This window comes from Lactuca serriola, chromosome 2 (assembly GCF_051521515.1).
Source record: "Lactuca serriola cultivar US96UC23 chromosome 2, Lser_US96UC23_V15, whole genome shotgun sequence".
NCBI lineage: Eukaryota > Viridiplantae > Streptophyta > Magnoliopsida > Asterales > Asteraceae > Lactuca > Lactuca serriola.
The window spans coordinates 42,966,301-43,038,389 of NC_136409.1; the positions used below are offsets into that span (position 1 = coordinate 42,966,301).

General features: G+C 38.5%; 3 protein-coding genes across 3 annotated transcripts; all 3 read left to right on the forward strand.

The window, feature by feature from the left end:
* The first annotated feature begins 1,978 nt into the window (after positions 1-1,978).
* On the forward strand, positions 1,979-6,113 carry LOC145086200 (ubiquitin thioesterase otubain-like protein). The gene is made up of 10 exons (XM_079023947.1): positions 1,979-2,170; positions 3,003-3,216; positions 3,583-3,648; positions 3,731-3,814; positions 4,123-4,245; positions 4,482-4,534; positions 4,635-4,684; positions 5,232-5,332; positions 5,409-5,707; positions 5,940-6,113. Exons 2-9 carry the CDS (start codon positions 3,049-3,051, stop codon positions 5,688-5,690), a joined length of 927 nt encoding a protein of 308 aa, XP_078880073.1. The 5' UTR covers positions 1,979-2,170; positions 3,003-3,048; the 3' UTR covers positions 5,691-5,707; positions 5,940-6,113.
* Positions 6,114-42,049: 35,936 nt separating this feature from the next.
* LOC145086201 (tRNA dimethylallyltransferase) lies at positions 42,050-43,697 on the forward strand. The gene is made up of 7 exons (XM_079023948.1): positions 42,050-42,216; positions 42,308-42,428; positions 42,536-42,579; positions 42,648-42,758; positions 42,885-42,977; positions 43,169-43,275; positions 43,369-43,697. Exons 1-7 carry the CDS (start codon positions 42,137-42,139, stop codon positions 43,500-43,502), a joined length of 690 nt encoding a protein of 229 aa, XP_078880074.1. The 5' UTR covers positions 42,050-42,136; the 3' UTR covers positions 43,503-43,697.
* Positions 43,698-44,948: 1,251 nt separating this feature from the next.
* LOC145086202 (putative pentatricopeptide repeat-containing protein At3g15130) lies at positions 44,949-47,062 on the forward strand. Its single transcript, XM_079023949.1, has one exon. It carries the CDS (start codon positions 45,024-45,026, stop codon positions 46,875-46,877), a length of 1,854 nt encoding a protein of 617 aa, XP_078880075.1. The 5' UTR covers positions 44,949-45,023; the 3' UTR covers positions 46,878-47,062.
* The last annotated feature ends 25,027 nt before the right edge of the window (positions 47,063-72,089 follow it).

The window sequence follows — 72,089 nt, forward strand, 5'->3', positions numbered from 1 at the left end:
GCCAGATCTATGAGTTAGAGGAACGGATCTGACCTTAGGAGGTCATTTGAGCTCGAGCATGGCAGGAACTCGTCGAGTACCAAGAGCAGACTCGACGAGTAGGGTTAGGGTTTCCCCATAGTTCGCTCAGTGAGTACTTGCCGAGTTGGGGGAATGACTCGGCGAGTCAGAGGGAATTAGAGGACTGGAGTTCAAGGCAGAACTCACCGAGTTCATATTGGGACTCGACGAGTTGAGTCGGGGTGGCCCCGCGATTCATGCCACGTGTAACCCGTTGAGCATGGGGAAAGACTCGACGTGTCATGCGAGTCCAGAGGGTTAGTGGACACGCGTAGACTCGCCGAGTCACCCAAGTGTACTCGGCGAGTCGGGTCAAAGTTTGACCGTTGACTTTGCTGACTTTGAAGGTTTGGTCAACAATGGGGTCTTTGTGTCTAGAGAGGGGTAAAATGGTCTTCTACCTTTCTGAGGATGCCAAGAGAGGGTTGAGTCTAGTCTCGAGAGTTATATTTATAAGAGTATTTACTTTATGTGATTAGGCAGAGGCTAGACCATATTTCTACCGAGTCAGAGATTTACCGAGACATCCGAGGTGAGTCTTCTCACTATACTTTACCTAGAGTGGTAACAAAGTTATGTGTTAGTGTACTGCTGAGTTATGTGCCAGTGTATCTGTATGCTATTTATGTGTTATTGTGATATGTGATATGCATGATTCAGAGTTTCAAGAGATAGGACCAGTGGGTCCATAGAGTTAGGGCTAGAGAGCCCATAGAGAGTTGGGACTGGAGGGTCCCACTGAGACACACTGACCAGAGGGTCAATAGAGCTATAGCCTGGAGTGGCTAATATGTGTTAGAGTGGTATCTTGGGGAACTCACTAAGCTTTTATGCTTATAGTGTTACATGTTATGTGTTTCAGGTACCAGTGATGATCGTGGGAAGGCGCCGGCATGATTCATACACACACATGGAATTTTATGTAATTCGATCTTGGGAAATGTTTTGTGGAACAGAGATATGATACAATGCGATTTTATTAATAAATGTGAATGAAAAATGTGTTTTGAAATGTGAAAAATTGTTTTAATTTTTACGGTGTTACACATATTTAGTGTATACCCTTATAAGTTTATGCTCATTCACATATTAAGCAAGAGTACAAATATCATCATCGCTTCCTTGGGCACGTAGTCCAAAATGCATGTCTCCACTGGCTAGACGAAAATGATAGTAAATTACCGGAGGAACTGAGTATCTTAACCCTTTCATCATGACATCTATATCATGAATATAAACTCTTCTATATCCACCATATCAACATAGTCATAATTCAATCAATGTGATTGATATCTAGAAACTTTGTGAACTCACAATTCTATCTTCAAAACAAGAACAAAAAATAAGTTTCATAGGTGATGATTTCACATAAAAAGTGCAACTTAGTGAGCTAAAATCTAAATACGTACCATATGCCACCCTTGTGTTGAATGATTTGTTTGACAACCTTACGTTCCATATTAGTATATACATTCACTAAGAAACTCACCTAATCGAAGCTCACAACCTATAAATCATATTAGGGTTCTCGACCCTCACTCAATGAAGAAAGAAAGTAAATCGACTTATTGAAAATTAGGGACTATAAATGTGAATGAGACGCGGTAATATTCGTATGGCGTAAAGAGAATACATAGTCTAGTTTATTAATTAAATAAAAGGAAATGACCAAAATATCCTAACTTTGACAAGTCAAACTTATGTTAACGGGGAGAACAAAAAAGGTTAAGACATTAGAGTTTGGACCAAACTTGCAATAAAATAAAAAATTTAAACCTCTGGTCCAAACTTTTTAAACCAAAATAACACTTTTCAACAAACCAAGGGTTATTTTTACAATTTTGTCAATAATATGCAAAAAGATAAATTTATTTTTTATTATAGTGTAATATGTCTTTCCAAACAGTGTAACAAACACGCTTTCTGTTCAACGTGTTTAGAAAGCCGCCCTAACGTCCGTTCATCCATTCATCTTCTTCGCTCAACTGCTCAACTCACAGCTTTCCCCTTTGCACCATCATCTACGCTAACTCACACCTTCATCTTCCCTCGATCTTCTTGCCTTCTCTCGTTCTCTCTCGTTACTAATCTACAGCTAATCACATTCCAGGTTTGTTCTTCCTTAAATCCAACTGAAATTAGGGTTTCTACTTCGTATTTGATTGTTCTATGTGCAATTGTGGAGACTTCAGTTTTTAATCGAAGTTACGGAAGCTCGGAATTTTAATTGAATCATCTCAATGCATCAGTAATGACAGCGAGAAATTGTCCTCTACGTATGCAATTTACGCTTTGCTTCGTTCGTTTACCAGTTCTGTTTACTTCTTTCAAAACTTAAGAAGAAAATGTAGATGTTCCTAGTATTTTGGGTTCAATTATTCGATGATGCATTGTAACAAGATGAAATGTGGAATCAATTGCTTAGGAATGTGATGCCAATCTAATATTTACTGTTTTTGCGACTCAAAATTCTCCTGAAACTGTAGAGATTCATATGATTAGATGAAGTAACAGTTCTCAAACAATTTAAGAACACATTCGACAAGAACAAGAGTGAAGTCAATCGCTAATGGTGGTTTATGCCGTTTGGCTGTGATATATTCATATTTTCGTCTTCTTTTAGTTGCTTCTTTGGGATGCATCACTCATAGAGGCTTCATGTTTCAGTGTTCTACTTGTCTTCTTGTTCAATAATCAGGATGACTTCTTTGAAAGTAGTATGCTTAGTTTTGTCTTGTGTGTTATCTTCTAAGTTGATTACAACTTGATTTGAAAGATGAACCAAATAGTGGTCAAATGTAATTGATTTACCATGTTCCCAAGTCGTCTACCTCTTGCATATATGTTTAACTGCCTTCTTAGCTAAATATAATCATCCTTCTTGATTCACATAAGGGCAGAATTAACCTAATCATCTTCTTACCTATTCTAAATCTCAACAGGCTCTTTGGGAAAGTGAGATCTCATCTAATTCTTCACCTGAAATAGATGGAGAACCAGGATGAAATCCCAGTGGAACCAGAAACGGAATCCTCAACATTCATCTCTGCTTATGAAGCTGATGATTGGTCCAATTACAAGGACAGTGATGTTATGCTACAACAATCTGCAATATTTGAAGAGGATGCAGCCAAGTCTCCGTTTGTTGGTGATAAGGTAATAGGAAATAAACGCTTCAAAGATTGAGTTTAAGAAATAGCAACATACTTTCATTGCATTTCTTTTGATTGTACTTTGGAAAATCTATCCATTTATAGCAATGTCATTCAAATTCAAAGCAAGTTTCACCACTATAATTGGGTATATTCAAAGCAATGTCATTCAAATGGAAGTGCAATGCTTTATAAAAGGATAGATCTTTTAAAAGAAGTAAAGTAATAAAAAGAAGTGAAAGTAGGATACTATAGTACACAATTATATGAAAGTATGTTGCTATCTATTATATTTAGTCTTTTTTTTTTTTAAGAAATGAAAGTAGGATGCTAATGCTATAGTGAAATACTTCATTTGATGTCAATGTAGGAACCTCTCTCTTCATTGGAAGCTGAGTATAAGTCTGGAAGCCCCATTTTACTGGAGAAAATTAAGGTTTTCTTTTTATTTTTTTACTTTAGCTTTTTTGCATTCCATGTTGACCTTTTCTTTTTTGAATTATTTATATTCAACTTAGGTGCTGAGTGAACAATATGCTGCCATCAGAAGAACACGTGGAGATGGGAACTGTTTCTTTCGGAGCTTTATGTTCTCTTACCTTGTATGTTGCATTCATTCATTTATTTATTTATTTTATTTGTTTTTGTGTGTGTGTGTGTTACAGCATCCTACTTTCATTTATTTCTATTAAAGCATTGTATTATAAAAAATCTTTCCAATTGTAATCCATATTAGATGCCATTGCTATAAATGGGAAGATTTTTTTAAAGTAAGAAATGGAAGTATGATGCTATAATAAGTTAATAACCATATCAATGAAAGTATTTTCAAAACCCTTTTTTGAATATTTTGGTGGGATATTTATAGCTGATTTTTGAACATTTGTTCTTTTTCTTTTTTACATTAAAGGAACATATACTTGAATCACAAGACATAGCTGAGGTTGAGCGCATTAAAACAAATGTAGAAAAATGCAAAAAGACTCTTCAGGGCTTAGGCTATGCTGATTTTACATTTGAAGATTTTTTCGCAGTAAGTGGTTCTTTCATATTAATTCCTTCTTCTCTGATGATTAATAAATAAATATATTTAATAAAAAGACAATGATCTTTGTCTAGACCATTATACCCTTGAATTGTATTCACAAGATTTTACATTATTTTGTTGCTATTGATAAGAATTATAGATATTAGACTAATAACTAAAACATATTTGATCTTTGTTTTTTTGTATTCAATTTTGTAATATTTTATATTTGTGTCGAGCAGTTGTTCATTGAGCAGCTTGAAAGTGTTGTTACAGGGAATGAAGCTCCTATAAGGTTCAGATCCTAAATTGTTTACAGATTTTAATTTTGATTAAAAAAGTAAACCAAAATGCCTATTTGAAATCATGAATTTTTATAAATCTTTTGTTTTCAGTCATGATGAGCTCATAGTTAGAAGTCGCGATCAGTCTGTATCCGATTATGGTAAGTAGAGTAATTTTCATTTTTCGTCCCTGAGTATAGCTGTTTTTTGCAATTTTGGTCCCCAAAAAGTTCTCTTATAATTTTCTTCCTTATTTGAGGTTCTAGTAACTTTTTTGGTTCTTGTTACAAGTAAAGTGACTATTTTTGCAATTTTGGTCCTAAAAAATGCAGTCATCAACATTACAAAAACCTCAAATAAGGATCAAAATTGAAAAAATTTGCTATTCTTGGGGACTAAAAATGCAACTTACTCAAAAAAGTATAGCAATTCTATTTTTACTTTGTGCTTTTGTCACACAAGCTTTCTAGAGCCATATTCAACTTTGAGGACGACGAGGGCATTTTCGTCTTTTTGCACAGACGAGATCGAGTCTACGTCCCATGTTTTTGAGTAGGACAAAAGAAATTGCATTTTTTTTTGTCTCATTCACATCAATCCCAGTCCCAATCCAATATACACTAAACACAGTACAACCTGTTTTGTGACCTGTGTCTGTCTTGTTCTGTACTGTCCTGTCATGTCCTGACAAAAGCTGCTGTTGTCCAGTTGTGATGTTTTTCAGGTTTGTGACCTCCGGCGAAATAAGGAAACGCTCGGAATTTTTCGAACCATTCATATTCGGTTTAGCAAACTTAACCGTTGAGCAGGTTTGTGATTTGAAAAAAAAAAAAATAAAAAAAGAAAATAAAAAAAATCTAATAACCATTTTTAAATGTTGTATAGTTTTGCAAGACATCAGTGGAACCAATGGGTGAAGAAAGCGACCACGTCCACATTACAGCATTGTCTGACGCGTTGGGGGTACCGATTCGTGTTGTGTATCTTGATCGTAGCTCTTGTGACACCGGGGGCATAAGCGTAAATCACCATGATTTTGTTCCAGCCTCTGATGACAATGACACATCATCAAGTGCTGCAGGGGGCTCTGACCCAAACCCAAACCCAATCCCATTCATTGTCTTGTTGTACCGACCGGGTCATTATGACATACTGTACAGAAAGTGAAACTCTCGTGTATTCTGGTAAACTCCTCCCTCTTCTTGGTATAGTTGTACTGTGTTTGGATTGCATTGGACTCTGACATACCTAAAAAAAACAGTGTGCCATTTTTGTCCTATTCTAAAAGGTGCGTTAGAGACTCTAAAGAGATAAAAAGTTGCAACTTTTTATCACAGCGAAATAGGTGAGATGAAATTGGTGTTAAGGAAGGTGGTTTTAGGGTGGAGTTTGGAACTAATAATGAAGTTATTGTAGGTAATAATAATAGGGCGTGGATGAAGAGCTGAAGGGGAGTTGGGAGTTAGGGTTTGAAAACGTTTGTTTTTACATTTTGTAAGTGAATACAAGGTGTTAACGTTTTCTTGATGAGATAAACGAACGTGTTGGCATTTGGTCTTATATTCATATTAACCCAGGCTTTTACTTTCACTTTCATTTTCACTTTCACCTTCACCTACATCGTAACAAGTAATTATTTTTCTATTGTTCATTAGACTATAGACGGAGTGGGTGTGCCAAACCCACTCGCCAAGGGGGCTCTTCAAGCCGAAGGTGCTGGTGGAGGGACCCCTTTGACTAGCTTTGACCAAGACTTGACCACCTTGACTAGCTTTGACCAATATTTTATACATTTAAACTCATTTTTTTTAAAAATAAAACTAGCATTTTATAAAAAAAATTCAAAATTTCTTCCGAATATGTTTGTTCATATCGTTCTATCATCTAGAAAGGTCATTAGGGCTGTAAACGAACCGAACGAACACGAACATGGCTTGTTTATATTCGTTCGTTTAAGTTAGCCGAACAAATGAATGAACACGAACGGATAAACGAACAAGTTTTCTTGTTCATATTCTTTCGTTTAACAAATTGTATTGTTCATGTTCGTTCGTTTATGTTTATGAACAAATGAACATAAATGAACATGTTCCAAACCCAAACCCAAACTAGTTTCCAAATCCAACTCGAACACGATCCCACATTTAACCTTTTGAGACGGTTCCTGAAACTCAAATTGTTTCACAACCAAATTTCCAAGCTGAACCATGACACTTGTATGACAAAGATACCGATTCTTCCGACGAGGGGCCCATGTCACAAGCTGAACCGACGAGGGGCCCATGTCACAAGATAAATAAACATAATTTAAACATATGTAAACATAAATGAACATATGATATAGGTAATGTAATTAAATACAATTAAACATATATGAACATAAAAGGAATTTATATGGACGAACATAAACAAAAGTAAACAAGCAACATAAATGAACGTTCACGAACACAATTGAACGAATGAGACTATTGTTTATGTTCGTTCGTTTAACTAAACGAACGGAAATTTGTGTTCATATTCGTTAATTTATTAAATAAACGAATATAAACGAACTTTCCACCGAACGGTTCACGAACAGTTCGTTGATCGTTCAGTTCGTTTACAGCCCTATTTATGTTTCCAACATCGTAACGTTTTCCAAACCCAAACCCAAACTAGTTTCCAAATTTGATTGTTTCACAATCAAATTTTCAAACCGAACCATGACACTTGTATGACAAAGATACTGATTCTTCCGACGAGGGGCTCATGTCACAAGCTGAACCGACGAGAAGTCCATGCTTAGAAGAAGCAAATCGTCCGAAACAACCCATAGTCAATCTTCTGATGGCATGTAAATATATATTGTAATAGATTCCTCTCCAAGAGAGAGAGGGAGGGAGGGAAGGAGAAGACTCCAATACATATAACAACTTATATGACCGTGTTGCATCGATGTGAGATATACTAACACTCCCCTTAGAGTCGGAGGCTTGATGAGGATAGACATGGATGTGCTGAGCCATGGGGTGTGGGAGATCAGCTCTGATACCATGTAAATATATATGGAGCTAAAGATTTCTCTCCAAAAGAACCCTTGTGGAGAAAATGTGGACTCTAACATATATAGTCATTTATAAGACCGTCTCGTACTGATATGAGATACACTAACATAACCATGTTGGGTTTGACCTCAACACCGCCGACCATATGAAGTGTCATCTCGTCCTATGAGAATAGATAACGCAAAAAAGAAGCTCAAAAGTGTTGTTTGTTCATCTAGTAACATTGAGGTCATGAAGGAGTTTTAAGATTGGAACACTAAAATCGACAAAATCTTGGAGGTAGATGAAATCAAACAAAAAATAGGAGCACTAAAACTCTTTGATGAAAGACGAATCGAATTTGTCCGAGGAGACTCGGATTGCAAAGGTAAAGACGGATCTACCCAAAAATTTTAATATGACGAAGTAGTTTATTAAGTCATATTTTAAAGTTTAGTATTAAATCATATTTTTATGTTTGAAGTCATTTATTAAGTTATATTTTAAGTCATTTGTTAAATTGTGTTTTTAGTTAATATAGTTGTTAAAAAGATAAGCAGAATTAATAATTATATATAAAAAGTGATATGTCATGATAATCACACCACCATTCACTAATATCATGTTTAGGTGACATGTAAAAAAAGGTATGTTGCAACATGTTATGCACACCACTATTCTCTATAATCTTAAATAATATATATTTTTCTTATTTGCCAACCAGGTCGACAACTTTTTATTTTATTTTTGTATTGAATAGTTATTATCCTTACAACTTTTATAATATTGAAGACATACAAGAAACTGTTTTTATATGATGCATGTATATAATTATTTTTATATTAAATATTAGACACATTTTACTTGTAATTTTTATGTTAAGTAACATAAACACTAGCACTTGATGATCGGATTTCAAAACTTTGGTTACTAAAAATCATATAATAAAATAATTATTTCTTCAGAATCCATTATAAATAAATCATCCATATTAATAAACGGATTTTGCGCAATACCTTTGCCTAACAAAATTATTTTATAATAGGGTGTCACTATGCAAATTTTTTTCTTAATAGTTTTGTATAACAAAATTCAGTGGGAGGTCTAGAATAAAAAACTACGTGATTCTCTAACAGATTTCAATCAGACCGGTTCAAAAGAAAATCCGTTTCAATCGGGTCGGTACCACAAAAAAAAAAGGTGAATTGATGTACTTATTGGATCCGTCGGGACTGACGGGGCTCGAACCCGCAACGTCCCCCTTGACAGGGCGGTGCTGTTGCCTATTGAATTACAATCCCAGGGAAATAAGAAGAGATCTAACAGAAGCAACATTTATAAAAGTTGGTGGTGAAAGAACCGAACCAAATCAGTATTTCATTATTTTTTTTACTAAAACCAGCTTATATGGATAGTAAGTTGGAAGCATGAAAAAGGAAACAACTATTTATAATGGAAAGTTGCTTCACAACTTTCTTCAGGGAGTCGATGAGTGATTCTTTGAGTCGATGAGTGATTCTTTGACACCAAAAAAAATATAATATTCTTTCGATTGTCTACGGTTTATATCACTCTTTTTCATCAGTTTAGTTTTTTTGTCAAACATATTAATGTAGGTCTTTCAAAATATTTAAAAAGTATGTCCTAAATATTTTTTAAATATAACTTATTGTAACATTTTAAAATTTGGATAGGTCAAAGTGACCTAGCTTAACATTAGCTAGCCTCGCCCGTATAAGAGATTGATATAATATTGATGCATTTTTAAAATAAGATTTTTTTTTATATAAAATAAAACAATTTGCAGTATAAAACATAATTAAGACTTCTCGGAATAATATACAATTTTAAAAATTAATGATTAAAATGAAATTTTCAAAAAAAATTTCATTTCACATCTTCACCAAGCATTGGCAGAGGTTCCGGGATAACCCAAAACATAAATACGTAATTACCTTGTTTTTTCTTTTTATCGTTTGTATTTTCTTTTTAAAAAACAACAACAAATGCCAGCCACTCAGCTACCTTGAAAACAACAACAAATGCCAGCCACTCAGCTACCTTGAATCCTTTTGCAGGAGTTTCTTAATTAAAGAAATTTAAAATGTAAAAACAAAAAACCTTTTTAATTTGTTTTTCATGACCATTATATAAAATGTCTTATATATGATTGCTTAAAAAATTATCTTAAGCACCAAATCATTGAAAAAACTCAAAGCAAGAGATGCTAATTAACCTAGCTAAGGGAATGTATGGCAGAATCTTAATTTTTAAGAGATTTGATTTTTTATGAGGGTTTGAATTTTGAAGATCTGAATTTTATCATGTTTTTTGGTTGAAATCTTTCAATTGTTGTGTTGAAAAATAAAAATGATCATTTTACAATAGGAGGAGCTGTACGATCATGCCTTGGTCTTGCCTCGATCCCCTGATGTACCTGTAACAATAAACTAAAACTGTAAGCCCGAAAGCTTAGTGAGTTACCCCCAAAATACCGATACACATACAATCCACATAGCAATATCAACATTAACATATCATATCAATCAAAACAGAACAGCATGCAATGGGTCCACAACTCTTCAAGCTGGACTACCCTCTGGGCCCTCAGTACGAGTCTGGAATGCCTACCGGTCCCTCAGCTCGTATCTGGAATGTCATCGAGCCCTCAGTACGATTCTGGAATGCCTACTGGGCCCTCAGCTCGTATCTGGAATGCCATTGAGCCCTCAGTACGAGTCTGGAATGCCTACCGGGCCCTCAGCTGGTATTTGGAATGCTCCCAAGTCCTAAGTATGAGTCTGGAATGCCTACCGGGCCCTCAACACATATCTGGAATACTCTAGGGTTTGTTGGCTACCGCACGAAGCAGTACAACCTCAACCCATCCCACATAACATGTCGACATGTATCATGACTAATGCACGTACATATAATCATACAATATCACAGGAAGTCCTACAGATCTACCCGAATAGCATATCAGCTAGCATTCATCAATAACTCAACTCAACATAACAATAACTACTAGGATGTCAAATCCAATGGGCCGGCCTTGGTGCCTTAGACCCCTTAGCATAGTGAGGATAACTCACCTCGTAGATGTCAGCTCGGTAAATAACTCACAGCTCTCCGATCACTTGTCAAAGACTCCACCACCTATTACCATAATACGAACATGCTCATAAGTCTTCATCCTCACAGAGTACTTCATAACCCAACTAGTTAACCATGTTCAAAGTCAAAGTCCTTAGTCAAGGTCAACAGTCCATGTCGACCTTAACTCGTCGAGTACCCTCGGCTACTCGCCGAGTTCCTTGAAATCCTTACCCACTCGCCGAGTCACCGGGGTGACTCGTCGAGTTCCCACGATTCTCGATTGAGGTCCTATGGCCACCCATCGAGTTTTCTTCTAGTAACACATCGATACACACGCATTCCTAACTTGGGGAAAACTCATCTGACTCGCCGATTTGTTCATGCAACTCGTCGAGTCTATGGCAATCTTCATCGGACTCGCCGAGTTGTTTATCCAACTCGTCGAGCCCACGGCTATCTTCATATGTGATAGCTTCATTTTATTTACTTCTTTTTATAGTTTATTTTAGTACATTTCATTCGCATTTTAGTTAACTTCCATGCATATTTTCCCTTTTGTTATTTTTATGACCATTTCGGGGTACTTTCTAGTTTCTTGAGCATTATTGCAGATTTTCTTGGAAACTAGCGGGGCGGCACTCTTGGGAGGCGATTGGGCTTGAAAGGAATTGGGGATTTCGTGCTTGATGGCTATGAAGGTGACTCATGGGGTAGACTTGTCAATTACTTGAAGGCTTGGAAGAATTGAGCTTTAAATTTGAAAGACGCGAGATAATTCTTGAGTGTGTAAGATCAATATTTGGGAGTTTGCGGAAGTTTAGAGTGATGTGGATAGACAAATTGGGCTTTAATTGAAGATATATTGAAGAAAAATGGGCTAGGAGTTGATTGGATTCGAACTGGGCCAATGGATTAGCTGTGGGGGCCCAAAACTTGAAGAAGCCCAAAATTACCCGTCAGAGCCCGCGGTCCGCGTAAGATTCCCCGCGGCCCGCGTGGGTTCCTGACTAGGGCAATTTCGGGATTTTGCTAAGAGCTCTATTTTGGGAAGTTTGGTGTGCCTCTTTAGCCTAATCTTGAAGGTCCGATTTGGAGACTTTCTCTCTGGAGTTTGGAGCACTTTTGGAGGCCAAGAACACTTGAAGAATATCTTCTTTTCATCTCTTGAATCTTGTCAAATGTTTGGTACAATCTTATCTAACTTTGTTCATTTGAGTTTAGCCATGCTTGGCTAAACAAATCTTGGTTGACTTTTTGTTGAATCTTTTGAACTTTTGTTGGATGTTGAAGAATCCATGAACTTGTTCTTAAATCTTTATGGAATTGTTTTGTGTTTTATCATATTATCACTACTAGTATGTTTTTATTCATGAGTTTAAATATGTTTGTGGTGATTAGTTGGCTAATTTCTTGATTAAGTAAATGATCCTCAAATTAGCAAGCAACAAATGATTTTTGTGTTGTTTTTGCTTCACACAATCATAAAAACATTTCCTCCAACATGGTGGTGAAAGCATTTGACCCCTCTTGGATTTGGTGACTTTTTGGTTCTTAATGCTAGTTGACTTTCACTAATTACATGCTATTTGGAATTAGTGACTTTGACTAAGGAAATTGTTATGAGCTTCTCTAGCCATTTCAACAATTAAGAAAAGTCTAGGTAATCTCAAGCTCCTTGGATTGCTATAGCCAAATTAAGGATTTAAATCAAAGTATTGCACCATTGGATTCTAATGATATGTTCATCAAAAGTCAAAGTGAGGAAACTTTAAGTCAACCATCTCTCCTTTATTGATTTTACATTAAACTCTTATTTTTGTTGCATTTGTCTATTTAAATCATAGTTAATTCTAGTTTGTTTCAAGTATTTCAAAACATCAAAACCCCCCATTTTATTTTTATTGTCATTTTACAAGTATTTTTACAAAGAGATTTTTCATAGAGTTATAAATTGAACCAATCTCCGTGGATTCGATCCCTTTACCACTATACACTATTTTAGTGTGTAATATTTAGGGTTATTATTTGTGTTGGCCTCGACAACCACCAATATGACTCGCCGAGTTCCTTTAGTCCTTAAGCCATACAGATCCATTTTAAGCCATGCAATGGCTCCAAATTATAGATCCAAGCTCCCAGGGCATGCCTTTCACGTAAAGTTGCAAACTTTACGTGCATGCATGGCTAAAAAGGTTCTTAATGCCAAAACTAAGCTCTTAATGGGTTTCATGCACAAGGGGGGTCTCATTCACGACAAAGACAAGAACTTTATGAATCTAGAACTCGGGAAAGGTCCAGATCTGAAGTTACAATTTCAGATCTAGCTCATGTCTTGCAATATCACCTTACTCAAACCATAAAACCCTAGATTTCCACCATATGAGATCTAGAAGGACAAGAGATAAAGATGTCGACTTGATACCTTCAATGGGTGCTAACTGAGGCAGATTTTGGATTTCCCACTCCTTCCTTGCTCCTATCCCTTTGTTCTCCCAGTTCTTCCTCCCACAAGCCCCCTTCCAAGCTTACAATACATGGTTAGGGTTTTTCTATGAGTTCTTACTGACTGCAAGGAGGCCAAATGAGGCTTATGCTTCCTTAAATAGAGGGCAGAATCCGGGACTTAGGGTTTCTTCTGCCAGCTCCTACTCGTCGAGTCCCTCTATGGAATCGGCGAGCAGATCACTAATTTTGCGGTCCCGCGTCGACGCTACTTGACAAGTAGGGCATCCTTTACTCGTTGAGTAGGGCTTAAAACTAAATAAATTCTTAATAATTTAATACCTGGGAATCGGGGCATTACACACAATGCCGACCCATTATGTTTATGTTTATGTTTACGTATAGAAGGAAGACCCAGGGGGTTAGCCCTAGGCTATTATTGTTACACGTTCCGGGTTACGATCTGATGTCGGGCAAGGCCCGAGGAATGTTAGGATGCTAGAGGTCTTTGAGATTCTTGCATGTGTCAGTACGATAGGTTCTAGACCAAGAGTCTGATGTCGGGGTAAGCCCGAAGTATGATAGATAATAGTATGTCTCCGGACCAGGGGTCCGATGCCGAGGTAATCCCGAGGAAGATTCTTATGATGTATGTTAGATTATACTTGTTGTCTACGTGATACTTGTATGTGCCTGGTAGGGAGGTGAGTATGGGCGAGGTCCCGTATCTCATCACTAGCTGAGTATGGATGGGGTTCCATATCTCGACGTTAGCAGAGTGGGGGCGAGGCCCGTGATAGGAAGGATGTGAGTGTGGGCCGGGGCCCGTATCTCACTACTAGTAGGAGCATGGATGAGGTTCCACTACTTCAGTAGCAGATCAAGGGCGAGGCCCAAGTTAGGCGATGCCTTAGATCAGGGTACAGTTAGAGTATGCTGGGGTGAGCTCGATGTCGGGGTTTAGCTCGATGCAGTTTATATGTTCCCAAACTTCGGTCCGATGTCGGGGCGGTCCTAAAAAGTAGTTAAGTATGCGTGATGTCTTTGTGATTCATGCATGTTATATGATATGTGTCAAGTGTTCCGGGCTTCGGTCCGATACCGGGGCAAGCCCGATGTATGTTAGATAGTATACTATGTATTATGTGTTATGGGGCAAGCCCGATGTAGATTATGTGATTATGTTATGTGTTATGATATATGTTATGCTGTGCATGTGCTAGGGTGAGCCCGATGCCGGGGTGAGCCCGATTCCCGATGCGGTCGGATGCCGGGGTGAGCCCGATGCCGGGTAAGCCGATGCCAGGATTCGTCCCGATGCAGTTGGGAGTAGTCCCAGAGTTATGTTATTTGTTATATGTGCTTTGTATGGTATGTAGTAGGTCGGGGAACTCACTAAGCTTCGTGTTTACGGTTGTCGGTTTTGGTTTCAGGTACTTCCGGTAGCGGAGGGAAGAGCTCGGGATGATCGCATGACACCCACCAAAGAGTTTAGCCTGGGATGTTTACTCAGATAAAATCAACAAGTCTTTTGAAAAGATACTATGAATTGTTATATAACCCTTTTAGTACGATTGAAATGATTTAACATTTATGATTTACTAATGTTTTAAAAAGAAATTTTTGGTCATGATTTTGTAACATCCAGGTTCCCAGGTATTCTGTTTTAATCATTTATTTTGAGTTAAAGAGAGGGACTCGACGAGTTGACGCCTAGACTCGTCGAGTAGGATCGCGATTTGCTGACTGGATTAATGAATGGACTCGACGAGTCGGCAAGGCTCGCCGAGTCCGTGCTGGTGGCAGAAACCCTAAACCTTTGGGCCTGTGCCTTATTTAAGGGTCTTTATAGCCCTCATTTGTGGCTACCAGTCCATAGAGAGAAACCCTAGAGAGCTTGAGCAAGTTGTGTGTGAGAGAAAGCTATTTTGATCCATTGTTGGTGTTGTTTTGCAATAAGAAGGTGTTTCCAGCAAGAGAAAGTCAAGGCGGTTGCTATTCTATTGTTTTCAAGCTTGGATCTCCATTGTTGAGGTAGTAATTCGACCCTTTCTTCTATTTAGCTTAAGATCCTTGAATCTAGGGGTTTCTATACCCTTTTATTGGCTTGAATTGATGAGTATGTTGTCCCTTTGAGTGTTATACTCTAGATCTGGACCTTTAGAGGTCTAGAGAGCCTTATCTTTCCTGCTTTATGTTGTTCCATGGAAGAAATGAACTTAGGTTGCCATTTTAGAAATGAATTCATCAAAAGGAGCTCAATGTGTGTTGCATGAACGTAAAGGTCGGACCTTTACGTGATTATTGGGTATGGGAAGGTCAGATCTATAGGATAGAGAAGCAGATCTGACCTCAGAAGGTCATTTGAGTGTTGCCATGGAAGCAACTCGCCGAGTTCATAAGAGGATTCGACGATTCGAGTCGAGGTTTCCCTGCGATTCGTGACAGAAGTAACCCGTCGAGTGGAGGATGACTCGACGTGCCAAGTAAGGATTAGAAGGACTTAGAGGACCCGCGTGGACTCGCCGATTCGCCCATGTGCACTCGACGAGTCTGGTCAAAGTTTGACCGTTGACTAGAGTTGACTTTTAGGGTCTAGTCAATGTTTGGACTTGTGAGCCATTGGAGGGGTAAAATGGTCTTTTACCCATCTGAGAGAACTTAGAGAGGGAATAGCCTAGCCTTTGAGAGTCGTATTGATTAGAATAAATATTTTATGTGATTAGGCGGAGGCTAGATCAGTATTTCTGAGTTCGAGATTTACCGAGTTACCCGAGGTGTTGTTGTTTTGATCCATTGTTGGTGTTGTTTTGCAATAAGAAGGTGTTTCCAGCAAGAGAAAGTCAAGGCGGTTGCTATTCTATTGTTTTCAAGCTTGGATCTCCATTGTTGAGGTAGTAATTCGACCCCTTCTTCTATTTAGCTTAAGATCCTTGAATCTAGGGGTTTCTATACCCTTTTATTGGCTTGAATTGATGAGTATGTTGTCCCTTTGAGTGTTATACTCTAGATCTAGACCTTTAGAGGTCCAGAGAGCCTTATCCTTCCTGCTTTATGTTGTTCCATGGAAAAAATGAACTTAAGTTGCCATTTTAGAAATGAATTCATCAAAAAGGGCTCAATGTGTGTTGCATGAACGTAAAGGTCGGACCTTTACGTGATTATTGGGTATGGGAAGGTCAGATCTATAGGATAGAGAAGCAGATCTGACCTCAGAAGGTCATTTGAGTGTTGCCATGGAAGCAACTCGCCGAGTTCGTAAGAGGACTCGACGAGTCGAGTCGAGGTTGCCCTGCGATTAGTGACAGAAGTAACCCGTCGAGTGGAGGATGACTCGATGTGCCAAGTGAGGCTTAGAAGGACTCAGAGGACCCGCGTGGAATCACCGAGTCGCCCATGTGCACTCGATCAGTCTGTTCAAAGTTTGACCGTTGACTAGAGTTGACTTTTGTCGACTTTTAAGGTCTAGTCAATGTTTGGACTTGTGAGCCATTGGAGGGGTAAAATGGTCTTTTACCCATCTGAGAGAACTTAGAGAGGGAATAGCCTAGCCTTTGAGAGTCGTATTGATTAGAATAATTATTTTATGTGATTAGGCGGAGGCTAGATCAGTATTTCTGAGTTCGAGATTTACCGAGTTACCCGAGGTGAGTCTTCTCACTATACTTTACCTAGAGTGGTAATTAGAGTTATGTGACAGAGTATCTTGTATGATATTTATGTGATTATGATGCACTGCATTATTTCTATGTGATTTATGCTGTGTGTGTTCCAGAGTGTACAGAGTTAGGACCGGAAGGTCCACAGAGTTAGGACCAGAGGGTCCACAGAGTTATAGCCTCGAGTGGCTAATATGTGTTGTATATGGTATTTTGGGGAACTCACTAAGAATTTATGCTTACAGTGTTGTGTGTTGTGTGTTATGTGTTTCAGGTACTAACGAGGACGGTGGGAAGGTGCCGACATGATCCGTACACACTAGGAGCATTTATGCATTTGAGATCTTGGGCTTTGTTTTACTTTGACATCATGTGGTACAATGGATTTATGTGATATTTTATGAATGGAAGTATGTTTTTAAAAAGAAAAATTGTTTTGAAAATTTACGTTGTTACAAGTTGGTATCAGAGCCTTGGTTTGAGGGATTCGGATGTACCTTCGGGTGTATCTAAACTCAAACTAAGGATTTGAGGAAGTTTTTCATAAAAGAAACAATTTTTATAAAAGTAAAAGAATTTGAGAAAAGTGGAAAGAAGCAGTGTGTACGATCAGTCAGCGCCCGAACGGTGATTTCCCAAAATACCCTTACATTAGGTGTTATATGATATTATATGATATGTTATGAATGCTAGTGTGGGCTAGGTATTCATATTAGGACTAGAGTGGCCTGATTTGTGATGCCTTAGCCTAGGAGATTACTGCTGCTCTGAGATGCCTTAGAGTGAATAGGTAGCAGCGAGGAGCGTATGAGAGTTCTGCTGGAGAGTAGCCTATACGTAGTGAGATTAGAGTACGTGTGATCTGGGATCCTAGGAGGAGGACTTGGAGTGAATACTAATGCGGTGTGGACGGTAGTATAAGGGACCGTAGTACTGTAAACAACGGATCAGTGCGTAGTCCAAGTAAGAATCCTTAGGGTACTGAGGAGCAAGTAGGGTTGAGTTATCGAGTGCGAGTATGCTCGAGCGAGTCTTTGATATTTTTATGTTGCATTTCAGAGACATCATGGTTGGGACACGCCACAGACTAGAGACCAGCGGCATGAGTGACGAGGAGCTTCGTCAGATGATCCACGATGAGGTGGCTGCGGCTATCCGCGCAGAGATTCTGGAAATGTTTGGGTCTATCAAGACCACTTTGATTGAGACATTTGACGAGAGATATGCAGCAGTTACTGAGGCTGCAGCCACTGCAGCTACCGCAGTTGTTACTGCTGCTAGACCTCAAGGTGGAGATTCGTTGTTGTTCCGAGAGTTCAGCAACACCAAGCTACCGGAGTTTGATGGGACGCAGGATCCGATTGCTGCGATGAGATGGATTTCTAACATCGAGGGATGCTTCTACACGTGTTCATGTTTGGAGCATCTGAGAGTTTGGTTCGCGCTCAACCAGCTTCGCCTGGGGGCGAAGGACTGGTGGAAGTTTGTGACGGCGCATTTCACTTCTACAGAGCTTGTTGCGGTGATCTGGGAGAGGTTCACCGCTATGTTTCATGATGAGTACATTCTTCCAGTGGAAAGGGAACGGTTGGCCCAAGAATTCCTAACCCTCAAGCAGGGTACTGAATCTGTTACTGTGATCACCAAGATGTTTCACGAGAGGGTGATGTTCTGCCCTGAGCATGTGTCTTCCGAGCAGGCACGCATGAGTCGATATCTGAGCATTTTGAGGAGAGACATCCGCGAATTTGTGGCAAACTCGTCGTACCAGACATTTGCCGATCTTCAGAAAAATGCTCGGAAGAAGGAGATTGAGCTTGAGACTCAGGCTAGGGAGGAGGCGGAGTCTCAGGGGAGGGATCCGCGACCGGCTCAGTCCCAGCCGCCATCCAGGCGGGCGAAGCCCGCCGATTCGAGATAAGGGAACCAGAAGGGCCTCACTTGTGGGAAGTACGGCAAGAGTCATGAGGGGATCTGTCGAGCAGGGTCTTGCTACAAGTGTGGCAAGGAGGGGCACATGGCCAAGGATTTCCCCAAGGGATTTGTAGTTTGTTTTCACTGCAACCAGACTGGACACCGGAAGGCCGAGTGTCCACAGCTGCGGGGGTCGGCACAGGGATCACCGCAGGGATCTACCCCTGTTGCCGTATGAGCTACTGAGGGTTGGCCAGTGAAAGCCAAGGCACCGAAGGCACGAGGGAGAGCCTTCCAGTTGATCGTAGAGGAGGTCCGTGCAGCACCCGATGTCGTGGCTGGTATGTATTCTTTCATTTATTTATATTGAGTTGAGATATTGTGCTTATATATTGATATACGTAGGTACTTTTCTTGTGAGTTCTATACCTGGTTTGGTGTTATTTGACTCGGGTGCGAGTCGATCTTTTATGTCGTTAGCCTTTAGCCAACACATCAGTATCCATCGAGAGGCGATGAGTCGACCTCTACGAGTTTTCATAGCTGACGAGCGAGCGGTGTATGCCACTGATGTGATTCGAGGATGTGTACTCGAGATCTTAGGTGTTGAGTTCCTGATTGATCTGGTTCCTATTGCGATGGGGGATGTCTGTGTCATTGTGGGCATGGACTGGTTGAGCATATTTGGAGCGGTTATCGACTGCGAGCGACAGCTGGTGACCATACGAGACCCTAGTGGAGGAGTACTTACGGTGTACGACGAGGGTACCCGTTGTGGGTCAGCGTTCTGTTCGGCTTCTAGGGCGAGGCAGAGTCTACAGCAGGGCTGTAGTGGGTTTGTGGCCTATGTGATGGACACACGAGTGGCCGCGGAGAGGCCAAGTTCGGTTGATGATGTACCGATAGTGCGAGAGTTCCCGAACATTTTCCCTGAGGAGTTGTCGGGTGTGCCTCCTAAGAGGCAGGTGGAGTTTCGCATCGATTTAGTTCTGGGAGCGGCGCCTATTGGCAAGGCACCCTATCATCTTGCGTCGCCAGAGATGCAAGAGTTATCCTCGTAGCTTCAGGAGCTGCTGGGGAAGTGGTTTATTCGACCGAGTAGCTCTCCGTGGGGAACGCCGATCCTTCTTGTCAAGAAAAAGGATGGTTCACACCGGATGTGCATTGATTACTGGGAGTTGAACAAGTTGACGATCAAGAACCGTTACCCCTTACCGAGGATCGATGATATGTTCGATCAGTTGTAGGGAGCGTCTTGGTTCTCCAAGATCGACTTGAGGTCTGAATATTATCATATGAAAGTGCGCGATGAGGATATCCAGAAGACAACATTTATGACTCGTTATGGGCATTACGAATTCGTGGTGATGCCTTTTGGGCTCATCAATGCACCGACAACATTCATGGATCTCATGAACCGTGTGTGCAGGCCGATGTTGGATCGATCAGTGATCGTGTTCATCGACGATATATTGGTGTACTCGAGATCCAGAGAGCATCACGAGGAGAATTTGAGAGAGATTCTTGGAGTTTTTAGATCGGAGAGGCTTTACGCCAAAGTGTGATTTCTGGTTATGAGAGGTCCAGTTCTTGGGGCATCTCGTTAATCAGAATGGGATATTGGTCGATCCGGCCAAGATTGAGGCGGTGATGAGATGGGAGGTGCTGAGATCCCCCAACGAGATTAGGAGTTTTCTGGGGTTGGCCGGCTATTATCGGAGATTTATTAGGGATTTCTCCAAGATTTCCGTTCCTCTCACCAGGTTGACCCGGAAGGGCGTGGCTTTTAGTTGGGGTCCTGAGCAACATGCCTCATTTGAGACAGTCTGCCAGAGATTATGAGAAGCCCCGGTGTTAGCCCTTCCGAAGGGAATGCAGGATTTTATGGTGTATTGTGACGCATCGATATTTGAGACACTAAGATGTTTTTGGACCTGAAGAGAGACTATTGGTGGCCCTGTATGAAGAGGGATGTTGCGTGGTTTGTTCAGAGGTGCTTGACCTGTCGCAGGGTTAAGGCCGAGCACCAGCGTCCGCATGGAAAGTTGCAACCACTTGAGGTTCCCCAGTGGAAGTGGGAATAGATTTCTATGGATTTTATCACCAAAGTGTCGAGGACCGCGAGGGGTGTCGATGCAATTTGGGTGATCGTTGACTGGCTGACGAAGAGTGCTCAATTCCTTGCTATCAGTGAGAGCTCTTCCGCAGAGAGGCTAGAAAAGTTGTATGTGAGAGAGGTTGTATGGTGGCATGGAGTACCGATATCGATTGTGTTAGATCGAGATGTGCGCTTCACTTCCAGGTTTTGAAAGAAGTTCCATGAAGAGTTGGGTACTAGGTTGCATTTCAGTACCGCCTACCACCCACAGAAGGACGGACAGAGTGAGCGGACGATTCAGACACTCGAGGACATGCTTCGAGCATGTGTGTTGGACTTCGGAGGAAGTAGGGAGACGTATATGTCGTTGGCTGAGTTTTCCTATAACAACAGCCACCATTCGATTATTGACATGCCTCCCTTTGAGTTGTTGTATGGGAGGAGGTGTCGGACTCCCATCTGCTGGGGAGAGGTAGGGATGCGAGTGATGGGTAGCACTGAGATAGTGCTTCAGACGACAGAGCAGATACAACAGGTCAGACAGAGATTGTTGTCATCTCAGAGTCGCCAGAAGAGTTATGCGGATAGGCGACGATCCGAGCTCGGTTCCAGGTGGGAGACTTCATTCTCCTGATGGTATCTCCTTGGAAAGGAGTGATCTGATTTAGGAAGAGGGGAAAGCTAGAGCCCCGGTACATTGGTCCGTTCCGGGTGACCGCGGGGGTGGGCAGAGTAGCGTATCGTTTGGAGCTACCTGCGGAGATGAGCCAAATACATGATACCTTCCACGTGTCTAGGTTGAGGAAGTGTATAGCTGACGAGTCGGCGGTGGTGCCACTGGAGGATATTCAGGTGGATGCGAGCCTGAATTATGTTGAGAGACCGATCACGATCCAGGATCGAAAGGTCAAGGTTCTGAGGAACAAGGAGGTGCCCCTGGTTCAGGTCCATTGGCAACATCGGAAAGGGTCCGAGCTGACTTGGGAGCCAGAGTTGGAGATGCGAGAGCAGCATCCAGAATTATTTGCAGAGCGAGACTTCGAGGACGAAGTCTGATTATCGTGGGGGAGAACTGTAACATCCGGATTCCCAGGTATTCTATTTTAATCATTTATTTTGAGTTAAAGAGAGGGACTCGACGAGTTGATGCCTAGAATCGTCGAGTAGGATCGTGATTCACTGACTGGATTAATGAATGGACTCGACGAGTCCGTGCTGGCGGCAGAAACCCTAAATATTTTGGTCTGTGCCCTATTTAAGGGTCCTTATAGCCCTCATTTGCGGCTACCAGTCCAGAGAGAGAAACCCTAGAGAGCTTCAGCGAGTTGTGTGTGAGAGAAAGCTATTTTGATCCATTGTTGGTGTTGTTTTGCAAGAAGAAGGTGGTTCCAACAAGAGAAGGTCAAAGGGGTTGCTATTTTGTTGTTTTCAAGCTTGGATCTCCATTGTTGAGGTAGTAATTCGAGCCCTTCTTCTGTTTTGCTTGAATTGATGAGTATGTTGTACCTTTGAGTGTTATACTCTAGATCTGGACCTTTAGAGGTCCAGAGAGCCTTATCATTCATGATTTATGTTGTTCCATGGAAGAAATGAACTTATGTTGCCATTTTAGAAGTGAATTCATCAAAAGGAGCCCTATGTGTGTTGCATGAACGTAAAGGTCGGACCTTTACATGATTATTGGGTATGGGAAGGTCAGATCTATAGGATAGAGAAGCAGATCTGACCTCAGAAGGTCATTTGAGTGTTGCGATGGAAGCAACTCGCCGAGTTCATAAGAGGACTCAACGAGTCGAGTCGGGGTTGCCCTGCGATTCATGACAGAAGTAACCTGTCGAGTGGAGGATGACTTGACGTGCCAAGTGAGTCTTAGAAGGACTCAGAGGACCCTCATGGACTCGCCGAGTCACCCATATGCACTCGACGAGTCTGGTCAAAGTTTGACCGTTGACTAGAGTTGACTTTTGTTGACTTTTAGGGTCTAGTCAATGTTTGGACTTTTGAGCCATTGGAAGGGTAAAATGATCTTTTACCCTTTTGAGAGAACTTAGAGAGGGAATAACCTAGCCTTTGAGAGTCGTATCAATTAGAATAATTATTTTATGTGATTAGGCGGAGGCTAGATCAGTATTTCTGAGTTCGAGATTTACCGAGTTACCCGAGGTGAGTCTTCTCACTATACTTTACCTAGAGTGGTAATTAGAGTTATGTGACAGAGTATCTTGTATGATATTTATATGATTATGATGCACTGCATTATTTCTATGTGATTTATGCTGTGTGTGTTCCAGAGTGTACAGAGTTAGGACCGGAAGGTCCACAGAGTTAGGACCAGAGGGTCCACAGAGTTAGGACCAGAGGTTCCATAGAGTTATAGCCTCGAGTGGCTAATATGTTTTGTATATGGTATTTTGGGGAACTCACTTAGCATTTATGCTTACAGTGTTGTGTGTTATGTGTTTCAGTACTTGTGAGGACGGTGGGAAGGCGCCAACATGATCCGTACACATTGGGAGCATTTATGTATTTTAGATCTTGGGATTTGTTTTACTTTGACATCATGTGATACAATGGATTTATGTGATATTTTATGAATGGAAGTATGTTTTTAAAAAGAAAAATTGTTTTGAAAGTTTACGTTGTTACAGATTTTTGGGATGTTACATAAATCCAGTTGTTGTGCGACCTTGCCCACTCGGGAGATAACCCTAAAAGGGCCGATGAAACGGGGGCCTAGCTTTCCCCGCTTCCGAAACCGGATGACACCTTTCCATGGTGACACCTTCAGAAGCACTAAATCCCCCACCTGGAACTTGAGGTCCGATCGTCTCCGGCCATCATAACTCTTTTGTCGGATCTGGGTTGTCTGCAATCTGTGTCTAATCTATTCGATAAGATCTGTATTCTGAAGAACTACCTTGTCCCTACCCATAACTCTATGGCCGACCACTCCCCAGAAAATCGGTGTCGACACTTCCTCGCATAAAGAAGCTCAGAAAGCGGTACACCGATAGTAGAATGGTAGTTATTGTTGTAGGAAAACTCAGCTAGGGGTAGGTAGGAATATTTGGAATGTTCCTTGAGGTATTTCTATTTTAATTATGTAATTTAAAAAGTTTGAGTCTAATTGTTATGGGGTGTTGGAGGCACCACCACGACGTGTCATATTTGGAATGTTTATGGATTCTTAAGTTGGTTCCCACGGCGTGACTGCATGTTGGCCATGATGTGGCGACCATCTAACCAGAAAACCCTATTTTTTGGTATTTAAAGGAAAGTATGGGCTAGAGTTTTTTTTACCTTCAGCCTCCATCACTCTCAAACCTCATAACCATATCCCTAATTCCTTTTGGTGATCCTTTTGGTGACTATTGAGCTCTCTTTAGGGCGTTCGGCAAAACTAGCTAGTAGCGGGTAGCTTGTAGTAGGTAGCGGGTAGCTTGTAGCTTGTAGCGTTTTATTAAATGCTACATGAAGTAGCTTTTGGATTTGAATCGTTTTGATTAAACTAAACGCTAGAATCTTGTAGTGCCAAACGAGACTTTTTGTTTTAAACGGAGCGTTTTGTCAAACGCTAGAAGCTAGAAGCTCCCAAATGCTCCAAAACGCTCCGTGCCGAACACGCCCTTAGTGTTTTAGTGCATTTTAAAGGAAGTAGAGGAAGGCTTGGAGCAAGAAGCAAGCTAGCAATACTCCCCAATTTTCGGAAACACCTTGTTGGACCATTTGTAAGGACTCTTGATCTAATCTTTTAGTTTCTTCTTAGTGGATCTAAGGTTATCTTTCATGTTAGCACCCTTTTGTGAAAGATCAAGTTTGCTCACGAATCATATTAAAATGATACTACTAAATAACATTTAATCCTAAGGGTCACACTAACAACAACTTGATACAATTGATTATTTATTAGAAATTGATTTTATAAATATTCATAAACTCTTATAATAAAATGAGAAAAATATTTATTTCATGGAAATAATTATTTTACAATACAAGTAACACATTATTTCATAAGGTATGAATTAATAAGTCATGTACAATATTTTGGACTTGGAAAGCCTTTTGTCTTTTAGGAAAAGACAAGGTTTATATCTTATAAACTTTGAGTTTATAAAATATAAAATCTTCTTTTCTTTTCTCCCACATATGGTCGGCCATACTAAGGGGAAAAGAGAAGCATGGTTTCCTTACTTATTTAATCAACATAAGTCAAAGCATGGTGCATGCATGAGGACAAGGTTGTCTAAAGTGCTCAATGGTTAAGGACTCTTGGATTAACATTCTACTTTAAAGAATGGAGAGTGGATTCATTTGTGTGTCACTCTTCCATGTAAAAGCTGAGAGCTCTTGCTTCCTTCTCTATATTCTCTCAGGTCTTGCACTTTGAAGATAATAGTTTCTTGCATCCTCTCTTTAAGTCATAATCTTGTTTTGACTTAAAGCTTAAGAGTTGTAACTAGCATTACATCAAGTTGACACATTGTTGGTGTCTGTTTTGGTTCATCCATCTTCTTCAACATTCAAGCCTCCCCTAGAGGACCTAAAGTTCATCAAAGGTTGTTGCTTCTTTTTTCTTCTATGGTTGTGCTTTAAATCATTCTACTACTTTCAAGATGATCCGTGGTGGATGATAAAGTGTTTATGTTATTTATAAAACTCAATTCTTCCGTTTGCCATTATTTGTAGTTTTTGAAACTAGTTTTTAAATAACACCCAACATTTTGTGGTTTTTGAGTGAAGCTAAGAGATACAGTTTGCAACTTTATGATTTTTGTCAGTCCCAAGATCATTATATCTCATAGATCTAGAAGTTTGTTGTGGTTTGGAAATCATGCATGCATTTGAGCCCTTTTCATCCACATTTTTGACCTAAAATGGAAGAGACATGCATTGGATATGCATGTCTATAAAGCACTAATCTTCATGATCCATTAGGTGAAGGAAAACCTTTTGGAAAGTTTAAGGGAAAGTATTTAGTGATTAAGGGATTAATGGCTAGGTCTTTACTTCTTTAAGTGTTTAGGGATCTAGGCTTAGAGATCTTGTCTTAATGGATAAAGTTGGAAACTTTATCCATCATGAACTTGGGAAGGAGCAAATTTGGGATTTGGAGCCCTTGGAATTGGCAGAATGCAACTTAACCTGATCAAGTTGTTCAGACTTGTTCCTATGACGTGGCCTTGGGTTGCCACAACGTGGCGACTGGGGATTAAACGACTGTTTTTTTTTTGTGCCCACGACATGGCCAATGGAAGGCCACGACGTGGAGGCTTGCTGTTGGCAATTTTGACTTTGAATCTGGTTGTGGACTTTAAGGGTTGATTTTTGACCTAATTGACTTTTGGTCAAATTGTTAGTTTTGATAGGTAGACTAATGATTCATCTTGTGTGGTTATCTAGGTGGCGTGTAGCACCTATTTCCTGATTGTCCGAACCATTGACTTTTGACTGTATTTGCAACGTGAGTCTTCTCACAATACTATGTAGAATGCTAGTTGTCTTTATGGTACTTGCATGGAAGATCAAGAGGGTAGCTCGTGACATTTTTATGAAAGACCATAGGGGTAGCCCATGAAACTTGTGTATAAGACCTCGGGGTAGCTAAGGCACTGCAAGGGAAGACCATGGGGGCAGCCTATGACAATGGTATGAAAGACCATAGGAGTAGCCCATGACACTTATATGAAAGACCATGGGGGTAGCCCATGGAATTAAATGTATGGTATTTCGTATTTCTGGGGAACTCACTAAGCATTGTGCTTATATTTTGTGGTTTAAACATTTTCAGGTACTTCCAGTTCCAAGGGGAAGGACCCATCTTGACTGCACATCCCCTCATGATTTATGCATCGATGATCATTTTACTCTGATGACTTTGATACATTTGTATTATGATAGTTTTAAGACATATAATATATGGGTTTGATGAGTTTAAAAATGAATTTTTATCAATATTTTTGGGATGTTACAATTTATCCATTAAAAATGAGACTGTTACTTGGAAACAATTGAGTACAATGTATGTCATTTGTCTTACTGTATGATGGACTAGTCTATATCTATATCTATATCTATATCTATATATCTTATAAACCTAACATTTTTCCTTGAATCTCATGCATTTGAAACTCCCATGCATTTTTCCTTTCACCACATTCATTTGAAACTCCCATGACTTTTCAATTTTTTCTAATAATAATTATAATTGGTTAATAAGGTTAAATAAATATTAAACCTAAAGTGTAATTATATATAAACTAAATTTCAATATTAAAATAATATCTTTACTTCTACTTAGTGTTAATATATTGTTGGATATAAACCATTATCATTTTAAAGATACAATTTTGGAACAATTTGTATAAAATACTTAAATTATTAATTTAAATATAACATTACAGGGTCAACTTAAATATAAATTGCAGTTTACGTTAAACAACCAAAAAAATATTTTGTAAATAGTTAAATGTGATAAATTGTAGTGTCTTTCTGATAATGATTATAAGTTGGTTAATAAGGTTAAATAAATATCAAACCTAAAGTGTAATCATAAATAAACTAAATTTTAATTTTAAAATAATATATTTACTTCTACTTATAAATTTATGTCTTTAACTTTTAACATATTATACTTAATTTATTAGATTTAAAATGTTGTTGTATGTAACATCCCGAAATTCAGGTAAGCTATTTAGCCCTTCCTTTTTCTTATATGGTCAAGATTAGTCCTTGAGTGAGTTCTTGTAGCACATGAGTATGCTGGGCATACCGGGGTACGCTGCGCGTACTCATGCGCTTAAGTTGGACGCAGACTCGCCTGGGTACGCTGGGCTTACCCAGGGTTACGTTGGGCGTAACGGGTCCAGATGCAAACCCTAAATGTTTGGCGTGTGCACTATTTAAAGGATGCTAAGGCTCATTTCCCAGCCTCCATATCAGTGAGTGAAACCCTAAGAGAGAGCCTTCCATCGTTATTAGCTTGAGTGTGTGTGTTTTGGAGCTAAAAGTGTCTTGGTGTGTTAGTGAAGAAGAAGGAGAAGAGCTTGTGGAGGCTAAGGATTGAAGTGCAAGTTTGGATCTGAGATCTACAGAGAAAGGAGCTTCATCTAGAGGTATAAAATTCAAAACTTTCCTCTTTATTTGGTTTGATGAGTGCTTGGACCATTTCTAGGGTTAAAAGTCCCAAAGGTGGAGACTTTATGAGTGTAATGTTCTCTATGGACCTAGATCTGTCCCATTTCAGTGATAGTTGTGTTATAAATCCATAAAGTTTCCATCTGGTCGTTGTTATGAGGTCATGCTTGAGTTATGAGCTTTCTAGAGTTGGGAAATGTAATGTTATGGGTGTTAGTGCCTTGTCCATCCATGCAAAGGCTTAAAGTCACCAACTTTATGGATTTAGAGGCTTAGAAATGGTCAGATCTAGATGTTGGACGTGGGTCTTAACTGTTTAAGACCTCAAGAGCTTAGAGTCTAAAATTGAGAGTTATGCGGGGCGTAATCCCAGTAGGCGCGCCGTAAGGGGTCGCGCACCCCGTTTCTGTGAGGACGCCGGGTACGCCCAACGTACATGTTAGTTACGCACAGCGTAGCCCAGAGAGTTGACTTTTGTTGACTTTTAAGGTTTGGTCAACTTTAGGGTCTTTGAGGGGTAAAATGGTATTTTACCCTTCTGAGAATTACTAAGAGAGAGAATAGTCTAGCCTTGAGAGATGTATTGATTAAGAGTATTTATTTCGTATAATTAGGCAGAGGCTAGACCAGATTATTACAGTGTTACCCGAGGTGAGTCTTCTCATTATACTTTACCTAGAGTGGTAATTAGAGTTATGTGACAGGGTATTTTGTATGCTTTTGCATGATGTGATTTCTATGTGATTTATGCTATGTATGTTATAGAGTTTTCAGAGTTAGGACCGGAAGGTCCACAGAGTTAGGGCCCATAGAGTTATGGGACTGGAGGGTTCCACTGAGACACATTGACAGAGGGTCAAACAGAGTTATAGCCTCGAGTGGCTAATATGTGGTGTGTGTGGTATTTTGTGGAACTCACTAAGCATTTATGCTTACAGTGTTGTGTTATGTGTTTCAGGTACCAGTGAGGATCGCGGGAAGGCACCGGCTTGATCAGTACACACACGGGGAGTTTTATGCATTTGATCTTGGGATGTTATGTTTATGGATTATTATGTGATACAATGATATTTTTATAACGATTATGAATGGAAGTGTGTTTTTAAAACGTGAAAAATTATTTGAAATTTTTTTTGGGTGTTACATTGTATGTAAACCATCATCACTTTAAAGCTACAACTTTTGAACAGTTTGGAGAAAAATACTTAAATTATTAATTTAAATATAACATTACAGTGTCAACTTAAATATAAATTTCATTTCCACTATAAAAACCAAAGAATATTTTCTAAATAGTTAAAAGTGATTAATGCAAAAACTAAAATGTAATCTCAATTTAACTAAAATATTTCCTAAATATATTTTTATAATCGTTAAAAGTTTTCAAATAAGTAGCTTAAAATAACTTACAGTAACAATAGTTAAAAATAACTCTATATAAATGATTATATTGTTACATTTAAAATAAAAAAACAATGTTTGATGTTTTAAATAATTCTAATGATAGATATTAAAACATTAAGCAAATAAATTTTAAAAAATTAATTAACAATAATAACAACTATAAATAACATTAAACCATATATATTATATTTAAGTTTATTCACATGTAATTCACGGATATAAGTTATTCAAACTATTGAGATTATGCAATTATAATAGATGTATATATATTATCATATAATTCAAAATAAACAATATATTATATCAATTTAGTATACGAATTATGATATCAAATTTAACAACAACATTATTATTATATTTAAAAAAAAACATATATTTGTAAAGACTTCAACTATATAAGTGTTTTTCGCGCAACATGCAGGCATTCGCCTAGTATTTTGATAAAGAGAAATTAAACATCCTTCTTTTTCTTCCTATTTATCTTCCTATCCATATGAAATGATGACAAGTGTTACATTTTGTTAAAATTAATAATATTTTAAGTCAATTGTCATCATTTCACATATGTAGAAAGATAAGTAGGAAGAAAAGTAAGAGGATATTTAATTTCTCTTTGATAAATGCTAAAAAAATCTTAAAACTTATAGCTTTTTATCATCATATAAATGAATTTAAATTTATTTTAAAAATCACATTTTATTCTTTTATAAGCTAATAAGTATTTTTAACAAAACTGTTTTTAAACACAATCCAAAAAAATAATAGTAATAATAATAAGAACAATTTATTGATATTGTCCATGTGGTTTGCAAAATATTTGTGTTTGGCCCCTATCTTTTGTTTTGCACTCGAACAATCCCTAAGTTTTGGTTTTATTATGTTGGAAGTTTGTGCCAAATATGAAATGGCTATAATGTCCTTAAAATTTATTTTTCAATTTTTTATTAATTTGTTCTAATTAAAAATAAAAAATATGGGTCCTTTACTCCATTATCTCTTCCCATATACTATCTCTATCCCACCTGATAAATCTAAAATCAAATCCAACATTAGCACCACCTACTCCAACCAATGGAAACCACCACTGAGAGGCTAAAATCAACCAAGTTTTTATGCAAAAATCTTTTTCTGATTTCCAACTAATCCATGTCCGATGACCTCATGAAGATCAAGGTGTACCGTATTGAGGTGGTTGGATCTTCAATCGGAACCCTGAATTGCAAGACGATTTAGATGCATCTTTAATCATTTTTTCTGAAACCTATGAGAACGATTTCAGTAGAAATAGAATGTAGGAAGATGAGATGCATATACATGGAAAGAAACGGGTGAGTGATGTTAGTTTTCGGTGATGAGAGGTGGCGGAGGAGGAAGAACTACTTGGTGGTTTGTGTAGCCCTCTACTTCTAGTCCGACAAAGATCTTATTGTCTTTAAAAAATGTAGATTAGGGGCTCAAAGACCTAGATTTAAGCTTCTATCCAAAGAAAACATATGAAAAACCTCTCATTCATCCTTTTTAGCCTTTCCAGATCTTCATATTAAAAAAATGGAGCTTAAAGACCTAATATTTTTTGTCTCCTTCAAGTAGATCTGGTTGTTTAGCCGATTTCCAACGTATTTGACAGCTCTAGTCATCTTTTCCGGTGTTCCTGATTTTTCCGGCAAACTCAAAACTCCAACACTCATGATTTTCCATCAGATCACTATTCAACATCTACAACCTCTGGCCATAGTGTTCTTAAGCAAACCTGAATCAATTTCTTGAGCCTAGGATCGTGTCCTGATCTAACCCACATATACACACACACACACTCAAATCTGAATAAATCATTTATGGAAAATCTATCAAAAAACGAAATCACACACACATCCAGATCAGGGTTCGTGTTCTGAACAAACACACACACACTCAAATATGAAGAGGCTCCCAAAAACACGATGAACAATCCTGATAAACTGTAACATCCTAAAATTCAAGGCCAAAAATTTCATTTTTAATTAGGTTATTACATAAAACTAAAGTGTGAATAATCAAAATATAACATTATGAAACCATATCAGAGTATAATCCCAAGGATCTCGTGTGCGGAAAACATAGTGTGATGCGCTGCGACCAAGCCGACTCCTTTCCTTTGAAACAAAGTACCTGAAACAAAAACTGTAAACCGTAAACAGGAAGCTTAGTGAGTTCCCTCATCATACCACATACCACATAACACCATCGGTATCTCTCAACCGGTAACCGCCATTGGTATCTTTCAACCGTTAACCGGGGACTATTTCACCCCTACCACTATCACATAATAATATGCCATAAACATACTAATCACGTACTAACATCATAAACATGCTGATCACATACTAACATATCATAAACATGCTGATCACATACTAACATATCATAAAGATAAGATAAGCATTGCATGGGTTCTGTATACCCCTTCGGTATCTTTCAACCGGTAACTGCCATCGGTATCTTTCAACCGGTATCTGCCATCGGTATCTTTCAACCGGTAACTGGGGACTATTTCACCCCTACCACTATGATATAACAACATGATATAATCATACAGTTAGGCATTTCTGGGGTACTGACCTACCCTTTGATCCTAATGAACGAGTTAGGGAAGAACTATTCCCTGCTACTACCACTGACACACATAGCATATCCCATAATCATATCACATAAGAATATCTCATAAGCATATCACATAAGCATACCAAGATAATTATCACAAAGACAATTATCTACCAACTACCCCTGTTGGTGGGCCGACATTGTGGCCTTAGACCCACCCCTACTGGAAGGTAACTCACCTCGCACTGTTGAAGTCCCGAAGACTCAATCTCACACTGCTGAAGTCCCGCAGACTCAACCACAGCTGCTGGCTGACAGATTCCCGAACTGTCAACACCAAAATAACACCCAATTAATAATTGGGTCCCACTACATAACCATGAGTACATACTTTGAATAATTACTACATTACCCTAAGCTTGGCTTTATGCAAGCCCAATGCCCAAGCCATAGGCCCAAAAGTTAACTATGAGTCAAAACCCATCATATGCCCCAATTTTCCAAATTGGGCCCACACCCTTACAAGGTCTTACCATAAGGCCCAACCATTTAGTCCAGTCCAACATTCAACATTCTAATGGCTCAATATCACATACTCATAAAGGCCCAAACGATGGCCCATCTATGGCCCAATTTTCCAAATTGGGCCCAACTCCTCATATGGGGCTTACCACAAAGCCCATTAATTATTCTAGTCCATTTGCTTGATCTTGGATGGCCCATTAATAACCCAATCATCAAGGCCCAATAGAAAGGCCCAACAATAAACCCAAGTGAAATTAGGGTTTCACATAAAATGATGATTAGGGTTAAGTTTCCTACTTAACCCATTAAGGACTCAATCCATTAAGTCCAGTGTTGACTTAGGTTGATTGCAATGATTATTAGTTAATATTACGAGTTCATTAATTAATCCCGATAAACCCCAAATTAGGGTTTCATGGCATTAGGGTTTTCCAAAACCTAATTAGGGTTTCCAACCCAACTTAACCCAATAGACCCATTAGCTAAGTCCTTAGATCCATTAGGGTCCATTAAACCCATTAGACACATGTTTGGGCTTTAATGTAAATTAGGGCTTCATTGGGCCCATAGGGTTTACGTCCCTTGTCCAAACACCACAAATGAGTCACCATACAACGAGGCACACCGCCACCCGACAACGGCGGCCGGTGGCGGCAGCCACCACCTTACGGTGGTGGTTTCGAGATTTCTATTATTATTTTGGCACCATTACAATGTAAAACTCGATAATAAACACACACATACACACTAAAAATAACCCACGCACACACACAACCACCCCTATGGTGGCCGGTGGTGCTAGAAAAGCTATAACCGGCGGCAACCACCATGGTGGTGCACTTGCTTTCCGGCGAAACAAACCTCCCAAGCACACACATCACACACCAACAGTGGAAATAAAGCAACATACACACACTCGGTTGCAAAAATAACCCAACCGCCCTCTTGGTGGCGTATGGCGGACGACAACGATTATAGCACATACAATCATTGATGGCAGCAACGGATGGAGCTCGAAGGCGTCACAGAAGCGGCTAACGGCGGTAATGGACCTGTGATGACGCAACAGGAACGAGGGAGGTGGCGGCGACACATTCACGATTTGGTTACACCTTTGACAACTACACTGCGAAGGCGCTTAATACCAAGGCAGCAGGCGGTGGTCTCGTCGTCGTCGAAACCTAGCATCAACAGCGCATGCCATGACGGTGGTTACGACTTCCATTGGCGGTTGGGCGGCTCCGACTTGCGTGGTAGCGGGTGGTGGATGCAACGTCTCGTAGCAGGGACTGTAGAAGAAGAAGGAGGTGAAGAGCGGTGGAGACTCGGTGTTCGAATGGCGGCCATTCGCTGATCGGAAAATAGGGGTGGTGGTGGTGTCGGTGAGGGGCATAAGGATGGAGAGAAGTGGCGGTTGTATGGTCCTCTAGGGTTAGGGTTACGGAGAGCAATACAACAGTTAAATACTGTGTCTCATCAAACTTCCCTCCATAATGGCATGAATGGCCCCTCTCCATAACATTTCCTTTCAAAATGAATCCGATAATTACCATTTAAACCCTTAGCATTAAAATCCTTTACAACTTAGGTACAAAATTTACCAAACAACCCCCAATACCTTAATTATGACATATTAAGCCCCTTTCACCTCATTTCCTTTAAATTAAATCCAAATAATTACCACGGAGCCCCAGTCTTCATAGATATTTATAAAACGAGTCCCGAACTCACAATTTTAACCCCCGACTTCCAAAAATGTGGCAATTAACTCCTCGAACCTAACACCTTACATATATAATTATTTATTTTAGGCTACCATTCGTTCATTAATTAATTTATTTATCTTAATAAATAAACGGGTGCTACAACTCTCCCCCACTTAAATTTGATTTCGTCCTCAAAATCATTTCTTACCATTCCTTACTCGCCCAACCCCTCTAGTATCATGGTCACCATTTTGGGCACACCCTAGCCTTCCCGGGGTAGCTGTGACCAAATCTTCGCAAAGCCCTAATATCTTAATATGAACGAATTCCTCGTAACAGGATCACATCTATTTCGTCTGAATCTACTATCTCGAGGTGGTCTGATTCTATGACAGACCACTCATACTGAATCATTATCGACGAGTCCAGTATGTTTGTCCCTCAACTATCTACTCAACTTCTGATAGTTCAAGGTTCCCACTAGAAGTGACTTGTCACTTCCCAGTCAACCAGCTATTTCGTCCGTACTTGCAACCTGAAACACAAATGCTAAGACTGCCCAAACACTGAAACTGCCCAAATACTAAACTGCCTGAAGCAATATGTTGCCACATGGCTGCTTTCCAAAATCTAACGAGACTTGCCTGGTCTCAATTTGTTCACCAACCAACTGAAATACCGGATTTCGGCCCGGCAGTGGAGCCAAGGGACTCCCACTTAGTCGCCTCACACGACTTTCGAACGAAATCCTTCTCCAGAACTAGTTGCCACTAGTTATCAAGCCATTGAGGCTCTAACAACTTTCTGATCTAACTGATCGGGTCCATGAGTTGAATCCCGTCATCATCAAATCCAAGGCTAACAGTGATTGCCACCTAACCGATGGTAGCCTTAAATCACAAGCAATCTCATACAGTCCATTGCTTTCCTGATCCCATAACTGTAGTGACGCCCCTACAGTCTCATTACTGGCTTAACCAGATCTAATCCATTTGAGTAAATCCGAAATCCAATCTGTGGATTTCCATATCCTGACTGCTGCACCCGAACTGGTGGGTACTATTGCTCCTTCCGCGTCCTAACAACGAACTCATGCTATCTACCAATCTAGCGAATGCTACGACTACACCCGCAGACTTACAACACTCTGTCACTATCAGGCTACTAGTGAATGCTACGGCTACACCCGCAGACTTACAACACTCCCCAAACTAACTGGCCACTAGTGAATGCTACGGCTACCCCCATAGTCTTACAACACTTTCCATACTAACTGAACACTCGTGAATGCTACGGACACCACCGTAGTCTTACAACACATTCCAAACTATCTGACCAGTAGTGAATGCTACGGCTACCCCCATAGTCTTACAACACTTTCCAAACTATCTGACTGCTAGTGGATGCTACGGCTACCCCCGTAGTCTTACAACACTTTCTAATTGGGTCGAACATGCATTCGACCTAACACACAACTGAACTTGAGTCCTAACCGGAACTCTAACCTGGTTCCCGAAACTTGCTATCACGTGATCCCATTGTATCAGTACCGTACCCATGCCCGTGATCAAAGCGTCACAGTAACCCATGAAATCATCTACACCCTCTCGCAGGGTGAGAATCGGTGCCCCGCACAACCACTGTCTGAGAGTCTCGAAGGCTGCCTGCTGATCAGGCCCCCAACGAAAGGCCACCGACTTCTTAGTCAGTCGGGTCAAAGGAATCGCAATCTCAGAGAAGTCCCGTATAAATCTCCAGTAATAACCTGCTAGACCCAGGAAACTCCGAATCTCAGATGGAGACCTCGGAATCTCCCACTGCCTCAAGGCCTCTATCTTGGCCGGGTCGACCAGAATACCCTTCTAGTTGTCTAGGTGCCCAAGAGATTGCACCCCGCGCAACCAAAACTCACATTTGGAGAACTTTATAAAAGTCTCCCTCCCACTTAGATTCGACTAAGTCTTCACATTACATGAGAACTGAAGGATTCCCAATCCTCCTAGCTTTCTAATATCCCACTGATGACCACCTGTGCCTGCCAATGCTAGCGTTTAATCACCGATTAAACCTTGAGATCTCCCATCCTCAAATATCTCGATGAGTACTCTTGAAATCTGATCCAGTCTGACACCTCAATCCATCTAACATGCTGTCGATTAAAGACCTTAATCTTTACTCTAGCTGACGAATCCTCGTTCCCACTCCCGATCTTGCAGTACCACTGAACTCTAACCGAACACAGCCCATGCAAAAACACAATTCTCTTGAACATCCAATGACCAACCACTTATGCATCTAACACCCGCGACTGACACTACCCTTTTCCTGTCACCAGTTCTATCCTAGCAACTGTAGTTCCTTGAACTCCAAAGTTCATCCATAGACAATTGTCTACCATATCTGAACCATGATAGAACCTCTGAACGCTGACTTCACTGGAGAACAATCACTCCAACCCTGATCAAGTATCATCTAAATAATACTCCTGCATAGATCCCGACGAGGATTCGAAATGATAACGGTACGCGCGGAACCCACTCCGCAAGGTACGTCCCTCTGTAGGTTTATCAAGGACCTTTCGGCATGCAGGATGGCATATACGGTCCTTGATAACCAAACACTAGCAGAAAACTGACTCGAGATCCGACTTATCCAAACTCGCTCACTATTCCAATGCGATACGTATTCCCAACATCCATCTAGTAGCAGTAAAAGATGACATGCTCGCAACATATGGAGGAATCCTAATCACCTCCAGCTGACATGATCAATCCTGCCACACCTATAGCAGCCTAAACCCGTGGAGTGACAAACTCCCTTGTGTACTCTCTCGTACGCATTGCACCGACTTCGACCCTGCTGGCCTTTCACCCGATGATCGGAGGTGACGGGTCTCTTCCCGCGACCCTCAACTATACGCACCTGGCACGAACCTCTCTTCTCAAAGCGCTCCAAATCGATCTCGCATCTGCAACTTCTTGGAAATCATATCCTTCAGGGTCTGACACCCTGTCACGCTCACTATCTCGCTTGCCAATGGCTAAGCTGCAACAAATGGAACATCCTCTGTCCCCAAACTGGGTCACGAAATCTTCCCTGAAGCTTCTTAGATTCTCCAAGACTCTCGTTGATTCGAGTATGGATCCTGTGCTTTCAGCAGTACGGGCCTAATACTACCTTCCACACCTATCCATACTTTCCTCAGCAATCCTCCCGAATCCTCTAAGTCGCTTCCTCAAACTGGTACACCCAGTCTCACTAAACCTCACTACCAACCCACCGAAACATATCACAGGCTCTCCTAGGTTCCCGAACTCACCCAGTCCTCAGCTGTTGAAAGATTCCCCATAATGTCAACTAGCTATTTCATGAATATAACTAGCTCACATTACTAAGAGTCCCATAAAGCACAGAGCAAGCAGCATTCACACAATGGAAAATCTAACCATCATATTCCAATCAAACCATTCTATCCTCTAATCAGGAATATGTACATGCAATTCAAAGGCTCATACAATCATGCATAACCTAAACAGGCTATCATATCACTGACTGATCGATACTAGCATGCAAGTCTACAAGCACATACAATAGGCATATAAGGCATCCTTCTATATCCTTAGCCCTAATCCAGCATGCAATTCTCATAATCATATCATAACATAACATGTCATAACATGTTTGGGTATCTTGGGGAAAACTTACTTGAGCCCGGTTGATTGCACGCATCACAACTTGTTCTTTTCAAAATTCTTTTCTCCTTTCAAATTCTTTTCAAACTCCTTTTTATAAAATGGTTTTACTTTTGAAAATTTTCATACTAAGTCCTTAGTTTGAGTCCAGACACACCCAAGAGTGTGCCCGAATCCCTCAAACCAAGGCTATGATACCAACTTGTAACATCCCAAAATTCAAGGCCAAAAATTTCATTTTTAATTAAGTTATTACATAAAACTAAAGTGTGAATAATCAAAATATAACATTATGAAACCATATCAGAGTATAATCCCAATGATCTCGTGTGCGGAAAACATAGTGTGATGTGCTGCGACCAAGCCGACTCCTTTCCTTTGAAACAAAGTACCTAAAACCAAAACTGTAAACCGTAAGCAGGAAGCTTAGTGAGTTCCCCCATCATACCACATAACACCATCGGTATCTCTCAACCGGTAACTGCCATCGATATCTTTCAACCGGTAACCGGGGACTATTTCACCCCTACCACTATCACATAATAATATGCCATAAACATACTGATCACGTACTAACATCATAAACATGCTGATCACATACTAACATATCATAAACATGCTGATCACATACTAACATATCATAAAGATAAGATAAGCATTGCATGGGTTCTGTATACCCCTTCGGTATCTTTCAACCGGTAATTGCCATCGGTATCTTTCAACCGGTATCTACCATCGGTATCTTTCAACCCGTATCTGCCATTGGTATCTTTCAACCGGTATCCGCCATCGGTATCTTTCAACCGGTAACCGGGGACTATTTCACCCCTACCACTATGATATAACAACATGATATAATCATACAGTCAGGCATTTCTGGGGTACTGACCTACCCTTCGATCCTAATGACCGAGTTAGGGAAGAACTATTCCCTGCTACTACCACTGACACACATAGCATATCACATAATCATATCACAAAAGAATATCTCATAAGCATACCAAGATAATTATCACAAAGACAATTATCTACCAACTACCCCTGTTGGTGGGTCGGCATTGTGGCCTTAGACCCACCCCTACTGGAAGGTAACTCACCTCGCACTATTGAAGTCCCAAAGACTCAATCCCACACTGCTGAAGTCCCGCAGACTCAACCCCAATTGCTGGCTGACAGATTCCCGAACTGTCAACACAAAAATAACACCCAATTAATAATTGGGTCCCACTACATAACCATGAGTACATACTTTGGATAATTACTACATTACCCCAAGCTTGGCTTTATGCAAGCCCAAGGCCCAAGCCATAGGCCCAAAACTTAACTATGAGTCAAAACCCATCATATGGCCCAATTTTCCAAATTGGGCCCATACCCTTACAAGGTCTTACAATAAGGCCCAAACATTTAGTCCAGTCCAACATTCAACATTCTAATGGCTCAATATCACATCCTCATAAAGGCCCAAACTATGGCCCATCTATAGCCTAATTTTCCAAATTGGGCCCAACTCCTCATATGGGCCTTACCACAAAGCCCATTAATTATTCTAATCCATTTGCTTGATCTTGGATGGCCTATTAATAACCCAATCATCAAGGCCCAATAGAAAGTCCCAACAATAAACCTAAGTGAAATTAGGGTTTCACATAAAATGATGATTAGGGTTAAGTTTCCTAGTTAACCCATTAAGGACTTAATCCATTAAGTCCAATGTTGACTTAGTTTGATTGCAATGATTATTAATTAATATTACGAGTTCATTAATTAATCCCGATAAACCCCAAATTAGGGTTTCATGGCATTAGGGTTTTCCAAACCCTAATTAAGGTTTCCAACCCAACTTAGCCAAATATGCCCATTAGCTAAGTCCTTAGATCCATTAAGGTCCATTAAACCCATTAGACACATGTTTGGGCTTTAATGTCAATTAGGGCTTTATTGGGCCCATAGGGTTTACGTCCCTTATCCAAACACCACAAACGAGTCACCATACAACGAGGCACACCGCCACCACCTCACGATGGTTGTTTCGAGATTTCTATTATTATTTTGGCACCATTACAATGTACAAATCGATAATACACACATACACACTAAAAATAACCCACGCGCGCACACACAACCACCCCTATGGTGCCCGGTGGTGCCAGAAAAGCTATAACCGGTGGCAACCACCATGGTTGACTGCCATGGTGGTGCACTTGCTTTCCGGCGAAACAAACCTCCCAAGCACACACATCACACACCAACAGTGGAAATAAAGCAACATACACACACCTGGTTGCAAAAATAACCCAACCGCCCTCTTGGTGGCGTATGGTGGCCGGCAGCGACGGTAGCACATACAATCATCGATGACAGCAGCGGATGGAGCTCGAAGGCGTCACAGAAGCGGCTAACGGCGGTAATGGACCTGTGATGACGCAACAGGAACGAGGGAGGTGGCGGCGACACCTTCACGATTTGGTTACGCCTCCGACAACCACACTGCGAAGGTGCTCAATACCAAGGCAGCAGGCGGCGGTCTCGTCATTGTCGAAACGCAACATCAACAGCGCACACCATGGTGGTGGTTGCGACTTCCATTGGCGGTTGGGTAGCTCCGACTTGCGTGGTAGCGGGTGGTGGATGCAACGTCTCGTGGCAGCGACTGTAGAAGAAGAAAGAGGTGAAGAGCGGTGGAGACTCGGTGTTCGAATGGCGGCCATTCGCTGATCGGAAAATGGGGGTAGTGGTGGTACCGGTGAGGGGCATAAGGATGGAGAGAAGTGGCGGATGTATGGTCCTCTAGGGTTAGGGTTACGGAGAGCAATACAACAGTTAAATACCGTGTCTCATGAAACTTCCCTCCATAATGGCAGGAATGGCCCCTCTCCATAAAACTTCCTTTCAAAATGAATCCGATAATTACCATTTAAACCCTTAGCATTAAAATCCTTTACAACTTAGGTACGAAATTTACCAAACATCCCCCAATATCTTAATTATGACATATTCAGCCCCTTTCACCTCATTTCCTTTAAATTAAATCCAAATAATTACCACGGAGCCCCTGTCTTCATAGATATTTATAAAATGAGTCCCGAACTCACACTTTTAACCCCCGACTTCCAAAAATGTGGCAATTAACTCCTCGAACCTAACACCCTACATATATAATTATTTATTTTAGGCTACCATTCGTTCATTAATTTATTTATTTATCTTAATAAATAAACGGGTGTTACATGAACTAGATAAAGATCTGAAACACATAATGAACAAATCCATCCGAAAAACTCCAGATTTCGAGTTTATTTTAGAAGAATCTATCTGCAATTTGAATTCTTTCCACATTATGCTCACAAACTCAGACTTGGGGGTAAGTTATTTTTTTTTTTTTCAGAAATCGAACACATATGAAGATGAATTCATACATACACATGATGAACACACATATATACCTTCGATTTGTTTGAAGCTTACAAACTCGAGGATTGGTATGGTATTCCGGAAACACATAAAGACGAAAAATCAAACTCAAGAACAACCCTTAGTTGAGTTAGGGTTTTCAAACCCATAAATCGATTTCCAAGAACAAAGAAGAAATTGAGTTTGTGTGTTGTAGGTTCCTTGAAGATGAGCACACTCACATGTGGAGGTTTTCTCAAAATTGATCTTGAAGATCTGACGAGCTTGAAGATGAACTCGAGTTAGGGTTTTCAAACCCAAAAGTTGAGCTTGAAGATGAACCTGAATCTGTAATATATATTATTTGTATTAATACCCCATAAACAATTTCATGTTCGATTTTTGAAGATCTTGGTTCGTGTTCTGATCTAACATACACACACTTCAAAAATCGTTTTTAGAGTTAGAACTTGTGATGTGTGTTCTTGAGTTTGAATAGAAGAAGATGAAGATGAAGAATTGATTTCCGGGTTTGAGTTCTTGACTTTGAAAATCGAACACCCACATATGTTTATGTTCAAATTTTGTTTAGATCTAACAAAGAGACATAAGGAGAGAACAAACCCGAGTTCTTGAGTTCGTCGGAAAAATCATGTTCACAGGAGAATATGACCAGAGCTTTGCCGGAGTAGTCAGATATGTCGGAAACTGGGTAAACCTACTGTTTTAGGTTATAATGATCTTTTTTAAACGGTTCAACAAGTTCAATGGGAAAATATGAAAAAAAAAAATTTGGCGACGAAATTTATACAAAACTAATAATATCTTAACATTTAAGTCATTATCCCTCCCAAAAATCAAAAACACTAATCAGCGTGTTCCGAGGACCGAACTCGTTTCTCCGACTCACCACTGCTAACACAAGCCAAAGTCCGGTGGCAACAATGGTGGAGAGATTCTTCTCCATCAACTTCCCCGATTCACCCGACAATGAAATGATGCTGCTCACTGGCCCTCCCTCTTCGTAAGTTCTCCCTGTTACTCCCTTATACACAACATACTTTCTCTCGCACCGATTGAAATCGACTAAAACATTGTCCTTGATGCTATTACAGAGGGAAGACATCGCTGCTTTTTCAATTTGCATTCAATTCCATCGTTAACACCGATGATAAATCAGCCGTTTTCATGTGTAGTAGACGCAAATTAAGTACAAAGCCCCCTTTTCTCTCTCAGGTAGATTTTTCCTTTCATCGTGTTTACAATTACTCATATGTTAATAGCTCTTGGTCTTCAAATCTCATCAAATGTTATGGTTATGGATGTTAATGTTCCTTCTACAGGGAATTGATCCATCTTCTGATGTATTTGATCGCATTCAAATGAAGTAAACTTCGAAACCCTAATATCCTGCTTCTTTTTTCATCTAAATTTACATTTTGATCTGATTTCTAGGTATGTAGAGGATGAAGAAGGGATCAACAAATTCTTTGCTGCATTTCACATGCATGATACGTTTCCTGTTTTGGTTATAATTGATGATTTTGGAGAATTTTTTGATGAAAAGTAATCTTGATATACATCCTCAAAGACGATCTTTATATTATCAAATGCAATTTTTTTCCCTAAAATGTTAGAGTTTAATCCATTACAAACCACTTCTAATTGACATATTTATATTATGTAATGAAGAAATTGTCAACAAAGATACAATAGTCCTCGTGGAAAAGAATTAGCAATAGCCCGAACTTTAGCTTTGTGTTGCAACGCAATCAATCATGCCAAGTAAGCAAAAATGTTTTTCTCTATTACTCCAGAGTAGAGATGAACAACCAGACCGGACCTATCTAGGCCCGATCTGGTTACCAAACTAGGTTTTTTTAAGCCAGTTTGGTTACCAGACCAGACTTTTTAAACCTGGTCTGTTTTCATCTCTACAACAGATTGTAGAGGTTTTCACCTGATTTTGAACACAGTGAAAAAGGACCGTGTATGCTTTTGGTAGCCGATACTCACCATGGTGAGACCCCAAGATTGCTCCACATTTACAAGGGATGGCTCAACTCTATTTTCACCATCAAAGGTTTGGTTACGATAAATGTATATTTTTTAATTTTTATTAATAAGAATTAACATAAAATACATTGTTATTTTTTGATTTGTGTGTGGTTGGTAGGTGATGGAATTGGATCATTTATTCTGAAGAACAATAGCAGCTTAACAAAGAGTGCTAAGTATTCCATTGCACTTCAGTATTTAGTTTTGGAAGAAATCTATGAAACTGAAGAACAAAAAAAATACCATCTCTAGATTTGAATCTTTTATAGATAAAGTTTTCGTTAATTGGTTCATGGATTTGTATTTGTGTTTGTTTAGGACTAGATCTATTTTTGTTGGTAAGTAAGGGTAGTATGGTCAATTTCTCCCCCATCCAAATTTTTTGACTTGATGTTAATTTTGTAAATATATAGAAAACACAAAGACCTTTCGGTCATTTTGACCCCATATATAGATATTTTCTAGTAAAGATAACTTTTTCATTTTTATATAATAAAAAAAAATTGTCATAGTGTAAAAAAATTCTTATGTATTTGCAAGATGTATGTATCCTTCGTTAAATGATGTTCAATCACCTAAATTGTGTTATACTCTTAACATCTTTGGTAATTTGGTTACAAATAATATTATTTCTTCAAATGTTTATACATTTTTGAATGTTTATATTTATAAACTTCTTCCAGTAATATGTCATAAAGTTCTCCCTTTCATGAGAAAACCTGTGTAATGTTTGGTGTAAATAGCGTTTCTTTTTTGCCAATAAATTACTTCATTTTCTAACAAAATGAATATATTTTTTGAACTTTGGAATTTTAATAACAATCTTTATATTTATTAGTTTTTTTACGACATTTCACTACAAGTAACAAATATTTATTTGAAATAACTAAGTTTTTGAGATAAAAATTAAATTTAACATCCTCTCTAATAATCCTTTCTAATAAATAAATATTTTTTTGCCACTTGTCAATCTTTTATGAGTTTTGATACTTGTCATTTTGTAGTATTTTTAGAAATAAATAATACCTACATGTTATTTTATAGATTTTTTTTTTCAAATTTTAAAATTAAAATGACATATAATACTTATATTTATATATGTAAAGTATTTATTGTAATAAACTAGGTGTGAGACCCGTGTATTACACATGTTGATTTAAAAAAAAATTAAACATTAAATTGTAAACATAAAATATTTTTTAATGTGAAATTTTAAAATAAAAAAGGAAGAAATGTATTTATTGCAATTTAATATCATATATATGATATTTAATATTTTACATATATAGTATATGACTTTAATTTTAAAAATTGAAACAAACCAAGAATTGACAAGTGGATAATATTTATTTCAAAAATACCACAAAATGACAAGTGTCAAAACTAATGAGAGATTGACATATGGCAAAAAAACATTTATTTATTAAGGAAGATGTGACAGTAAATTGCAATAAATATGTTTCTCTTTCCTTATTATTTCGAAATTTTATTTTAAAAAATATTTAATGTTACACTTTAATATTTAATATTAATACATGAATTTAACACCTACTTAATATAACAATATAAAGCTTTATAATATAACATCATAATTAACAAATAATACATATTGAAAGTCAATATAAAACTAGCAAACTAGAAATACATAAATTGTAAAAAAATTAAAATTAACTCATAGTATAACATCATATTATTTCGTATAATATTCAAAACCAATTCATAAATTTTTACAAAAGCACTATCTCTGTCAGCATTGCAAATGATTCAGTAGCTATGCGTCGAATCGACAATGCATTCGTAGCCTTGTCTTGTTTCCGATCACCATCCTTACAACCTGTACCCCGAAACATCATCACAACGAAGACCTTACTTCAATTGCACACCTTAGGTTCAGATTCTGATCATTTCGATATCACACAACTAATTTTACCTAATCCAACCAGCGAAATCTCATTGGGGATCGCTCATGCTACTGTAATCAAGAACGCTGCTATCAGTCACTTGCAAGTTAGTAACTATCTATTGAGCTTGTACGTAAAGTTCACTAATTTAACACTTGCCCACCAACTGTTCGATGAAATTCCTCAAAGAGATGTGCGATCATGGACTATCCTTATTTCCGGGTTTTCACGAACTGGATCACACAACCTGGCCTTAGGTTTATTTACCCAGATGCAAAAGGAACGTATTACCCCAAATCAGTTCACATTTTCGAGTGTTTTGAAGTGTTGTGGAAGTGCAAAGGAGCTTAACATGGGTAAAACGATTCTTGGATGGATATTGAGAAAAGGGGTTTTTTTAGACACGACATTACAGAATTCCATACTTGATTTCTATGTGAAATGTCAGGCTTTTGATTATGCCACAAAGTTTTTTGAGTTGATGACTGATAAAGATACAGTCTCATGGAATATAATGATCAGTGCACTTTTGAAGAACAAAGATATAAAAAAAGCTGAGGATTTATTCTTTCAATTACCCAATAAAGATCCAGCAAGTTGGAATACTATCATAGATGGAAATTTGCAAAATGGGTATGAACAAAGGGCACTCCAACTTCTTTACCAAATGGTGACAAATGGTACATCTTTTACACATTTTACTTTCTCAATAGCTTTAATATTATCATCTTCTTTAAATCATATCAATTTAGGACAACAGATTCATGGTAAACTTCTAAGAGTTGGAATCCATGATTCCTTCATCAAGAATTCACTTCTTGACATGTACTCCAAATGTGGCGAAATGGAAAAAGCAATGATCATTTTCAAAACTTCAGATGTTGACTTTGTGTCTCTAAGTTCAATAGTTAGTGGTTACATTCAAAATGGTAAGATAGAAGATGGTTTAAAAGTTTTCAGCTTTATGGTTCATGAACATGGCGAAATTGACAAATTTACCCTTGCGAGTGTTCTTTCTGGTTGTTCTGATTCCGGGCTTTTGGATCTTGGTCAACTTATTCATACATATGTATTGAAAACGGGACATGAAGATGTGTATTTAAGTTCATCAATGATAGACATGTATGCCAAATGTGGAAAGTTACAATGTTCTTTGTTAGTTTTTCAAGAATCCAAGATTAGAAATGTTGTGTTATGGACTTCAATAATATCGAGTTTTGCATCACATGGTGAAGGAAAGGAGACTATTCGTCTTTTTGAGATGATGAGAAATGAAGGGGTTGCACCCAATGAGATAACTTTTTTAGGGGTTTTAACTTCTTGTAGTTATCAAGGGTTAATTAAAGAAGGGTGTGATTATTTCATGTTAATGAAAGATTTTTATGGCATTAAGCCTCAAGTCGAGCATTACACTTGTATGGTGGATCTTTTGGGAAGAGGTGGTAGGTTGAATGAGGTAAAGGGTTTTCTTTTTGAGAATAAAATTTCGCATTTGAGTGTTGTTTGGAAAGTGTTTTTATTTTATTGTAATTTATATAAAGATTTGGAAATGGCGAAATGGGCTTGTGAAAAGTTATGTGAAGTTGAGCCATTAGAGAGTGGAGGTTATGTTTTGATGTCGAATAAGTGTGCGGATGATTGTAGGTGGGAGGAAGTTGCTAGGATAAAGGGTTTGATGCAAGAAAAGGGAATAAAAAAGAAACCCGGCCAATCTTGGATCCGGTGAAAATTGAGCTCGTACTGTCCTAAAAACATTTTGTAAGATGTAAATCAGGTATACAGTGGTCTCTCTACTGTCTACCAGGTAACTGATATAAGAGCCCATATAGGCCAATGCTTACATGGGCTCAATCCACAATGTACTTAAAACCATGAAATTGTTTTTATATAAAACGTTATCTTTTTTAGAAAGTGGGTTATACTGATCTAAGAAAATCGTGTGGGATATAAAGAATGTTATAGGTGGTGACTTAAGAGTGTAGAAGAGCCCATCCAAATTGGAATTAGAACTCTTATATTGCACCTCCAAAGACTTGAAACCTTAGATTAATTTTTGTGAAGATACAAATCTCTAAGTTTGATATAATTTCTAAGTTCATTGTTACAAAAAAAAAAAAAGATAGGTGTTGCAAGTATAAAGTTTCTTTAAAATAATAAATATTGTATAATTGAAAGATGTAAACTCTAAAAATAATGGTTAGATATATTTTAGTTAAATATATTATCATCAAATGCACTTTAGCGAGATGGAGAGAGAGTCAACAACTATCTTATCATTACAAATTCTAATTATAAGATTTGTATCTTAATCTAGGATTATAGTGATTGACTTACTAATAGGCAATAGCCTTAAAGGCGACGTGATCATTATTTTCTACTGTATGAAACGATATTTAATATACACATTAAATTCAATACGAGGAAATGAGCACTTTATTTTAAAGACAAAACCAAAGAAATTACTTCCAATAATAAAAAAAGAAAAAACTTAACCTACCACCAAACGAATTAAAATCAAAATCAAGAAAATATCTTAAGTTGTTTAATTTTATTTTTTATTTTTTTAACTGTTGGTATCTGTATTTAAAAGAAAAAAGTAGCCAGGTGCTTTGAGGTATAAGGTGCAAAACAACAAAAATAAGAAACAATAGAAAAACAAAGGTTAAGAGATTAGATATTTATTCATAAAAGTCCTATTATTTTGAATTCTTTTAACATAGTCCTAAAAGTTTTTTTTTTTGAACAAAAAATTCCCGATTATTTAACATTTTGCCCAAATTAACGAAAAAATCTTTTTTTTTATATTGTAACAGGAAATGACAGATTATGTGATTTTTTCAAAATAATAGGACTTTTCTGTTAAAAAAAACTTTTCGGACTTTATTAAAATTCCTTCCAAAATAATGAGACTTTTCTATATAAAACTCTTTATCAATACATTCTTGTATAGTATTGCAACAACAACTTGTTCAATTGAGACATCTGTTTTTCTTTTATCCTGAAGTTTATCCAAATGTGAGATAGTCTATACACCTCGTTTACAGGACCATGTGAGATTTAGGATATGATTTGTATATCTTGTGATTATGAAATCTCCATACAACCAAATAAACACTAATATGATTGACTCGTATAGTGCATCAAAACCAGTAGACTTCTTGCTTGCATTCTCTAATAATACATCTATAGATGGACATGTTGAGGGCAAGCTTTTCCACTAGATTCTTAATGCATTCCACACATCCTTTATTTTGGGGCAGTTAAGAAATACACGTTCCTCATTATCTAGGCATACATTGTAGATTTTGCAAAGAGATAAAGAAGATATACCAAACATGGCAAGGTTTTCCAATATGTGGAGTTTACGATGACAGATTCTCCATGCTAGTACGTTTAGTTTGTCGGGAACTAACTATCCTAGATCCATTTTCCGTTTGAGGATGGTAGTTGTTTAGATTCCATATAATGTTTGAAAGAAGACACCATGAATTTCTCACATGGTTCTAGTCCCCAATTCCAGCAAGTTTATCCATTCGGAGATAATGACGATGAATAAAAACTACGAAATTTGATGTTTTTTTTGTTATGTATTGATGCAACTTTACAACAACCCCTTTTTCCCTTTGCCACTTATGGATGTGTAAAATGGACATTATCACCATAGATTGCTTTTATGATGCTGATCTATATTTGAGACCCAAATGTTCGAAACCTCTACCACAACTTCCCTACGAAAGCATAGTTGTGTGCTATTATCATCATAGATGGATTTTATTATGCTGGTCCATGTAACGTTCGAAAAATACAACCAATTTTAATTTTTCAAAAAACATCTCGATTCCATTAAATCTTTACAAAAAGGTTTTCAATACAAAACATTTAACGTGTTCCCAGAATCACAATACTACGAAATCATGAGGAGTGGTACGATCACGCCTTCGCCTTGCCACAGTCTCCTGAAGAACCTGAAAAACATGAAACCACAACTGTAAGCCTGAAAGCTTAGTGAGATATCCCCAAAATACCAACCACAAATACCATACACGCATAACATGCCATAACATATCCGATCACAGAACAGCCATGCACTTCGGGTCTACTGTGTGACTGGTCCGCCGCACCGGCCTACAGTCCACCTGGTCCACCCTCTGAGTCTATCCACATACATCGAGTCTGCAGTGTGATTGGTCCGCCCGCTCCCGGGCCTTCAATCCACCTGGTCCACTCTTTGAGTCTACAGTATGATTGGTCCACCTGCACCGGGCCTTCAGTCTATCGGGTCCACTCTCCGAGCCTTCGGCACGTCTGGTCCGCCCTTTCGGGGCCTACAGCCTATCCGGACCGCTCGCTGGGCCTTCGGGGCAACCGGTCCGCCTTGGGTATCTTGGCCTACAGCACACAGCAGGACCCGCCTCAACCCAACTCCAGTCCAAACAACCATGTGCACATATACATACAATCATATAGCAATTCACAGTCAACAAGCAGATCAACCAGATCACATAGCATATCATCATCCTAACCAGGATACCGACCTAACAGGTCACTAGCATAGCATCACCCTATCTCTCAGGATACCGATCTCAAACAGGTCTCTATATACCATCCTAGCTCTCAGGATGCAAACATAACATAGCAACAACATAACAACAACTACCCGGATCTCAATTCGATAAGGGCCGGCCTTGGTGCCTTAGACCCTGTTGATATAGTGAGGATAACTCACCTCGCGATTGCCGACACTCTGAACCGAAGAAACAGACTCTCGAATCACCAACTCACCGCAAATCCCGAACTAACCATCACCACAAAATAAACATAGGGTCAATCATACTTTCACTTATCGGGCCAAGACCAAAGTCCCAATCTCATACAAAATCCCACATTGGCCCAATTTACCAAATTGGGCCCACCTCACCAAATGAGCCTAGATCCAATATTCATAATATTAATTGGACCCAAAAATACTCTATTCATAATTTCCAGACTTGGCCCAAACACCACAACCCACAAATGGCCCAACACAAAGGCCCAAAAAGGAAGTCCACAGGAGGAGTACGCGGGGCGTACTCTCCTTGGTACGCGGGGCATACTGCATTGACTCGCAAAGGACAATCGGGGTACCGGCCCGTTACGCGGGGCGTACTACACCGTTATGAGGGGCGTAACTGCCAAAACTATTAAGTCCTTCTTACAGCTTAATGGCTTAAGCTCTTAAGCCCAAACTACAGATCCATGTGCCAAATATGATTAGAAATCATAAAGTCTCAGGCTTTATCACTAGGGACGTCCTTAAGCTCTTAACCCAAGGTCTTAATCCATTAAGACCCACATAACTCATACATGGAATAGCTACAGCCCTTGGGACCTCATTTTTATCACTCAAGACCTCTCCAAAGGTCTGAAAGGACAGATACACTTGACCAAATCGGACTATGCAACAAGATGAAGACTTTTGGGACAAGAATGATAACAAGCTTCAAAATACATAGATCTATGCAATATGAGGGTCAAGCAAGAAGCTTTATACCTTAAACCAGCTCCAAAGGGTGGTATTTCTTCAGATCCACAAGTTCCACACGTTCTTCTTCTTCTTTGACAACTTCCCTTTTCTCCCTCAAGCCCTTCTTTTGCCAATACAAGCTTCTCAAGGTCAAACACACTCAAATATGGAGGGAATATGAGATTAGGGTTTCTCTGAGGTTGAAGATGAGTGTAAGGAGGCTGAGGGATGAACCACATGTTCCTTATATAGCAGCTGAACCTAAAAATAGAGTTTGGGGTTTCTGAGAGTACGCTGGGCGTACCTCCCTGGTACGCTGGGCGTACTCACCCGGCTACCCGAAACCATTCGACCCATTACGCTGGGCGTACGTCCAGCTTACGCTGGGCGTACCCAGCCACCTCTCAAAATCAGAATCATGCATGCATGCCATTCATGCATGGGACCATCTCCTTCTCATTACACAAAAGGGCTATGAACAACGTTCAACTTCAAAACACCTCAACTCCTCTAATCTAAACCCGCTCCCAAATAACTTCACATTCATGCGAGGGCAACGAGAAGCCCAATACCACTAACACATAAACCCGTCCGAAACCTTCTCGGATGAAGCTCATTTCTCGAAAGGGACCAAAATTACCCTTCCTCTTAAATCTCAGGGACTTATAATTGAACACTCGAAGAACGGGGTGTTACAGTCCATATATCAAAAATTAATTTCTTGTCCTCTACAAATAGACATCTGTAACACTCAAATTTATACACTAAGATTTAGCATAAAGAAGGAAATTAATAATATCTATTTTATACATATATTTATGACATTTTCTTATTATTTTATACTATGTTTTTATGTTATTTAGAACTAAAAGATACTTAATATGATTTTAAACATTCAATTACACAACATGGTGGAGGTCAACCACGATATAGTGAACAATTATAAGCTATAAATAGAGCCAAAAATTACCCTTTATGATATATCTTGAACCCTAATTCATTCCTTACAATTATAAACCTCAGAGAAGCCGTTTTGAGGGTGTCGAAGGTGGTCGAAGGGCAATTAAGCTGATATGAAGCAAAGATCTGAAAGATTAAAGAGTGAATTCATGCATGAAATCACTTGGTTTATTGTTTTGATCATGATTACCATTCCAATATGATTCGATATGTGTTTACTTTTTGATTTGGGTGTTAAAAACCTTCGCTTTATGTTTATGACTAGATGAATCTTTAAGATTATGGATTAATTGCTTTTTGGATTGTTTATTCTTATTTAATTTATTTTCTCAAGTTTGATTGCAAGATACATGTGTGTTAACGATTGTTACTTTATTCCCTATTGCTTAATTAATAGAGTTTAGATGATCATTCTGACCGTGTTAATTTGAATCATAGTTGTCCATGATTATTGGTAATTATGACTAGAGTTAGATCACAACCTAGGGTTAGGAAATAAATTGATGAACTTTAATGTGTGTGCATGAGTAGATGATCATTCTATGCATGATTTAATTCGTATGATCATTAAGATTAATAAAGATCATATCTTGCTTAATACAAACTGAACACTTATTTGCATAATTGTTTGTTCACTTGATTACCGACTTAATAGTAGTGTTGAAATTAAAGGATTAGTAGTCTGATAATGATGCTAGTCATATTAGGAATACGTGAATAATGAATAAATATCCATTTCACTTGGTAGTTAGCCAATATTTTTGAGATGAAATCCAGTCTAAACCAAAATATCTAAAGAGATTTGTCTTCAGTCAGTTTATCGAGATTTGTTGTTTAATTGTTTATTTGAGATTTAATTCCACAAAACACCTATTTACTGTTTTTATGTGTCTAGGGTAATCTATAATTAAAAACGCCAAATTAATTCACCACCATTCCCCTTGTGTTCGACCCTTGGTCTTACCACAAGTATACTATTGCACGATTAGGTACACTGCCTAGTATGTTTAATAGTCAGGTTGCGATAAAATTAGTTTTATAAATTTAAAATTTGAGCAATTAAAATATATACATAAAAACACACATCAAGTTTTTGGCTCTGTTTCCGGTGAACGGTTTTCAATTAATTTAGTTTATTTGATTATTCGTTATTTTTTTCTTTTCAGTTTTATGTTTATTTTCTTTGATAACATGTCACTTGTCGGGAAGGTTTTTGTTGTTATTTGTAGGAACTCGTGATCATACACATTGCTTGGTTATTCTTTTTGCATGAGTTTCATGATTGCAAGCTATTAGGGAAGTCTTGACTTATTTAGTCTACTACTTTGGGGATTTGTCTAACTCAATCCATGAGGCGTAGTATTGAAAGGCACATTGTAACACCCATAAAATTCAAGCCAATTTAAAACTTTTTAAAAAATTTAAAACCATTAAGTTATTACAATTTGTTTTCCAAAATAGTTTAAGCATCAGAGTATCCCCATAATCAAATCAAGAAAATATAAGGAGGTGCACGATCAGGCCTTCGCCTTCCCGCGATCATCAGAAGTACCTGAAATATAATCAACAACTGTAAGACCATAACTTAGTGAGTTTCCTCAAAATACCAACGACATATAGATATAACCATATCGTATAAACATAGAAGCAACAACATGCATAATGAGCCATCAATCTGACTGGAACGCCTCCCTAAGCCCTCAGTCTATCTGGACCGCTCTCCGAGCCTTCGGCACATCTGGACCACCCTCTCGGGGCCTTTAGCCTATCCGGGCCGCTTGCTGGGCCTTCGGCTTGAATAGATTTGCCCGGCCCGGGCCTACAGTCTACCCGGTCCCCCCAAGGTGTCATGGCCTACTGCACACAACAGGACCTGCCTCAACCCTTTCCCCAAACCAACAAACATGTGCACATTCATATAAACAAGTAAACATGCAGATCTAACAAATCACTAATCATGGAAATCATCCTATAACCAGGATGCCGATCTAACCGATCTCTAACATAACAACCATCCTATAACTAGGATACTGATCTAACCGATCTCTAACATAACAACCATCCTATAACCAGGATACTGATCTAACAAATCTCTAACAGGGCAACCATCCTATAACTAGGATACATATCATAAAGCATAACGTGTAATAACCCGGATACAGATCCAAAAAGGGCCGGCATTGGTGCCTTCGACCCTGTTGGTATAGTGAGGACAACTCACCTGGCACTACTGAAGTCCCACGGATGAAACTCCAGCTGCTGGTTGACAGATTCCCAAACTGATAACATCAACCAATACCCAATTAATAATTGGGCTCCAAGCCCAAGGTCCAACTCTCACTCTAAAGGGCCAATAGTCAAGTAATGGGCCAAAGCCCAACATATGGCCCGATTTTCCAAATTAGGTCCAGACCTCTACATGGTCTTTCCTTAAGGCCCATCCATTAATTCTAGTCCAAACTATTGGTATACCAATGTCCCAATATCTCATAATCATGAAGGTCCAGTTATGGCCCATCTATGGCCCAATTTTCCAAATGGGCCCAAGTCCTTCACATGGGCCTTATCCTAAAGCACATCAAATTATTTTAGTTTATTTACTTGTTCTTGGATAGCCCATCAATAAACCAATCACCAAGGCCCAAAAGAAAGGCCCAACTCAAGGCCCAAGTGAAATTAGGGTTTTGACATGAAATGAATATTAGGGTTAAATTTTCCTACTTAACCCATTAAGGACATAATCCATTAAGTCCAATATTGCCTTAGGTTAATTTGCCAATGATTATTAATTAATATTTTAAGTTTATTAAATAATTCTCGTGCGTGTCCCGATCAATCCCCAAAATTAGGGTTTCATGACATTAGGGTTTTCCAAACCCTAATTAGCGTTTCCAACCCACATATTAGCCCATTAGGATTTCATTAGGCCCACTAGGGTTTCATTAGTTGGGTACCACCCACTACCACCTCGGGTAGTGGTGGTCAATGGTGGCTCACGACGGCGGCCACCACCTCGTGGTGGTGGTTAGGGGTCTAGTCCAATCGTGTCCAAGCATTCCAAAAGCAATCCAAACACATGCAAAGCACACCGCCACCCAACACGGTGACCGGTGGTGGCAGGACGCGGCAGCCACCACCCTACGGTGGTGGTTTTTGAGTTTTCTTTGATTATTATTACCCTATTACAGTTTTACAATGCAAATCTCAAATAACACACACACACACACTAAACTAAATACACACACACACAGCTACCTTGTGGTGGCCGGTGATGGTAGATGGTGGCAGCCACCACCTTACGGTGGTGGTGCTGACTTCTTTCCAGATTCCGGCCAAGGGTTGCTTACACACACCCTACATCGTAAACACTATGTTACACACACATCCTCTTTGCTCGGAAAATAAACCCAACACCGACTTATGGTGGGTGGCGACGATAGCAGCACACTAGCGGCTATAGCAGTGTTGACAACGACGACCACCATGGTCGTTCTTCTTGACTACTCACGACGTCCGACGACAAGAGCTTGTTGAGGAAGTGCCGATAGCAGGATGGTAGGTGGAGGAGCGGTGTTGAACGCAACAAGGAACGGAGGTTGCGGTTATGCCCTTGGGTTTTCTGGTCGACAATAGAGATGGCGGTGCAAGAAGTGGCCTAGAGCTGGCGGTGACGATGGCCAGCCATGACGGACACATGAAGAAGGTGGAGCGGAAACCGTGTCGCCGACAGAAAAGGATACCAAAGCTCGATCGTCAATGGTAGAAGCTGTATTCGCCAGTGGTCTTGCTGATCGGAAAACGGGAGTGAAAGGGTGGTGGCGGCTGGAGGTTAGGAGGGTGGCGGATGCATGAGATTTAGGGTTAGGGTTGCATGTGTGATGGATTTATATGCAGCCGTCCGATCTAAATCTTTGGCCCTATTGACAACTTTGGCCCCTCCAAGCCCATTCCTTTCAACTTAAATACCATAATTTACCCTTTTAGCCCCAACCATCCAAAACCGCTTCAAATTAAGTCAAGAATTTACCATTTAGTCCCTGCCTCAAGAATCTATTCGATGTAAGTCCAAATGATACCAAACACCCCATGACTATTGAAAATCAATACAAAATAAGTCCCGAAATTACACTTTAACCCCCAAAGACCCAATTTATATCATTTGGCTCCCCAAAACCCACACTCCGCTAAATATTATTTGATTTTGGACTATAATAATATAAAATAATAAAAATTACTTCTTGGGGTTCCGAGTTTATTATTTAATTACTCTATTTTAAACGGGATGTTACATGTATCGAGGTGGTTAAGTGGAAGATCGAACTCTTGCCACTCTTGACTAGTAAGGTCAACTCTTATTATACTTATTAGTTAATGGTGCAAAGAAAACAAATGAAATAATCTAACGGGCCCTGAAAGTTTTGTTTTCACAAGCCACTTCTTGCATGCAAGAGATTCTATTAAGAATTGAAGCATGACTGCGACGAGGACGAGTGATCGTGGTATCCTAGTTATTTATTTTAGTGTGCTTTTAATTTTTTAGTTTGTTTAATATTGTTTTCCATGTTGATGCTCTTGATGCTTCATATCTTCATAGATTTTGTTTGTTCTTCGAATACTTTCAGAAATTTCAACAATTGGGGTCGAATGCTGATTTGTCATGAGAGAAAAAGCCGAGAGAGTTTGAAGTTGAATATCGAGAGCTAAGATTTTTAATAAGTGTGGGGTTCCCATTCGATGAAGAGAAGAGTTTTGAGACAAATTTTATAGAAAGAAAAGGTTAGGAATGATCCAAAGCCATTAAGAAGAAAAGGTGCATTATTTAGGTTCTTAAAGACATTATGAGAAGTCACCATGACATGGCAACAATAAACCACACCATGCCATTATTATATTTTCCTGTCCTGACAAACTCTTTCTTGACACCACGACATGACGTTTCTTTCCCATGTTGTGGCTCACGTTCAACACACTTCTAGAATTTGGTGTTCTTGGTTTTATTTTTCGGCACATTCAAAAGTAGCAATTCCCATTTCTAGTTTACAACAAATTTTGGAGCAACTTTTATCAGCCCCATTCGATCTCACCACTACTACCCCATGGGAGTTTGTTCATTTTCTCCCTCTTTATTTTTATGTGCTTTAATTGTTTAAGTATGCAATGAGGACATTGCATCAATTAAGTGTGACGTTTGGTGTTATAACAAGCGAACATTCTAAGTATCAATAATATTACTAACTAAAACAAATTTATCTTTTTTTGCTAATGCTAATTACGTTTTTCTAATTTATCCCGAAAGATGTGCACCTGCCTTCTAAAAGTTATCTACTTATTGTGACATCCCCATTTTCACGGGCAGAAAAGACCGATTTTTGTTTATGTTTTATAAAAATCAGAGTATCTCTTTTAATAAAAAGGTTGTGGAGTTTGTTCCCAGTAAAACATGATAAATACGTTATCAAAGCATTTCCGAAGAAAAGTATTTTTATTCATTTAAAAACATTTGGGATGTCATTGTCAATACAGAAACATAAACATAAACAGAACTTACATTCATTATCACTAGTGATTTATAACTCCTTAATCTCTCAGTGTAATGTGACTTCATATCGACACCTGTGATATAAATAAACTGAGTGGGTCAGGTTGGGAAACCTGGTGAGTACATAGGGTTTTCAACCCACAATAATATAATTATTATGTTTAAACAATCAAACAATCAACCCAATTACCCATCCCCATTATCTTCTTTACTCTTAAGGATCTACCCTAAGAATCAGCTATTCCTCGTTCATTCATTCCTAAGGATCATCCTAAGGAATCGGCATGAAGTCCATCGTTGCCACGGTTTACACAACAGGCACTAAGTCTGGATAGTCGCCAAGGCTTAGGCACTAAGTCTGCATAGTCGCCAGGGTTTAGGCATCAAGTCTGCATGATCACCAAGGTTTAGGTATGAAGTCTGCATGATCACCAAGGTTTAGGCAACAAGTCTACATGATCACCAAGGTTTAGGCACCAAGTCTGCATGGACGCCAGAGTTTAGAGTACACTGGGTGAACACATCGTTCACAACACCTACAGGTTGCGAGCCTACTAGTGTTCCATTGGACTGTCTAGAATAGTCTGTGGTTGTCATCCATACTCTGCTGAATGACGGGGCCATCATTTGGGAAAGGCTTCTCACATCGTCCACCTCTCACCCTCACCTCGTGGTCTATAACACCTCTCAACTCATCATCCAACTCATACTCCATATATTACATCGACCAATGTTTTTCCCCAACATTATCGTAGATATAAAATACATATATACAGTTTAAATCATTTAAAACATGTATAAAATTGTTCATCCAACATAGATAGCAAGTATACAAATAATATGCACACACATCATGTAATTTATATAGAATACTTCATATCTATGTGTAAGCAGAAAGTAACTATGCACTCACCTGATACGGTGGTGACTCGGTCCTCGGACAGTACTTCGTTACTCTTAAAACAATTTCCCTCGACAAAACCTAGTATCATTACCACTAGGGTTTAGTTTAATATTCACCGAGGCTAATTTAATAGTCTAGCTGTTATTATTATTATATAAGCATTAAACAACACTATATAACTCATAATAATAGCCCAAATAATTATTTTTAGGTCCTAATAATGTTACTACAATTAGTTAGAAGCTATATTCAAAATAGCGTATGCGTAGCTCACTTACAGCGGGTTTTATCGAAAACCGGGCTTTGCTTGGAGCAGCGTTTCCAAAACCGAAAGACCTTTTTTCTCAGGACTCCGAGAGCCTCAGGGCTTCCTTTAGGTGCTAGGGATTTTTCCTAGGGCTTAGGGGTGGTTTGGGGAGCTAGAGAGAGAAAGAAACTAGAGAGAGGATGAGATTTGGTGTGAAAAATCCGGAAACCCTCGCACCCTTTTATAGCTTGTGATCCCTCTCGGAACGCTGGGCATTCAACAGCTTCGCGGGGCGTAGCCTCGGAACACACGTCGCTTCGCTGATGGTGCATCGTGGCCAAATTATCCCTTTTAGATAACCTAAATATGAATATTAATATGCTTCAATATTCATTTGTATTTATATTCTGATAATTTATTTATGGTTTCTTCAATAACCCCAAGAAATACTTCAACTTCTATCAAATAAGGAACAACCAGGTAAGATCATATCAGAGATAGGATCCGCTGGGTATATAGAGTATACTATTTGGAAAATCCACTTTAAATACCTCACTAGATCTAGCCTAGACATCACACCCTTAAGTAGATCAATTAATATTTTGAATGGAATAACTGATAAATCTTATTTACGATAGACGTGCAAATCTACCTATTACTCCGAAAAGTTACATGCCAGTTCTAATACCGTAATTAAACGTTTAGAAACCTGAACACATAAAGTTTACATATCCGGTCGGCAATAGACCATAGATCCGAACAAACAACAGCATATCAAGCACAAAGCATTTAGCACATAAAAGCATTTTTAGGCACAATTCCTAAAATAAGCTAGTGCTCACATCTCACATTCATCGCTTAGCATTCTAAGTTTAAGTCTAGAAATCCTATAAATTCGTAGTTCGCTTAAACAAATGCTCTGATACCAACTGTGGCATACCCATTTTCACGGCCAGAAAATACCGATTTTTGTTTATGCTTTATAAAAATCAGAGTCTCTTTTAATAAAAAGGTTGTGGAATTTGTTCCCAGTAAAACATGATAAATACGTTATCAAAGCATTTCCGAAGAAAAGTATTTTTATTCATTTTAAAACATTTGGGATGCCATTGTCAATACAGAAACATAAGCATAAACAGAACTTACATTCATTATCACTAGTGATTTATATCTCCTTAATCTCTCAGTGTAATGTGACTTCATATTGACACCTGTGATATAAATAAAATGAGTGGCTCAGGTTGGGAAACCTGGTGAGTACATAGGGTTTTCAACCCACAATAATATAATTATTATGTTTAAACAATCAAACAATCAACCCAATTCCCATCCCCGTTATCTTCTTTACTCTTAAGGATATACCCTAAGAATCAGCTATTCCTCGTTCATTCATTCATAAGGATCATCCTAAAGAATCGACATGAAGTCCATGGTTTCCACGGTTTACACAACGGGCACTTAGTCTGCATAGTCGCCAAGGCTTAGGCACTAAGTCGGCATAGTTGCCAGGGTTTAGGCATCAAGTCTGCATAATTACCAAGGTTTAGGTATCAAGTCTGCATGATCACCAAGGTTTAGGCATCAAGTGTGCATGATCACTAAGGTTTAGGCACCAAGTCTGCATGGACGCCAGGGTTTAGAGTACACCGGGTGAACACATCGTTCACAACACCTACAGGTTGCGAGCCTGCTAGTGTTCCACTGGACTGTCTAGAATAGTCCGTGGTTGTCATCTATACTCTGCTGAATGACGGGGCCATCATTTGGGAAAGGCTTCTCACATCATCCACCTCTCACCCTCACCTCGTGGTCTACAACACCTCTAAACTCATATTCCATCTATTACATCTACCCATGTTTCCCCCCAACATTATCGTAGATATAAAATACATATATACAGTTTAAATCATTTAAGACATGTATAAAATTGTTCATCCAACATAGATAGCAAGTATACAGATAATATGCACACACAACACGTAATTTATATAGAGTACTTCATATCTATGTGTAAGTTGAAAGTAACCATGCACTCACCTGATATAGTGGTGACTCGGTCCTCGGACAGTACTTCGTTACTCTTAAAACAATTTCCCTAGACAAAATCTAGTATCATTACCACTAGGGTTTAGTTTAATATTCACTGAGGCTAATTTAATAGTCTAGCTGTTATTATTATTATATAAGCGTTAAACAACACTATATAACTCATAATAATAACCCAAATAATTACTTTTAGGTCATAATAATGTTACTATAATTAGTTAGAAGCTATATTAAAAATAGCATAGGCGTAGCTCACGTACAACGGGTTTTATCGAAAACCGGCCTTTGCTTGGAGCAGCGTTTTCGAAACCGAAAGACCCTTTTTCTCGGGACTCTGAGAGGGTCGGGGCTTCCTTTAGGTGCTAGGGATTTTCCTAGGGCTTAGGGGTGGTTTGGGGGAGCTAGAGAGAGAAAGAAACTAGAGAGAGGATGCAATTTGGTGTGAAAAATCTGGAAACCCTCGCCCCCTTTTATGGCCTGCGAGCCTTCTCGGAATGCCGGGCATTCAACAGCTTCGCGGGGTGTAGCCTCGGAACACACGTCGCTTCGCTGATGGTGCATCGTGGCCACTCCTCGGACCAAGTAGAACGAGTACGTGCAATGCTCCCTTCTCGCACGCGGGGCGTACCTCGAATGCGAGGCGCTTCTGGGCTACGCTAGGCATCCGAAGTACATGTTTCAGCATCCGAAGGCGAAGCGTGATCAACAAGCGACGGCTAGGATCCGGCCACGTCATCGATTTCGCTCCAGACTTCGCAATTTTCGAATGCAATCTTTAAAAATTTGTAACCTTCGCGTACGAGCTCCGTTTTCGACGTTCTTTATATCCACGCGAAGGCGGGAACGTACTCTACAACCTTCATTTAGACTCTGTCAGCTAATTTTGAATTTATTTTAAAAGTTATATTATTAACAGGCCGGGACAAGATTGGTCTGTTAAAAATCCATAACTCCTTCATCCGACGTCCGTTTTTGTCTGTCTTTTTATTGTTACGCTAAAAATAACGAGATATTCAATTCTCTTTTAGGTTGTGTCGGGTAAAAACCACTTGATCTAATATTCAAACTTCGGGTTGTACACTGCAAAGCCGAAACTTAGAAAAATCATAACTTCCTCATACGAAGTCAGATTTGGGCGTTCTTTTTATGGATGTTCCCGGTTTAACGTATACTATAACTTTGGTTTATATTAATAAGGCCAAAAAGTCTTCTATTGCAAATTCATTATTTTACGTCTCCCGGTGCCGTGCCGGTTTTTCCGAAAAACTTCGACGGGCCATAACTTCTTCGTTATAACTCGGATTTCGGCACTCTTTATATGTACGGAACCTTTGAGACATATTATAAAACTTGGTAAAGATTATTTATTCTAAATAATCTTTTGTCAAAAAGTCGTTTTCGACCCCTATTATCTCTAAATTGACTAGCCCGGATCTACGGACGTTACACTTATTTTCAATTTCACATATGGGACACATGTTTACATAAATTTATGTGACAACAATATTTCATGAGTAAATAGAATAAAAAATGTAAAATATATCACAATATTTATAAATTCCTAATAATTCAGTCAATCATTCCAAACATATAAGGATTTAAGTTATATCAAACAATTGGGGTGTTCATATCCCTAAACACACTATATGTGGAGTTTATACCGTTAGGCACCAACTATGAAGATTTCATACCCTTAGTACCTCTATATCAAGAGTTCATACCACCTTTATGGATCCAATATCTACATAAATTTCCAAAAAATTTAATACATGAAGTAACCCTCAGCAACTAAGGAGTTTTGGTTATGTGTGAAGTTGTGGATGGGAGATGCGAAGTGTGCTTTTATTTCAGAAAGAAAGATTGAAGACATATTATGTGAAAATTTTGATGAAGAGACTATGCGAAGAATGAAGCCCCTTTTGTCTTGATGAGCATCAGAGAAGAAAGTACACTACTTTATCAACAAATATCTTTTGGAAGATTTTGTTAGAGCAGACATGGGAGGTTTAGCCGTCTGTACCGCATACCTTCGTTATGACTGGTCAATAGAGTGTATTAGTTTATCTATTAATAAAGGGTAGTGTTTTATGTTTAAAGACGTGTCAAAAAATTACTGATGTAATGTAATCAATGTAGTATCTGAAAGACAAGTCTCTTTTATCCATTCATACTCTTATTGTTCATCACTTTCTAACTTAAATGTTGCAAGCAAGCTTAGTTAGGATTCAACATAGTATCTTCTTTACTTTTCTTATTCTTGAATGTGACTTGAGGATTTGGAGCATTTGAATGGAGAAAAAACCATTCTTGGAGATCCATGTGATCCTTGGAGAGCCACATACATTCCTTGGAGAGGCCTGGATGAGGATGCACCACATGTGTTTCTTGGAGATCCATTGTATCCCTGATGAGCTACTTATGTTGTGAAGTTCCCTATGATGCTCAAGATTGTTAAAGGTTGATTAGAAGTTGAAGATGCTCAAGGATTATTTCTTGATGCATAACCATGATGGTTGATGAGCCTTGGTGATCTAGATGTGGCACTCTTCCATTATGATGAGCCACTATGTATCATGATGCTCCATCATGTGTGTTACTGATGCTCATGCAATACATATCAAAGATGAATGTTTCTGAAGCTACTTCATGGTGGATTTTGATTGTTTGACATCATTCATGGGCCAATGGACCAATGGAATTCGCCCATAAAGGTTTTAGGTATGATCCCTTCACTATAAATAGGGATGCCTGCTAGTCATTTGAAAATATATTGTATTATAGAGTGATAGGCGGACCTCTATTGAATTTTACTTGTAAACTATGTTTTAGAGCACATAAATAAATAATACTCCCCTCTTACTTGTAGAAGTAAGTCACCTTGAATGAACCATGTAAATTATTTGTCTTGCGTGCTTTTAGTTTTGCTTGTTTTCTGCTTTACTTCCTAACAAGTGATACCAGAGCTAGGTAAGTGGCATCATATATGTTCTGATTCTTGACAAATATCGTCTGATTTCCTAACAAGTGGTATCAGAGCTTGGCAAGTGGCATCATATCTATTTTGATTCTTGACGTGTATCGTCTAGTTTCCTACCAAGTGGTATCAGATCTTGGCTAATGACATTAAATTTGTTCTGATTCTTGATAACTATCATCTGTTTTCCCTTGCAAGTGGTATCAGAGCTATAGTTGGTGTTATGTTGATTAAAGATGGCATATCATAAATTCGATTTGGAGAATTTCAATGGTTCGAATGATTTCACTTCATAGAAGGTGAAGATGAAGTCTCTTATGGTTCAACAAAGATGTACAATAGATCTGGAAGGAGAAACGAAATTGCTAAAGGACATGGAAACTGAAAGGAAAGTGGATATTCTGGAAAGAGCGCATAATGCTATTTTGTTGAGTTTGAAAAACGAAGTACTGAGAGATGTCGTGGATTAAATGAGTGCATATGGGCTTAGGGAGAAATTGTATGACAAGTATCAGAACAATTCTTTGATGAACAGGTTGTATCAGATGCAATGTTTGTATACTCTTAGGATGTCAGAAAGCACCCATGTGAAGGATCATATGGATAACTTCAATAGGATCATCTTGGATTGACAAGGTGTGGATGTAAAGATTGAAAATGAATATTAAGCTTTTATCATCTTATGTTTACTACTGAATTCTTATGAGAATTTCATTGATCCCATGTTGTATGGTAGGAAAATGATCACTGTGAATGATGTGAAGAATTCTTTGATGTCTAAGGAACTAAAAAGAAGGCTTTAGTTGGAGAAGAGATTTCCAGTTCCGGTTTGTTCACAGGAGGAGGAAGAACATCAGATATAGGTGGAGGTAACAAAGGGAAGTCAAGTTCCAAATCTAAAGTCGACATCAAGTGTTAGAACTGTAAGAAGATTGGGACTTCGTAAGAGATTTTCCATTGATGAAGAAAGAGAATATTGGTGTTGAATTAAACAACAACAATGCTACTATGGTTCAAGGAAATTCTGATGAAAGGGATAATGGTTAAGTTTTGACTATATGTACATCTAATTCTACTGATGCTTGGGTCTTGGAATTTAAAGCATCCTATCATATGACATGAAATCGTGACTGGTATAATTTCTTCAAAGAGTGGAACGACACAGTCAATATGGGTGATGATTGGGTGGGCAATATAAAGGGAAGTGACACAATGCAGATCAAGATGCATGATGGTATGGTTAGGAAAATAGATTCTTGGTTCATCCTGGAGCTTAAAAAGAATCTAATTTCACTTAGCACTTTGGAAATGATTGACTGGAGTATTCTGGAGAGGGTGAATGGGTAAGAGTCTCTGAGGGTGCTTTTGTAGTTATGAAAGGAAAGATGAATCCTCATGGGATTTATATCTTGGAAGGCTCTACAATTAGAGGAACGGTGACTGTATCCTAATCCTTGGATCATGATGATGGTGAAAGAAAGTTGTAGCATCATAAGTTGGAACATTTGAGCGAGAAGGGGTTGTAAGGTGAAGATGCAACTAGAAATATTAAACCTGGTGAAGCTTGTGTTTAAGAGATACAACGCATGGTGAATTCCAGTTCGTATCAACACTCAAGCAAGGAGATCATTGATTGTGTTCACTCATATTTATGGGGTCCCTCTCCTGTGAAGTCTCATGGCAGATGTCAATACTTTATGACTTTTATTGATGATTACTCAAGGAAGAACTAGGTGTACTTTTTGAAGACAAAATAGAAGAAGATGAGATGTTTGGGTGATTCAAGGAGTGGAAAACTATGGTTGAAAAATAGACCGAGAACCAAGTCAAGTTACTTTGTACAAAAAATGGATTGGAGTTCTACAAGGCTTCGTTTGCTAACTTCTTCAAAACAGAAGGTACAATGAGGCATCACACTGTACGAATAATACCACAACAAAGCAGAGTGGCAAAATAGATGAATCAAACATTGGTTGAGCATGCTTAATGCATGTGATTATCTGCTGATTTATCATAGAAATTTTAGGCGGAAGAAGTCAACACTACTTGCTATCATGTGAATTGATCTCCATCAACTGCAATTGATTGTAAGACTCCTCACGAGGTATGGTATGGGAAATCCTATGATAATTTTGGTTTACAAATGTTTGGATTCCCTACTTATGCTCGTGTGAATGATAGTAAACTAATGTCGAGGGAAATGAAGTGCATATTTATAGGATATACATATTGAAGGAAAGGTCAAAGTTTGTGGTGTAGAGAAGAAGGAAATACTCCAAAATTCATTATTATCAGAGATGTGACCTTTGAATATACTATGTGTAAGCAGAGAGGAGGTGGTAAAAGTGTTGCAGGGAACAATTAAGGTGCTAGCTAGAAAGTGGAGTTTAAAATAGAAACCCCACATAGTTTTGTGATAAATGAGCAACAACAGGGTGTCATGGAACATCATAGATGTGAGGAATCCCTTAAACAACCTAAAGAAGAAGTTTCTGGTGATGCTAATGTTGGGAAATACAACTTGACGAAGCTTATGGAGAATGATTTTGGCGATGAACAATTTAGGAGCTAAAAAGAAGATAGAAAGGATGGAGCTTCAAAGGGATAGAAGAGAAGAATGGTTATACACTTCTCACTACATTGAGAAAGTCTTACGGTCATTTTATTTTGATAAGTACAAACTTGTTGGTACTTCTTTAGCAGTTTAAGGAAATCGGGTAAAAGCTTATTGGGAAGTGGTCATGTGGATCTTGTGACACTTGAAGGGAACACTTAATGTTTTTCTGGTGTATGATGCCAATGCATGACATACGAACTTGTTCGATTGATAGACTCGGACCATGAAAGCGATTTGGAGATAAGGAGATCATTGGTGGGTTATCTCCATCAGAGTCTTATTTTGGAGGTGGAGAAACCTATCATGTTTTATGACAATTTTTTCATTCAAAATTTTGGTGCTAAGGAGTCCAGAAGATATGGTGACAATGATGTTGCCCAGAGAGAAGTTCAAGCTTTTCTTGGTCTTGGTTGATGTTTGCAGGAGTTAGGTCCGTTCAGGGATGGATAAAAGGAAGGGAGAGGAATTTATTGTTTAAGGTGGAGTTAAGAGGATATTCAAGTCAAGGTGGATATTGTTAAAAATGACTTGAGAATTTAGAGCATTCGCATGGAGCATTTGAGTTCAATGGAGCGCTTGGAACTCAATTGTGACATCTCCTATTTTCTAGAACCAACTCTGTTTAGAAAACACTATCCTAACTTAGTGTATACATTTAGCAAAAAGTATTAGGTATTTAATATACATTAATCTTTTTAGTTATAATACTTCTATTAAGATTATCATGTAATAATATCATATATACACTTTAACACATATATAACCATATCTGGTTCAGACAATGTATGTCATCAAATATACATATAAAACATCTTCTAGATAATAATCATTTAATTCACATATAAACTTTCAATATATATTAATACTTTTAATAAATACTTGTATTAAAATCATGTTCGTGAAAGTATCTTTACATTCACTTGATTGAGGTGGAAGATCCACGGGAAAGTTAGCTCCTCGGCTAATACCCCAAATTATCCCTTTTAGATAACCTAAATATGAATATTAATATGGTTCAATATTCATTTGTATTTATATTCTGATAATTTATTTATGGTTTCTTCAATAACCCCAAGAAATACTTCAACTTCTATCAAATAAGGAACAACCAGGTAAGATCATATCAGAGATAGGATCCGCTGGGTATATAGAGTATACTATTTGGAAAATCCACTTTAAATACCTCACTAGATCTAGCCTAGACATCACACCCTTAAGTAGATCAATTAATATTTTGAATGGAATAACTGATAAATCTTATTTAGAATTCATAATGACGACTATGAATATAAATATAAGTTACACTTAGATTGTTGCAAAGTTTTCTAAAAAATGTCTAGAAACTTCGCAGGCAAAACTTTGACCTAAAAGCTTCTATTTGTTGGACTCTCTGATGACTCAGAGCGCTGGTAAAACACTCCAAACACTAGGGAAAATCAGACTCAAAGGTTGGGCAAAAGTTTAAGAGAAAGATGTTGGATTTATGAGTGAAATGAGTGAGATCCGTCCCATTATATATATATATATATATATATATATATATATATATATATATATATATATATATATCTATATCTATATATATATATATATATATATATATATATATATATATATATATATATATATAAACATACACACTACTGGAGATGCGACACGTCTCTACTCTAGGCGTGTCGCGTCTTTTATGTTCCCAGTTGGGTGGAGTTGCATCATCATTGAAGGCATGGATTTATTTGTTCCACATGTCATAAAGTTGTGTTTCCATGTCGCTAACGAAGATTGGTCCCTAGCCATGCCACGTAGCGCCCACCAGGTGGTGCCATGTCATCGCCTGACATGTATTTTTTGCAATCTTTGAAAAATCATATCTCTCTCATATGAGCTCCACTTTCAATGTTATTTTTACCCACGCGTAGGTTTTTCCGATTAATACAACTTTTATTTAGATCTCAACTACTAATTCTCAAGCTATTTAATTTCATAGTCTGTGAAGATCACACTGTAAAAGACAGTGCAAAATTCATAACTTCTTCCTACGAACTCCATTCTCGACATTCTCTATATTGATTGTAATGCCGTGTTCCGAATCAATTGCTAATTCGAGGTTGTGGACCGACGAAATTAATGGGTTTTTTGAGTGAAATGAATGAACAGTAAACAATGAATATGGGCTCAAGAACAGTATGTCATTGAATGAATGAATATAGATTAGAACAATCGGGCTAAATCAATGGAAATATGAATCGATTATTTGGCCTCAAACGTGAATCTATAGGAAAATTGATCTCAAAACAATTCAGATCCAAAGAACAGAGAAATACCACAATGAACAATAGAAGAATATCATAAATCTTCACGAATAATAGCTTGAATAAGATTTTGATTCCAAAACACCAAAACACCAATAAATCTTCAATAACATGTGTAGAAAATCATCAAATCAGGAACCGATACTTCAAAAATCAATAGATCTTCAAAGACCCGCTCTGATACCACTTGTTGGGATTAAAACCCTAATCGTGATTTGATGAACAAGATGCGGGAAATAAGAACAAACACAAACAAAGAAGATATGTCGAATGATCACTCGATTTATTCAAAACATGATGAATGAATTACACTTTAAGCATAGACTAAAGAATCTAACACTACATAAGAAACCTCACACCGTGGCGGCTACATTTTGCCTCACTTTTAACCCTAATAATGAATAATACATTACTATTTATAGGGAAAAGACAAGTCTTGGGCTTTTAACCTACATTTATTTAAAGGGCGCATTGTCATCATCTGTGGAGTGCTTTGAAACCCTACAGGTATACTAGTTGGTTATGTGCTATGTGGTATGCTAGTTGTCTCTGTGATAGTTACAGCAAAGACCATGGGGGAGCCCATGGTATTCCAGGTAAAGACCTGTTGGATTAGTGTCTAAGTCCATAACTATTTTGGTATGTACTTGACCCGATGGTGCATGGTCCTTTTGGGTTGCCTTCACCAAAGCAACTTGATAGGATGAATTATGGAGAGAGAGGATTAATTATGATTTATTATTATATTATGAAAATAATATATTAAAGGAGAAATCATATTGTTTAATTAATATTAGTCAAGAATTAATAAGAATTAAGTTTGTGACTAAGAGACATTAATTAAACTTAAGTGACTAGAACTGTCAATTGTGTGATAGTTGAATATTGAGCTAATGGACTTCATATTAGAGGGGTGGACGAATTCTATGGGGAAACCCATTAGAAATCATCCTAGGCCTCTAAAGAGGAAGTCCATGGGTTGCTTAGGGCCTAAGCATCCAAATTAGGGTTTCCTTGTTAGATAACCCTAATAGCCTCACTATTTAAAGGACCCTTGAGACTCAAAAACGTGGTGAACTTGTTCCTTAGGGTTTCCACACGTTTTGGGCAGCCTCCTCTCTCCTTATTCTTCATTCTCTTGCTGTTGGTGTTTGTAAGCCATTAGAGGAGTGACATTTGTGACTTTAAGCTTTCTAAAGTCATTACAAGGAGGATTTAAGATTATTATTACTACATAACAATCAAGGTAAGATCTAAATCCCATTCATAAGTTAATTTGATTAATTGTATGCTAGAACTAGGGTTTAAAGTCTTGGATGAATTGCATGTTCAATAGAGAAACCTAGATCCAAGCATTAGGGTTTGCATGAGCACATATGATGGTCTTATGGCTAAAACCCATAAGTGGTATCAAAGCCTTGATTGGTTGCTATTGTATTGATGCCTTGTTTGTTTGTTCAAGCTGTAAAATCGATTTTTGGCCCCCCTGTCTGATGAACTCGGCGAGTAGCTCCAACTCGGTGAGTCCATAGAGAAACTCGGCGAGTTCGAGCGTCAGAAGGAGGCAGTTTCGGGATTTCTTGCTGTTTCACTCATGGATACTTGCCTTATCTATTTTAGGTCATTAAAATCCGATTTTAAACATATTTTTGAGTATATCCTTGATTAAACAAAAGATAATTACCAATTGATTACATAATTACTTCCTTATATGATTAAAGTTTGATTATTTGTATTAATTGGGTAACTTATCTTGCAAGAAATTGATTTTAGGTCAAATTTAGATAATCATTAAATTAATTGTTTAATTTAAATTATTTGCTATTTGATCCTTTGTGTTTTGAAAAGTTTCAAACCTGCCCTCAGGTTTTGGAATTTAAAAGTTGATTAAAAGTTTAATTTAGAAATGTTAAATTCTAAAACCCTAGTATTGTTTTGAAAAGTTCAATTCTCACCCTTATGGTTTTATTAATTAATTAAAGTGTATAATTAAAAGAGATTTAATAAATCCATAAAGTTTTGGTTCACAACTTGATTGAATTAAAAGTATAATTGTTAAATTTGACCACCTAATATTTTAAAAGTATAAAATACACCCTATACTATATATAACATTAAAAGTCTAATATTATATATATGTATGAGTAAATAGTCAGTCTTACTGTTAGTAGGCCTCATTCACGAAGCTGGTCTATAAGGGGTGTTTAAGGAAATTGTCTATAAAATGGCGATTGAATGGGTATCCACTCTTACCCACCGCACTCTTGATGGAGGGTCGTTAGCCGAACGGGTAGGATAGGACAGAAACCTTCCATTATAAGTATAATGAAGTAAAAAAGTAACTAAATGTTTTTACAAATTTCCAATCTTAGTTACTCTAGGCAAAAGTGAACTGATGCAATTCCATGAAATTACACTTTGTACCCTTGCGAAGACGTTAGTGGAACGTGTGTGGTTAACCGGAACACTAAATGGGTCTAAGCAAAGGTAGCAAAGGGTGACTCAATGTTTGTCATAGTTTGGTGGAGCATGTGTGGTTAACCGGCACATCGAATAGGTGACTGTAACATGTGGGGGCACCATGTAAGTTTGCATGGTTATTCACACCCTGTTTTGTGATCCTCGGCATCCCAGTCACAAATCGAGGGGCATATCGAGATTTAAACATGCCATTGAAAAGTTAAATGAATCTCAAAGGATCTAGGGTTTTTCAAAGCATTTAAAACTTAATCTGTTTTTCGTTTTTCATGGTGGAAAATTAGTGAATCATCATTCACTTACCTTCAAATATTCTGCAACTAGATTACGACATCCCTTTTCTAGGTTGTAGCGTATTATGTTGGGTCCTAGCCTTAATATCTCGTTTGGGTGATTTATTAAGGACTCAATCAATCAACTAACTTGAATTTTTTTTCTCCCGTTTTGTAGATGTCAAAGTACGACAACTATAGTCTTCCCAAATCCCGTGGAACAAGCTTTGCATATGAAGATGATATTCCGCGATTCGATCGAGGAACAAGAGATCATGCTTTACTTCCTCCACCTCCTCCAATTATTCTCTTTAACCCACAAGTTTGAAGGCTTGAAAAGTTCAAGCTCACTCAAGCCCTTTTGGCAAGTAAACATGAAGAAGGAAAGTCAGTGTGTGCATACATCCTAGAGATGAAGTCACACATTGATAGGTTAAGAATGTTGGAATCCGTTGTCTGTGAGGAGCTGGCTGTTGACTGGGTTCTTCAATCACTTCCTAGCTCGTATAGTGAGTTCGTAAGAGAGTACTATATGATGAACCGCAGCGTGACCCTCATAGATCTCACCTATATGCTTATTGCTGCTGAATCAGCAATGGTTTGGCACAATGGAAAAGCAAAGTTGATTGGTGAATCTGCCTTCCAGACCTCTATGAATATAGGCAACGACAACGAAAGGCATGCCATGATCAAAAGGTTTGATCATAAGAGAAAGGAAAAGTCTGAAATAGTTCCATGTGCTATTCCAAAAGAGTCAATTTGCTTTTATTGCCAAGAGAAGGGGCATTGGAGACGAAGCTGCCCTATTTACCTAAGAGATCTCAGAGATGGGAGAGTCAAAACGTATGGCTCTGCTTTAGGTAAAATCCATTAACTAACTCTTTTAAGTTCCTATTCTAGATTCTTAATATATAATGTGATAAGATTACAATTGATGTTTTGAAGGATCGAAGAAAAGAGAGGAAGCTTAAGGGAAGAAGTGAGCGCAATCTAATTGTGAAGAAATGGATTTCGATCTCATTACTTGAAGATTAGATTCTTGAGCTACTACTTAGAATTAGAATAAGATTGCTAAGAAATATGTAT

Excerpts from the sequence above, each read along its gene's own strand:
- LOC145086200 (XM_079023947.1), top strand. The coding sequence starts at position 3,049 with ATGGAGAACCAGGATGAAATCCCAGTGGAACCAGAAACGGAATCCTCA. Across the intron at positions 3,815-4,122 it reads GCTTTATGTTCTCTTACCTT|GAACATATACTTGAATCACA; the intron begins GTATGTTGCATT and ends TTTACATTAAAG. Across the intron at positions 4,535-4,634 it reads GGGAATGAAGCTCCTATAAG|TCATGATGAGCTCATAGTTA; the intron begins GTTCAGATCCTA and ends TTTTGTTTTCAG.
- LOC145086201 (XM_079023948.1), top strand. The coding sequence starts at position 42,137 with ATGGTGGAGAGATTCTTCTCCATCAACTTCCCCGATTCACCCGACAAT. Across the intron at positions 42,580-42,647 it reads TTTGATCGCATTCAAATGAA|GTATGTAGAGGATGAAGAAG; the intron begins GTAAACTTCGAA and ends TCTGATTTCTAG. Across the intron at positions 42,978-43,168 it reads AACGCAATCAATCATGCCAA|TGAAAAAGGACCGTGTATGC; the intron begins GTAAGCAAAAAT and ends TTTTGAACACAG.
- LOC145086202 (XM_079023949.1), top strand. The coding sequence starts at position 45,024 with ATGCGTCGAATCGACAATGCATTCGTAGCCTTGTCTTGTTTCCGATCA.